Here is a 72,089-nt window from a genome sequence, read left to right as displayed (position 1 = left end):
TTTAAACACATATACCCTCGCGACTTAACGTCAAAAGCCAGGGAGGGTAACCACCCAAATGTAGTCTTATCCTGCACACAAGTAGATTACAAGATCCCTATGATCCTTTGAATGATACCGCCGGTTTATGTGACCCAGACAGTGAAGTTGATTCTGTAAGAGCCGGCACATATGATATTTGTGACAGCTCAAATACTTGCGATTGTATGAAAACAGATAAAAATTTTAAGGCTTATGATTCGAATACGATCAGTAAACCATTCCAAAGGGGTTAAGCTAAGGTTCGAATACGATCATATAGCCCCCAGTGGCGTTGGCGTTGCCGATCAAAGTGGGTATCGACAGCTATGTTCTCTTTGGTTTGAATATGACCCATGTTTGAGCATGAAGCCCCCAAATGACCATAAAAGTTGTTTAATGACGCTGATTCGAATACGATCCACGTCGATTCCCAAAGGGGTTGAGGTATGATTCGGATATGATCAAGAAGCCCACAAGTAGGTTCAGCAGTTTGCTAATCAAAAGGGTATCGACAGCTATGTTCTCTTTGGTTCGAATACGACCTATGTTTGAACAGGAAGCCCCCAAGTGACCATATAAGTTTTGACATTGCGCCGATCAAGAGTGTACTGATAGCTATGCTCGATGAGCAGGAAGCCCCCAAGTGATCATAATAAGATAAGCCATAATGCAGGATACCCAAGTTTGAACCGCGCAGCATGGCAGCAAGTTCTTTGGCAACCTTTAATTTTTCTGAGAACTCGAACTTGCGAGAGATTAATTCTTTTTGAACCGGAAGTTTAAAGCGGATGTGAAAAGCTTCAAAACTTTGTGAGAGATAAATTTACCTTGAACCGGATTTTGAGCCGGATTTAGCTTCAAAGCCTTGCAGCAAATAAATTTCCCTTGGACCTGTTTTTAAACCAGATATTGAGAGTGTCAGTGCTTTGTGGGAGAGAGATGTCTCTTGAACCGGATTTTAAACAGGAGTCCTTCTTTTTAAGGCGGAAATCTTCTGACGGCCTTTAAATTTTTTACCAATATAGCTGTAGCCTCTGGAACCGGGTTACCTTCCCTCCAATGACCCGGAGTTTCTTGAATCCATTGAAATCGGCTAATTTTGCCGAGCCATACCATTGTAGCCCCCGAGTCTCAAGCTGACTCGAAGTGTCGGCTTGAAATTCTCCATATTTAACCATAGCAGAAGTTGCATATCATTGGCATTGATAGCGCGATGTGAATCCAAAGAAGGTTGAGATGACTGCGGCGGGTTATAAATGATCCCGTATGGACCGTGTCAGCAACTCGGCCAATGGCTCCTTTCAACTGGTTGTTTGAAGTTAACCAAACCGTAGTGCGGCGACTTGTGCGCCTGCCCATTGAGCCATCCAGTGCAGACGGCGGCTAATAATACATGATAATTTGCCTCCAATTTGTTGGAAGAAAACCGGGCTTCCCAAGTAGTGACTTGCTCATACTCAATAAACAACTCATGCAGATAGGTGCAGCCCGATGTCTTGATGTAGACCAGGCCACGAGAGATGGACGGTAAAGACGACCGCAACATCTGAGGCGACACAGACAAATAAACCGGCCGTGGCGTTGTAAGCTGGTGCGGACGGGCAAGTTGTCCTCCTTTTTGTAAGCTGGCGTGGTCGCGGGAGACTGCCACGGCGTTGTGAGCCGGTGCGGGAGTCCGTTGAGTAACGACGACCACCTGTGCCCAAAGATGTTGGCGTGCCTCCATCTCCGCAGTATAATATCATTTTTTGTCATAAATAATTGCCCTGATTTGTTTGGACGACGGATGATCCGTTTATCGCGACATAAGTGGCTCAGGTAGACCAGCGACTCAATATAGTTCCGGCGGCTCAGGCAGACCGGCAACTTAATATAACCCCGGCGGCTCAAAGCGACAAGGGCGGCTCAACACGGCTCCGGCGGGTTGATGTAAATTAAGCTATACGGGCGGCGACTTGCGCACACCTGTTCTATCAGTAAGTGGGCACGGACGGCGGCACGTGATGGTACTAACGTACACTTCATAGGCACAATATGACACCATCTTTGCTGCACATAAAAATATACAGACCAAAGTAATTGTTCTTTGATGAAAACAATATGTTTAATAAAATAAACTTAGATGGATATCACCTGACATTTTCTTTTTCGAATGAAGTGACTGTACAGCAGTTTGACCGGGTGGCGGCCTTCACATCCAAACAACCGTGTATCCATGAATTTTTTAAGTGGGTCTTGCCCCATGAACAACGCATCAAACCTTGGGCGTCCTCTTCAATCTGGCCTTTGTATAAACAAGTAGTCCCTCCGTCCCAAAATAAGTGATTCAAAAATGAGTCAATCTTTCCCTACTAATAAAGCACGGAGTGCTTCTGCCCGTACGTCATTAAAAGTGCCCTCGAAGTTGGCAATAATTACCCACCAATGCCACCCGTAAGTGGCAAAAACGATTCATTTTTAATTTCTAATATCGCTCCAGGGTTCTGTTATTAAAAGTGGATACGATATAATAACACCAATGCATGAGTAGCGCGATGGCTGAGGCAACGATGCTCCACACAGGAGACCAGGGTTCGATCCCTGGTTCTCACGCTTTTTTCTCTTTCTTTTTACCAAGCGCAGTAATGGGCCAGCCCATGTGCGGGTCGTGGCGCCCCCTGTTTTCTATATCTTTTTTTTATTTCTATTTTGTTTTTTCCCTAAAAATAAATTTCGGATTGATGGCGCCCCCTATTTTTTATGTCTTTTTACTTTTTTATTTCTGTTTTGGTTTTTTATCTCAAAATTAATTTCGGATTTCCAAAATATCAAACAATTGCAAGTTCTGAAAAAAAGTAGGAAAATGGTAAACTGTTTGTGAACTTAAAAAATATTCTAAAAATCAAAAAATGTTCACGACTTAAAAAATTGCTCACAAATTATAAACAAATCACGATTTCTAATGATTTCATGAAATAAAAAATGTTCATGATTTTTTTAAATGAGCCAATATTCAAAGCATATTCAGGAATTTAAAAATCATGTCCATCAGCTTTTAGAAAATGTTCACAAAAATTAAAACACATCCGTAAATAATGAACAAAACTAATTGTAGGTTCCATAAAGGTTTTATTAGGAGATCTATATAGCTCGTTTTATGATTTTATTTAGTCCTTCGCGTTGGGTAAAAAAGGGTTTCCGTGTTTTGTACAACGCTGAACCCAACAAAATTGACATAACTTTCTAAGGGTTTGTTTTTGTAAGCTATATTAAAATGACTAAATGTCTATTTTGCTTCCATACACAGTTATGCTTATTTTCATATCACAATAGTGGTTATGGTAAACACCGCTACGCTAAGTCCAGACGAGACACTTTATTTATCAGTATAGCTCAGGCAGGGTCCGTCAATGCAGTTTGCTCAGCCACAAAATATTTTGTTGTGACGCCTTAAAAATCAAGTCTTGATGAGCATCATATTGTTCATTTTTGAAATTACATTTTAAAAGTGTCTTATCGCATCATGACATGATTTGTATATACTTTGTGAATTTGATTCATACTTTTTTATATCTACCACACATGTATAACTTGATAGTTTTTTTCCGTTGCAAGGCACGGACATTTCCAAAAATGTTCGCTAAATCAAAAAAAGTTTGTCAAATTCAATAACTATTCCACCCAATTTCTAAATATTTTCATCGATTATAGAATGTTTGCCAGTTCAGGAAAATTGCTTAAAAATGTTCACAATTTTTAAAAAATGTTTGTAAATAGCAAAAAATATTCATAAATTGAAAAAATGTTCTTGATTGTAGAAAATGTTCAGAAATTTGTAATAGTATGTTGTTTGCGATTTCAAATATGTGCATGAGTTTAACAAATTGTTCATAATTTCAAAATGTTCATGATTTCGAGAAATTGAGAGAGATATTGTATCTCGGTGATGCAACGAAATGTGATCATGACCATTTGAAATTATGAATTTTTTTCTCCCGTTGCAACGCACGGGCCCTTTTGCTAGTAGTAGTTCACGTGATCAAATCTCAAGTAAAAAAAAATAGAGAGAAGACCACGACCCGGAGAGGGACGTGGACGTTGGCACGTTTTCTATCCGCGGTTTCCATCCTGGGCCAAGCCTCGGATCGCCTCCGCTGTAGAAGAGCCGCCGTAGCGGCCTCCGCTTCTGTCCGGGGAGTTTACAACATTGATGCGGTCAAATTAGTGAAAGAGATTGATGTGGTCAGATTGCCCCAACGAAGTTACTGGTGTTACAACTACTACCATCAGTACTGCTGCTATGTGGAAAGCTCCATGCACGATTTCCAAACTTGATTGATGCTTTTGCAACTCCTACGTAAAGGCCAAGGAATTTACCAGCTCACAGTAAAGTGCTACTTACTACAAGTGCATCCAGAAGTAGCGCCCGTGGTTCATATGACCCGACCGTCACTACAGTCGTCATCCAATGTATTTCTGATCTGCTGCCATTGACACAATGTCGGCAACAGAGCAGATCCAACCTGACGATCCTGCAGTTTGTTCATGCCCAGTGACGCTGAGCCATCAGGCGCCCCTCTGTCCCGAGTCGCTTTCACTGCAAGCCGTCGTGGCCCTTCCTATGAGTCGCTCGGCCGGCCGCGAGCCAGCGGCCGCCTCTGTCGCCGACCGCAAGCCACCGCTTGCACCTCACCCTCACCCGGTCTCACTTCGCCCGCTGGCCTCCGAGTCCTCCAGTTGCCATCAAGTCACCGCGCCTCCGGCTTCCATGAGTCGCCGACCGCCGTCTTATGTTAAGAGCCGCCCTCGCTTCATACGCCGAAGCTACCGCTGGCTAGAGCTGCTGCTGCTCACCTCAGCAGAATCGCCATGACCCTCTGCGGTCTCCGCCTCTGCTGCCGAGCCCGCCAGCTCGCCCGCGTCGCGCCCTTACCACTGCTACTTTACTAGGCGCTTCTCCGCCGCCGTTGTGTTGAGCCGCCAGCGCCGGACCTCAAGTCCCTCAACTCCAAGTTGTTAAGCCGCTCCTGCCATGAAATAGCCTTGGCTGCTGTTGCTGTTTCCGATGAGCACCGATGAGCCGCCCCTACCATGAAATAGCCTCCGCGAGCGTTCCCACTGCCTTGGGCGTCACCGCAACGTACTGTGCCGAGCAACTGACGTGTGAGCGGCGTTGCAAGTTGCCAAGGATCAGGCTTTGAGGCTGAAAAAGTCAGTCACGGAGAACAAATTCAGTTGCGGAACAGTACTAGTTGAGTACTTCCTCCGTCCCAAAATAAGTGACTCAAAAATGACTCAACTTTGTACTAACTTTAGTATAAAACTAGCAAAAGGGCCCGTGCGTTGCAACGGGAGAAAAAAATTCATAATTTCAAATGGTCATGATCACATTTCGTTGCATCACCGAGATACAATATCTCTCTCAATTTCTCGAAATCATGAACATTTTGAAATTATGAACAATTTGTTAAACTCATGCACATATTTGAAATCGCAAACAACATACTATTACAAATTTCTGAACATTTTCTACAATCAAGAACATTTTTTCAATTTATGAATATTTTTTGCTATTTACAAACATTTTTTAAAAATTGTGAACATTTTTAAGCAATTTTCCTGAACTGGCAAACATTCTATAATCGATGAAAATATTTAGAAATTGGGTGGAATAGTTATTGAATTTGACAAACTTTTTTTGATTTAGCGAACATTTTTGGAAATGCCCGTGCCTTGCAACGGAAAAAAACTATCAAGTTATACATGTGTGGTAGATATAAAAAAGTATGAATCAAATTCACAAAGTATATACAAATCATGTCATGATGCGATAAGACACTTTTAAAATGTAATTTCAAAAACGAACAATATGATGCTCATCAAGACTTGATTTTTTAAGGCGTCACTACAAAATATATTGTGGCTGAGCAAACTGCATTGACGGACCCTGCCTGAGCTATACTGATAAATAAAGTGTCTCGTCTGGACTTAGCGTAGCGGTGTTTACCATAACCACTATTGTGATATGAAAATAAGCATAACTGTGTATGGAAGCAAAATAGACATTTAGTCATTTTAATATAGCTTACAAAAACAAACCCTTAGAAAGTTATGTCAATTTTGTTGGGTTCAGCGTTGTACAAAACACGGAAACCCTTTTTTACCCAACGCGAAGGACTAAATAAAATCATAAAACGAGCTATATAGATCTCCTAATAAAACCTTTATGGAACCTACAATTAGTTTTGTTCATTATTTACGGATGTGTTTTAATTTTTGTGAACATTTTCTAAAAGCTGATGGACATGATTTTTAAATTCCTGAATATGCTTTGAATATTGGCTCATTTAAAAAAATCATGAACATTTTTTATTTCATGAAATCATTAGAAATCGTGATTTGTTTATAATTTGTGAGCAATTTTTTAAGTCATGAACATTTTTTGATTTTTAGAATATTTTTTAAATTCACAAACAGTTTACCATTTTCCTACTTTTTTTCAGAACTCGCAATTGTTTGATATTTTGGAAATCCGAAATTAATTTTGAGATAAAAAACCAAAACAGAAATAAAAAAGTAAAAAGAAATAAAAAATAGGGGGCGCCATCAATCCGAAATTTATTTTTAGGGAAAAAACAAATAGAAATAAAAAAAAAGATATAGAAAACAGGGGGCGCCCCGACCCGCACATGGGCTGGCCCATTACTGCGCTTGGTAAAAAGAAAGAGAAAAAGCGTGAGAACCAGGGATCTAACCCTGGTCTCCTGTGTGGAGTATCGTTGCCTCAGCCATCGCGCTGCTCATGCATTGGTGCTATTATATCGTATCCACCTTTAATAACAGAACCCTGGAGCGATATTAGAAATTAAAACCGAATCGTTTTTGCCACTTACGGGTGGCATTGGTGGGTAATTATTGCCAACTTCGAGGGTTGTTTTTATGACGTACCACCAGAAGCGATGCGTGGTTTATTAGTAGGTAAAGACTTGAAGTAGTATTTTTCCCTCGATCTTCACTTCATGCTCGTGGAAGTAGCAGAAACAGCATATATTGATATGCCTCGGGACTTGATGCACGTGTATATGACCATACATACGAACGTCCGGATGATTACGCGTGTGCGTTTGTGCCATTGGTGACCCGGCGATTTGATGGAGCGCCGCAGTAGCAAAGATCGATTTTCTCTTTGTCTCAATGTACTGCAAACCGCGGCAGCGGGTGCGCAAATGCAACCCTAATCTTCCTTGACATATACGCCGCCTCCAAAGTTAATTATGTTCCAGATCACCAAACGAACGAACTTGTTGGCTCTTCCTTATCCGACGAAATCGCGAGCTCCTCGAACCCTAGAAGAGATCCCTTCAAGAACTCAACACCACCGTGCGCAGGCCTCACGGTGGGCGCCAACTGTCGTGGAATTGTCACGGCAGATGTCCTTAGTGTCAGGACTTAGTCGCGAGGCCAACGCATCTATGTGGTAGCTTGAGAGGGGTTGATCGGGATGAGAGATGCAACACACAAGACGAGGATTTAGACAGCTTCGGGACCTGGAAAACATCATCTGGTAATAACCCTACATGTTGTTTGAGGCTAGGTCTCATTATGCTCATGTGGGAGTCGCCGCATAAGCCGGCTCCTCCTTTGTGTCTAGCCCTAAATATTGTTTCTTGTTACTTCCCCCCTCTTGAGGTGCCCCGCCCCTCCTTATATATGTTAGAGGGGCGGGTTACATGTGGAGTCCAAATAGGATTAGGACTAGCCTATCTTCTACTACAAGCCGGATACAAGTCCGGGTCTTGATTCCTTGTAAGTGAGATATTCCTCACGCCTTTCCTCTTAAGCCAGCGTACCATAACGTAAGCCGGCCTTCTGGGCCTTGAGCCTCCTGGGCCCCCGGGTCTTGTTGCTCCTCTGATCCGCTTGCCAGGTCACCCATAAGCCGCCAAGATCGGGCGGGTCACTTAGTGTGTCGTCCAGTCAGGGCGGGTCATTAGTGAGTCACCAAGTCCGGCTGGGTTATACTTCCGGTTGGGTTACACCGCGGGGTATATCCCCGACAGAACTCTCCCTCAAAGGTCGGCTGGATCGGAGTTCGAGGGACGTCATCGAGCTGAACGTGTGCAGAACTCGGAGGTGTCGTGTGTTCGGTACTTGGATCGGTCGGATCGTGAAGACGTACGACTACATCAACCGCGTTGTCATAACGCTTCCGCTTTCGGTCCACGAGGATACGTGGACAACACTCTCCCGTCTCGTTGCTATGCATCACCATGATTTTGCGTGTGTGTAGGAATTTTTGAAATTACTATGTTCCCCAATAGGGACTGCCTACTCGAGGTTCAAGATCCCATTGAGCTGCAACGATGGCGCCTCATGCACCTTCACGAAGCAGAGTGGCACCGCCAAGCTACTGAGGATGGCCTCATTGAAACTATGGGACGAGGCCACCATGACTAAGCGACAGACGGTCGAGGCATTGACAACAGTGATAACCCGCCAGTATAGGGGATCGCAACAGTTTTCAAGGGTAGAGTATTCAACCAAAATTTATTGATTCGACACAAGGGGAGCCAAAGAATGTTCTCAAGTATTAGCAGTTGAGTTGTCAATTCAACCACACCTCGATAACTTAGTATCTGCAGCAAAGTATTTAGTAGCAAAGTAGTATGGAAGTAACGGTAACAATAGCAAAAGTAACAATAGTAGTTTTGTAGCCATTGTAACAGTGGCAACGGCAAACTAACTAAGCAAAGCACAATATGTGAAAAGCTCGTAGGCATTGGATCAGTGATGAATAATTATGTCGGATGTGATTCCTCATGTAATAGTTATAGCATAGGGTGACACAAAACTAGCTCCAGTTCATAAAGGTAATGTAGGCATGTATTCCGAATATAGTCATACATGATTATGGAAAAGAACTTGCATGACATCTTTTGTCCTACCCTCCCGTGGCAGTGGGGTCCTAATGGAAACTAAGGGATATTAAGGCCTCCTTTTAATAGAGAACTAGACAAAAGCATTAACACTTAGTGAATACATGAACTCCTCAAACTACAGTCATCACTGGTAAGTATCCCCATTATTGTCACTTCGGGGTTAACGGATCATAACACATAATAGGTGACTATGCACATGCAAGATAGGATCAATAACTCACATATATTCATGAAAACATAATAGGGTCAGATCTGAAATCAATGCACTCGAGCCCTAGTGACAAGCATTAAGCATAGCAAAGTCATAGCAACATCAATCTCAGAACATAGTGGATACTAGGGATCAAACCCTAACAAAACTAACTCGATTACATGGTAAATCTCATCCAACCCATCACCGTCTAGCAAGCCTACGATGGAATTACTCATGCACGGCGGTGAGCATCATGAAATTGGTGATGGAGGATGGTTGATGATGACAACGGCGATGGACTCCCTTCTCCAAAGCCCCGAATGGACTCCAAATCAGCCCTCCTAAGAGTTTTTTGGGCTTGGCGGCGGCTCCGTATCGTAAAACGCAATGAATCCTTCTTCTCTTATTTTTTTCTCCGCGAAAGCAAATATATGGAGTTGGAGTTAAGGTCGGTGGATGTACAGGGGGCCCACAAGGCAGGGGGGCGCACCCTAGGGGAGGGGGCGCGCCACCCACCCTCGTGACCACGGTGTGGGCCCCATGATGTTAATTCTTTCGCCAGTATTTTTTATTTATTCAGTTTTCGAAGGTAGAGTATTCAACCCAAATTTGTTGATTCGACACAAGGGGAGCCAAAGAATGTTCTCAAGTATTAGTAGTTGAGTTGTCAATTCGACCACACCTGGATAACTTAGTATCTGCGGCAAAGTATTTAGTATCAAAGTAGTATGGAAGTAACGGTGACAATAGCAAAAGTAACAATAGCAGTTTTATAGCAGTTTTATAGCAATTGTAACTAAGCAAAGAACAATATGTGAAAAGCTCGTAGGCATTGAATCAGTGATGGATAATTATGTCGGATGCGATTCCTCATGTAATAGTTATAACACAGGGTGACACAGAACTAGCTCCAGTTCATCAAGGTAATGTAGGCATGTATTCCGAATATAGTCATACATGCTTGTGGAAAAGAATTTGCATGACATCTTTTGTCCTACCCTCCCGTGGCAGTGGGGTCCTAATGGAAACTAAGGGATATTAAGGCCTCCTTTTAATATAGAACTGCACCAAAGCATTAACACTTAGTGAATACATGAACTCCTCAAACTACGGTCATTGTTGGGGATATAACTATATGTTTAAACCGCCCAGGAGGGGCCGGGTTACGCAAAGAAGACTCAAGCCCAATACCAAGCATGAAGACGGCGGTTCAATAGGGGGCTTAAGCCCATAGGCGACTTAAGGCCCGTTGTAGTAAACCGCCGTAATGGCATGACTTGTATCATAAGGTAGTTTTAACTAGTCAACGAGCCGGACGCTGTTTATAAGCCGGATGGGACTCTGTAAGCCGCAGGGCGTCCACCCGTGTATATAAGGGGAACACCTGCTGGCGGCTTAGGGCAAGAAACAACTCATCGAGAACCGGGCATAGCGTATCTCGCTCCCTGGTCATCGAAACATCAATACCAACCCAACTAGACGTAGGCCTTACCGTCACCGTAAGGGGCCGAACTAGTATAAAACCCTCTTGTGTCCTTTGTCCCGATTAACCCCTTCAAGCTTCCTAGTTGCGATGGCTCCACAACTAAGTCCTTTCACAAGGACATCTGACGTGACAATTCCATGACAGTTGGCGCCCACCGTGGGGCCAGCGCATGGTGGATTTGAGTTCTTGAAGGGCAACTTCGAAGGGCTCAAGGGATACGTAGTGGGACGGATGACCAAGAGTCGTCGCGGCAAGATCTACATCGACGATGAAGGCTGGGGCCCCGATGCCGGCTCAATTGAGTACGGGTACCGGGTCCCCTTCGGAGGGATCCACGTCTTCATCGGCCGGATTGGTGAGCCGGGGCCTGTGCCGAACAACTGCGCCGACCTTGTCGAGACGGCTCAGCGTGCGAAACCCGCCCGAGCTCAACCCGGCATGAAGCGTGTCTTTGTGGGCTGCGTCCACGGAGAAGAGCTTTCTGAAGGACCTGAAGATGGTGGTGAGACGGTCGTCCACTCTGACGGTGATTCGTCCGCCGGTTCAACAGATTCTCTGTATCAAGTTCAAGACGGCGTGCTCGGGGGCTGTTCCGATGGCTTCAGTATTCCGGACCCCTGTGAGTCGCTGAATTGGGCAGGAGTCTTCATGGCTGGGACTCAACCCGGCCAAAACTCTACAGCCGTGGCTGCAATTACGTCCGAGATAGGAGCGGCCGGGGCAGGAGGCCGTGTGTGCCCGCCGGCTCAAGTGCTGATAGACCTCATGGACAAGCTTACGACCCTGTTAACTGCCACGGTTTGCATACAAACAAAGATGAGCATGACGCAGAGGTAGCACGGGTACGTGAGGAGATAGCTCAGGCCAAGGAGGCCTTAGCAGCTGAGGATACTAGACTAGCTACGGAGCGGGCGGCTCTTGACGCCCGGGCACAACGGTTGCAGTCAGAGGCTTACCAGCTCATGACGAGCTTAAATGCATCCAATGAGGTAATGAGGAGGAGACACCAGAAGACCCAATCCCGGTTACCTCCGAATTACGACCCTTGGGTTCTTTTAGCAACACCCGGAGCCGGCCCAAGTAACCCGCCAGATGCCAATCAGTTTATGACATCCGGAGTAGGAGGACCGGCTCAGCGTCGAGAGATGCCACCTCCTCATGTGAGCATGGAACCACCGCGTTATGTGCCGATACTGGAGGGTCACTTTTCCATCCCCATGGAGAATTTAATCGCAACGTCGGCGGGTCTGACGGCTCTTCCAGTGGACGGTGATGATCCAACAGCGTTGGAGACCCGGAGGATCAGGGAGCTTGTCCAGACGGCCCAGGCTCAGCAAGAGACCTATTCTTATAGCCGGGATAGGATTCATTCAACCCCTCCGCCTTGGTTAGCACCGCCTCGTCAGAACCTAAGCCCGAGTTACAGCAGGCACATGGAGTCCGAAGCTTTGTCAAGCAACGCCCAACGCTGTGACCAACATGGTGGCTATAACCCGGTGCAAGACCGAGTACGTTAGGAGAACGAGCGGGCGGCTCAACAGGCGGCTCATCAGGATATTCCACAGTATCCAACAACTTCTACTGAGATGGGAGTAGCCACCAGAACCGGTGTGTTCCTTGTTTGATACCGGCTTTGCGCAACGTGCGCCTGCCCAAGGACTTCAAGGGACCTCGAAAGGTGCCGAATTACATGGCCGACTTACAGCTTGGAGCATGGATTGAGAGTTATGAGATGGCCATGGAGCTGTTGGAAGTCAGTGACGCGGCAATGGCTAAATACTTCACCATGATGTTAGATGGAACGACCCGATCTTGGTTAAAAAGTTTACCACCCAATTCCATTGGTTCGTGGGAGGAGTTAAAAGCCCGTTCATCCAGAACTTCAAGGACACCTGTAAGCAATCTATGTCAATCATGGACTTGACGAATTGTAAGCAGGGGGAGGGTGAATATACCACCCATTGGGTATGCCGGGTCAAGGAGATAATTCATTCATCTGATAAGATGGATGCCGGCTCTGCAGTCCTTCTATTGGAGAAGAATTGCAGCTTCGAGCCACTGAGGCAGAAACTGGGGCGCCTTAAACGTGGCTGCAAGGATATGGGTACATTAATGGCGGCTCTAGTCAAATATGTCGATTCTGATAGTACCAAAGATCCCGTGTCTGACGATGAAAAGATAGGGAAGGGAAAACAAAACGGCAATGGAAAGGGCCAACAGCACAACCCGATGAATCCAAGCGGCAATAAGCGTAAGGCGGACGGCAACCCGGAATTTGTGGCCAACGCTAATACACAGGGTAACAATCAGAGACGTAAGGGTAAGTGGCCTCGATCCGGCGGGTTATACACCTTTCTTCATGGTTTATGGAGCAGAGGCAGTCTTGCCAAGTGATATCCGGCATGATGCGCCCCGTGTGGCGGCTTACGTTGAGGCTGATAATGAAAGAGCTCGACAGAAGGCACTTGACTTGTCGGATGAGGAGCGAGACTTGGTAATAGCCCGCTCAGCGATTGACCAGCAAGACCTTCGTTGCTATCATAGCCGCCGGGTCAAAAGCAGAACCTTTCAGGAAGGCGACTTAGTGCTCCGGCTCATCCAGGATCAGTCTGATATGCACAGGCTGTCCCCTCCTTGGGAAGGACCCTTTGTGGTCAGCAAGAATCTGAACAGCGGGTCATATTACCTCATTGATATTCGAGAGCACAAAGACTCACGTAAGTCGGAGAAGGAGAATCACCGGCCGTGGGATATAACCCATCTTCAGCCTTACTATACTTAAGGCACCGGCTCTCAAGATGTATATATTTTGACGATATATAAAATAATAAAGCAGGACCTCTGTCCTTTTTTACCTCAAATGTTTATGTCTTCTTTATCAGGTGATGGACACTACCAACAGGGAGCGGATCGTATCTGAATCCGGCTTTCCCTTTGGTCCGGCTTATGATCATATCTGAATCTAGCCATGGTCACTTGGGGGCTTCCTGTTCAAACATAGGTCATATTCGAACCAAACAGAACATAGTTGTCGATACCCGCTTGATCGGCATACTGCCAAACCCACTTGGGGGCTTCTTGATCATATTTGAATCACAGCTTAACCCCTTTGGGTCTGACGTGGATCGTATACGAATCAGCGTCATTAAACAAATCTTATGGTCACTTGGGGGCTTCCTGTTCAAACATAGGTCGTATTCGAACCAAAGAGAACATAGCTCTCGATACCCATTTGATCGGCATCGCCAAGCCATTGGGGGCTATATGATCGTATCCGAATCTTAGCTTAACCCCTTTGGAACGTTTACTGATCGTATTCGAATCAGAAGCCTATAAATTATTTTGACTATCTTGAGACCTTGTGAAAACATTATGAGATGTTTTTTGTCTTTCTGGTTTAATATTGGTCACACCAGGTTGTTAAGTACCAGGTGAGCATCAAGTCAGCAGGAAAGATTATCCAAGGATTGCAGGGAATTTTGCTTGTTTTATGTGCAGAATTCGGCAAGCAAAATTAACACGCCAAGGAAATCAAAGTCAGAAATATATAGCAGTGGCGGCTTACGTAAGTGTTAAAGCGCTAGGAACATGCGTGAAGGCATGACAAACATTGGAAAGTTTTTTCTACCCTATCACAAGACTCCTCGAGTCTGAATAAATGAGGCATTGTTTTTTGCAAAACACCTGGCGATTCACTACTTCGGCGGGCTTGAAGTCTGCGGGTTATCCTTCTCCACTTCTCCGTCGGCTGTTTTGGTCCTGGAAAGTTGATGAGGCCCAGTCAATGCCACTCAAAGCTTCAAACTCAGCTTCATCATCTATTAAACCGGCTGGGTCCACTTCAGGGGCAAAAGTATGCTTACAAATTGGAGGGATCAGGCTGATTTGATCATATGGAGTGTTTGGAATTCTACGGTTTTCACTGTCATAAGCCGGCGCATGCTTGCTAAGGTCAGTGTCATTTCCAATAAGGGTTGTCACGGGACGTATGGCTTTGACGCAGGTGGTGAAATCATGGTCGTCAAATACAGTGTCGTCTTCCTTCAGACTTGGGTATCCAAGGGCAAGGTCGGCCAGGTCTAGTTCTGGGAGCCATGCTTTTGCCCGGCTCAATGCGGCTACGGCCCCGGCTCTTGAGGATGCCCGCCTTAAGTCTTGGATCCGCTGAGGCAGGAAAGCGAGGCTCTTCAACACGTCTTGCAGAAGGCGTGGAGGAGGGCTTGATAAGGCTACAACGGACAAAACACGTTGTGATCCGGAGTACAGTTGTTCCACTAAGGTATAAACTGCTTTAAGCTTGATCAGCATGTTTTGTTTAAGGTTGGTACTCCTGGGGCCTGTATGTACACAAATATAACAGTCAGCCGGAAGTAATTATTACAATAGTCATTGAAAGGTTACAATGTTTGAGGTTTTGTACAGTAACTTACCGAAGATGGCTGAGACCATTTGAGATATCTGCCGTCTTAAGTCGGACAGCTCGGTTGTTGCCTCGGCAAGAGATGTTTCTGCTGTCTCGACCCGAGTCACCAGTGAAGCCTTCTCATTAGCCTAAGCTTTCTTCTCCGACTCAAAATTCTTCTTCAGCTTCTCATTTTCAGAGACACCAAATTCAAATTTGGAATTAGCCTTCTGAGTCTCAAGTTCTTGAGTTTCCAGACGACTCTTCATGACAGCAAGCTTCGATTCAAACTGACTTATGGTGGCCTGCATTGACACCAGGTTATGGTAAGGATTATAGTAAGGTAACATTCAAGTCCCAAGCACTTTACAAGTAAAGATACTTGGCACTTGGGGGCTAATGTATGCTGAACAATTTTAAACTTATCATACTGGGTCACACATATTAAGTCTCAAGCACTTTACAAGTAAAGATACTTGACACTTGGGGACTAATGTATATTGCAAATTTACAACTATCATGTTATAACCGGGTTAAATATATTCTCTTTGAACCGGCTCAATTAATAAGTAAAGCAGATTTCTAAGTCTACAACATATTTATTCATAAGCGATAGACTTGGGGGCTGGTGCAGTATGTAAGACTCAGGTAAAAAGTATAAGTTATACCTCAGATTTGTGTTGTATTTGTTTTACCATGTCAATTTCCAGGTCACGGCTATTATGCACTTGATTCAGATAGCCCGAGACTATATCACCAATACTTAAGTGAGTGTAATCAGTAATGTCCTGCTTGGCTTTTCGGCGTTCGGCAAGTTCCTCCTTGGCGGAACATTTGGCAAGAACGGTAGGCCGCCCTAGTTCAACAAACTGAGACCTCACAACCTCAACTTCCGGTTCATTTGTCTTGACCGGGCTAGGAGTCTCCGGGTCATTTATGTTAAGAGTATCTTCGGCAAGCGGATCAGAGGTTGGCACTGGAATATCAGAAGCTGGATCAGGCGGCGGCTTATGGGTAGAGCTGTCTGGAGCAGACGCATTAATCACCGGTTCAGTTACAATCGGGTCTTGAGACGGCTTATTCTTCTTCGCCCTCTTGCTGGGTGTCACTTGCATGCTGTTAACAAAGGCAAAAGGATGAATACGCATGGGTAAAGTAAAGTTCAAGGTACGTAAGGTTACATTACCCGGGAGCAATTTGAAAGCCGACATGTTCGACTGCATGGATTCACCGGAAGTAGGAGAGGTATCCTGATAGTTGGAGTCAGACGAATTGAGAGGATGACGAATTAAGCCTGCTAAAGGTAAAACAGAACGTAAATCGGAGATAACCTCAGTCCGACGTTTCCTGGTTACGTCAGGTAAGCCGGAGGAAAGTTCCGCATCCTTATTGTTCCGGGTCTGCCTCCGGTTCTCAAGCTGTTGTTGCTTCAAAAGAAATTGAGGATCTTGATAAGCAAGAGCATGTGAAAATCTTACTTTCCGGGTCACCCTTCGGATCTTTTGCTTTGGCAAAGGCTCTGAGTTGGAGGAGATTATAGTTACCTCTTCATTGGCTGCTTCACTGTTCCCCGTATCCTCCTGAAGGGATAGAATGTCAGACATGTAATAACAAGGGAATTAAGAGAATTTAGAGATTACCTCTTCATCATCCGAAGAACTATCTTCCAATATGAGTAAGTCGGAGGCGCTGGGTTTCTTCTTCTTTGAGGTTCCCGTCTTGGCGGCTTTCCTTTCGGCTTTCTTGGTTCTCTTGGCTTGTTTGGCAGCCTCATGGTCGTATTTGACCTTCCAGAAGTTATCATCGGCCTTTGGAAAAAGATAAGGAATTATGAGTACCAAAAAAGGGTATAATATAGAAAAGAGTATTTATTAAGATTGATAACTTACTGTAGGAGTCGGGTTCTTCTTGCAAAAGAGAAGTAAGCCAAAGGCGTTACTCGTCACAGTGCCCTCCTTCAGCAGCGACTGGGTCGTAGCATCCACCACATCATCTGGTAAGTCGTCAGAACTATGGCGTAACAGGTCATCCTTTTCGCTTGTATAAGTACACATTAAGCCGGAACGGCGGCTTAATGGAAGTACTCGCCAAGAAACCCAGACTCGGACCAGATCGATGTCGTTTAAACCATTTCCCAAGAGAGCTTTAATCTTCTTGATGGTAGGATTGAGAGGCAGACGTTCAACGGCTGTCAGTTTGTCTGGTAGCAGATGGTTGGACTCAAGGCGCAGGGCGCGAAAGCCGGGCAGAGGCTTCTCATCAGCCGGAGAAGTGTCCTGACAATAGAACCATGTTTGGTTCCAAGATTTTGGGTGACTCGGCAGCTCAACATAAGGAAAAAGACAGTCTCTCCGTCGCTGGATCGAGATGCCACCAAGCTCAAGACTAGGCCCGTTGGCCCGTTCATTTTGCCGATTCATGTAGAAAAGTTCCCTGAACAATAGCAGACTTGGCTCTTCTCCCAGGTACACCTCGCAGAAGACTTGGAAATTGCAAATATTTGACACAGAATTGGGTCCAATGTCTTGAGGTCTAAGGTCAAAGAAATTCAAAACCTCCCTGAAGAATTTTGAGCCTGGAGGAGCAAATCCCCGGCTCATATGATCCGTAAAAATTATTACCTCCCCTTCTTTGGGTTGAGGCCTCTCTTCAGACGGGTCGGGGGAACGATAAGACATGACCTCCTTTTTTGGCAGATGGCCAGATTTCAAGCACTCGGCCAGTTTGCTCTTGGTAACTATGGATGGGACCCAATTGCAAGTTATAGGGGCCTTGGTAGCCTTGGGAGCCATGACAACAATTGGCCTATGGAAAGATAAGAAGATCCGGTTCAATTTTAACCCGGGAGAAAAATCCTAGTTATTCAAGGTGGCGGCTTAATGAGGGGCCTAATGATATAAGGATGACTGTGCAACACTATTTAAGCCGCTACAAGTATCAAGAGCAGTTCAAAATTCTTCAGGTCATGAGGAGCAACTAAGGTTCTGTGTCATTTATTTAAGCCAGACACCTCGACAGTTGTGTTTAAGGGCATTTACCAAAAGAAGTTGTCCGGGTGATAAAAACAAGTTTCACAGATGATAGCTATTATTCTGGATCAAATTATTGCTCTGAAAAGAAAATTTTCTAGACCTAAAAACAGGGCAGAGAAGTTCATACACTCGAAGACGGTTTCCAAACAAGGGAAATGAGATCTGTTTCTATGCAAGATAAACACAAACAATTAACGCAGTAGTTCTACGTGGTTTTTACGATCTAAACAGGGCATTGGAGGTAAAAACTAGCGAGGGTTTGCGTCAGGCGGTGATGAATGCCGACGAACTCAACAGAGTTCCAATGCAGATCTAAGAAAGGGAAGGAGAGGAACTCACAGATGGGAATGAGCTGCGGAGGTTCGCTGTCGATTTCTGGTCAGAGTCAGGTTGATGCAGCGGCCTGAGTCAGTGAAGACGAGGGGTTCGACGACGGCAGCGGCGGAGCTCGAGAGGAAGCAGGAGGAAGAAGACGACTAAAAGAGGGAAGAGTTGAAGACCTAAATTGCGCCTATTTATAGGGAGAGTATAACTGAGACGACGCGGGAAACGAGGATATAAGATTTATTATCCAGCGGCCCGACGCCTCGATTTTCGGAATAGTCAATAAAGCAGAGATCCGTTGAAGGATACGATGGAATAGAAAAGGAATTTAAGAGAGGATGCCGTCATGCCAGGTTTACAAGGATCCAGAAGATGATGTCATGGAGGGTTAAAGAAAACCTTCTGCACAGTCAGAAGACTGAAAATTTATTCTTTAAAGGTATTTTAAGATTGACATGAACAGGTTCAAATCAATCTGGGGCCTAATGTTGGGGATATAACTATATGTGTAAACCGCCCAGGAGGGGCCAGGTTACGCAAAGAAGACTCAAGCCCAAGACCAAGCATGAAGACGGCGGTTCAATAGGGGGATTAAGCCCACAGGCGACTTCAGGCCCGTTGTAGTAAACCGCCGTAATGGCATGACTTGTATCATAAGGTAGTTTTAACTAGTCACCGAGCCGGACACTGTCTATAAGCCGGCCGGGACTCTGTAAGCCGCAGGGCATCCACCCATGTATATAAGGGGACGACCTGCTGACGGCTTAGGGCAAGAAACAACTCATCGAGAACGGGGCATAGCGTATCTCGCTCCCTGGTCATCGAGACATCAATACCAACCCAACTAGACTTAGGCCTTACCTTCACCGTAAGGGGCAGAACTAGTATAAAACCCTCTCGTGTCCTTTGTCCCGATTAACCCCTTCAAGCTTCCTAGTTGCGATGGCTCCACAACTAAGTCCTTTCACGAGGACATCTGACATGACAATTCCACAACAGTCATCACTGGTAAGTATCCCAATTATTGTCACTTCGGGGTTAACAGATCATAACACATAATAGGTGACTATAGACTTGGAAGATAGGATCAAGAACTCACATATATTCATGAAAACATAATAGGGTCAGATCTGAAATCATGGCACTCGGGCCCTAGTGACAAGCATTAAGCATAGCAAAGTCATAGCAACAGCAATCTCAGAACATAGTGGATACTAGGGATCAAACCCTAACAAAACTAACTCGATTCCATGGTAAATCTCATCCAACCCATCACCGTCTAGCAAGCCTACGATGGAATTACTCACGCACGGCGGTGAGCATCTTGAAATTGGTGATGGAGGATGGTTGATGATGACGACGGCGATGGATTCCCCTCTCCGGAGCCCCGAATGGACTCCAGATCAGCCCTCCTGAGAGTTTTTAGGGCTTGGCGGCGGCTCAGTATCGTAAAACGTGATGAATCCTTCTTCTCTTATTTTTTTCTCCGCGAAAGCAAATATATGGAGTTGGAGTTGAGGTCAGTGGACGTACAGGGGGCCGACGAGGCAGGGGGGGTGCACCCTAGGGTCATTCCGAGAACTTTTATTTTTGCACAAAAATAACATCATGGTAGTTCTGCTGAAAACAGCGTCAGTCCGGGTTAGTTCCATTCAAATCATGCAAGTTAGAGTCCAAAACAAGGGCAAAAGTGTTTGGAAAAGTAGATACGACGGAGACGTATCAATTCCCCCAAGCTTAAACCTTTGCTTGTCCTCAAGTAATTCAGTTGATAAACTGAAAGTGATAAAGAAAAACTTTTACAAACTCTGTTTGCTCTTGTTGTTCTAAATATGTAAAGCTAGCATTCAAGTATTCGGCAAAGATTATAACTAACCACATTCACAATAACACTTAGGTTTCATGTTTACTCATATCAATGGCATAATCAACTAGCTAGCTATAATAATAGAACTCGGATGACAACACTTTCTCAAAACAATCAAAATATGATATAATAAGATGGTATCTCGCTAGCCCTTTCTAAGACCGCAAAACATAAATGCAGAGCACCTTTAAAGATCAAGGACTGACTATACATTATAATTCATGGTAAAAGAGATCCAGTCATAGTCATACCCAATATAAACTAATAGTAATGCATGCAAATGACATCGGTGCTCTCCAGCGGGTGCTTTTTAATAAGAGGGCGATGACTCAACATAAAAGTAAATAGATAGGCCCTTCACAGACGGAAGCAGGGATTTGTAGAGGTGCTAGAGCTCGATTTTTAAAACAGAGATAATAGCATTTTGAGCGGTATACTTCCATTGTAAACATAACAACCATGAGATCTCAATATCATCCACGCTACACACATATAGGCCGTTCCCAAACAGAATGGTAAAGTTTTATACTCCCCCTCCACCAACAATCATCAATCCATGGCTTGCCCGAAACAATGGGTGCCTCCAACTAACAACAATCCTGGGGGAGTTTTGTTTAATGATTTTGATTTGATTTGAGCATGGGACTGGGCATCCCGGTGACCATCCATTTTCTTGTGAATGAGGAGCGGAGTCCACTCCTCTTGAGAATAACCTGCCTAGCATGGAAGATACAGACAACCCTAGTTGATACATGAGCTGTTCGAGCATACAAAACAGAATTTCATTTGAAGGTTTGGAGTTTGGCACATACAAATTTACTTGGAACGACAGGTAGATACCGCAAATAGGAAGGTATGGTGGACTCATATGGAATAACTTTGGGGTTTTTGGAGTTTGGATGCACTAGTAGTATTCCCGCTTAGTACAAGTGAAGGCTAGAAAAAGATTGGGAAACAACCAACTGAGAGAGAGACAACAGTCATGAACATGCATTAAAATTAATAGACACTGAGTGCAAGCATGAGTAGGATATAATCCACCATGAACATAAATATCATGAAGGCTATGTTGATTTTGTTTCAACTACATGCGTGAACATGTGCCAAGTCGAGTCACTCAATTCATTCAAAGAAGGATACCACCCTATTATACCACATCACAACCATTTTAATAGCATGTTGGCACGCAAGGTAAACCATTATAACTCATAGCTCATTAAGCATGGCATTAGCAACTATAATCTCTAATTGTCAATCCAAACATGTTTATTCATAATAGGCTGAATCAGGAACGATTAGTTGATCATATTTACAAAAACAAGAAAGGTCGAGTTCATACCAGCTCCTCTTATCCCAATCATTTCATCATATATCATGATCATTGCCTTTCACTTGCACGACCGAACGATGTGGATAATAATAGTGCACGTGCATTGGACTAAGCTGGAATCTGCAAGCATTCATTTCGAGAGAGAAGACAAAGTAATATGGACTCTTGGTTAAAGTAAATCAATTATGCATATGAGAGCCACTTAGACATTTTCATAATGGTCTTCTCCTCTCGACCCCCAAAGGAAAAGAAAAGAAATAAAACTATTTACACGGGAAAGCTCCCAACAAGCAAAAAGAAGAACGAGAATTTTTGAGTTTTTCTTTTAATTATTACTACCACAGGCATGGAAATTAAACTAACTTTTTTTTGGTTTTTCTGAAGGTTTATCTAACACACAAGAAGAAAGCAGGAAAATAAATTAAACTAGCATGGATAGTACAATGAAAGAGTATGAGCACCGACACTAGAATGAGTGTATGAACATGAATGTAAAGTCGGTGAGGAATACATACTCCCCCAAGCTTAGGCTTTTGGCCTAAGTTGGTCTATGGCCATGGGTAGCCTGGCTGATATCCGTAGTTGTAACTGGGGTCGTACTGAGATGCAACAGCCATTGCCTCCTGAGATGCAGCCTGGTGGCGAGCTGCTTCCATCCTCCTCTCGTACTCATTCGCCTCCTCCCTGGTGATAACATATCTTCTTTTGGGTTGATAATCAAAAAGGGTAGGAGCAGGGAGAGTAATATGGATAGCACATCGTCTGTCAGATATTAGTCGATACTGGAGGAATTGTTCATTCCTCTCAAGAAAATGGTGACTAACCATGGCATTATAATCTAAATAAGCAGGAAGCAACTCCGTATCATTTTCATGTGTAGGTATATCAAGATAATTGGCAACACGGGTCGCATAAATTCCTCCAAACAAATCTCCAGCTAAACCATTATGATGCAACCTACGTGCAACAATTGCCCCCAAGTTGTATTGTTTGTCACCTAATACAACACTTTTGAGAACACAAAGATCAAGAACACACATGTGACATGCTTCATCTTTACCGTTAATGCATCTACCAATGAATAGAGTAAAATAATGTATAGCAGGAAAATGAATGCTCCCTATGGTAGCTTGTGCTATTTCTCTAGATTCTCCCACAGTAATACTAGCAAGAAAGTCTTTATATTCAGATTTACGAGGTTCGTTGACACTTCCCCACTGCGGGAGTTTACAAGCAGTAGTAAAATCTTCTAAGTCCATGGTATATGATTTATCATAAATATCAAATAGGACACTTTGAGAATTGCGCGAGGATGTAAATTTAAATCTTCTCACGAATGAATCAGTTAAATATTGGTATTAAGGGCACTTATCTTGCATGAATTCCTCAAGGTCAGTATTACGCACATATGCATCGAATTCATCCTTGATGCCCGCTTCGACCATAAACTGCTCTGACGGCCATTCGCAAGGCCGCACGTCAGCTTCCCTTGGTGGGTTGTCATCCTGCTCACGTATTGCGAGCCGGGATCATTTCTTCCTTGAAGAACCACCTTGGTACATTTTCCTGAACATATTTCTTCCTCTACGAAATTTTTGAAATTTTTAGTGACTCAAAATAAAAGTGAACAAAACTAAATAAGATTGGTAGCAACTACTCCCACAAATGCCTAGAGCCTCTATCATGCACTAGAATTACTTGGGACCTCATAAATTTAACATGCAAGCTCAAGAACAAGGTCACCTAAGCAGCAAGAATTTGCAATGAATAAAGCACTAGAACAAAAACTAATTGGATCATTGGAGGAGTCACATACCAAGGAACAATCCCCCAAAGCAGTTTTGTGAATGGAGCTTTGAGGAAGGAGATCGAAAATGGCTGCAAAATGAGCTAGAACTCATGCTTGAGTTAGGCAGTGATTTTTTTCGGAGGAAGAAGAAGTGTGTGGGTGCAGGAATAAGTGGAGGGGAGCCACCGTGGGCCCATGAGGCAGGGGGTGCGCCCTGTAGGGGTGGGCGCGCCCTGGACCCTCGTGGCCAGGTGCTTGCTCCCCTGCTGTGTTCTCAGTGCCAAATATTCTCAAATATTCTAGAAAAAATCATATTAAATTGGCATGACATTTGGAGAACTTTTATTTTCGGGATATTTTTATTGCATGGATAATTCAGAAAACAGATAAAATATACTATTTCTACTTTATTTATTTCTAAGTAACAGAAAGTAAAGAGAGGGTATAGAAGGTTGTGCCTTCTAACTTCATCCATCTCATGCTCATCAAAAGGAATCCACTAACAAGGTTGATCAAGTCTTGTTAACAAACTCATTCCGAATCACATGAAATCGGAGAAATTTCGAAGTGACACTAGGTTACCTCAACGGGGATATGAACATCCCCAATAATAAGAATATCATAATTTTTCTTTGCTGTAGGAAGAGGAAATTCAAAACCTCCAAATATAATTGATGGAATTTTCCCAATAGAATTTATGTTGTGAACTTGAGGTTGTTTCCTCGGGAAGTGTACCGTATGCTCATTACCAATAACATGAAAGGTGACATTGCCTTTGTTGCAATCAATAATAGCACCTGCAGTATTTAAAAAAGGTCTACCAAGGATAATCGACATACTGTCGTCCTCAGGAATATCAAGAATGACAAAGTCTGTTAAGTTAGTAACATTCGCAACAATAACAAGCACGTCCTCACAAATGCCAACAGGTATAGCAGTTGATTTATCGGCCATTTGCAAAGATATCTCAGTAGGTGTCAACTTACTTAATTCAAGTCTACGGTATAAGGAAAGAGGCATAACACTGACACCGGCTCCTAAATCACATAAGGCAGTTTTAACATAATTTCTTTTGATGGAGCATGGTATAGTGGGTACTCCGGGATCACCAAGTTTCTTAGGTATCCCACCCTTAAAGGTATAGTTAGCTAGCATGGTGGAGATTTCAGCTTCAGGTATTTTTCTTTTATTTGTAATGATATCTTTCATGTATTTAGCATAAGGGTTCGTCTTAAGCATATCGGTTAAGCGCATACGTAAGAAAATAGGTCTAATCATTTCAGCAAAGCGCTCAAAGTCCTCATCATCCTTTTTCTTGGATGGTTTAGGAGGAAAAGTCATGGGTTTCTGAACCCATGGTTCTCTTTCCCTACCATGATTCCTAGAAACAAAGTCTCTCTTATCATAACGTCGATTTCTTGATTGTGGGTTATCAAGATCAACAGCAGGTTCAATTTCTATATCGTTGTTATTCCTAGGTTGAGCATCTACATGAACATCATTATTAGTATCATCATTAGATTCAAGTTCATCTCTAGATTGTGTTTCAGCGTCAGAGATAGAAATTTCATTAGGATTCTCAGGTGTTTCTACAATAGGTTCACTAGAAGCATGCAAAGTCCTATCATTTTTCGTTTTCTTCTTTTTAGAAGGACTAGGAGCATCTAAGTTATTTTTCTGAGAATCTTGTTCAATCCTCTCAGGGTGGCCTTCAGGATACAAAGGTTTCTGAGTCATTTTACCAGTTCCAGTAGCCACTCTGACAACAAAGTCATGTTTATTATTTAATTCATCAAGCAATTTATTCTAAGCCTTAAGTACTTGTTCAGCTTGAGTAGTGACCATAGAAACATGTTTACTAGTGTGTTTAAGTTCACCCTTAACTCTAGACGTATAATCACTCAAGCGTCCAATCATATAAGCATTATTTTTCAATTGTCTACTAACATAATCATTGAAATTTGCTTGTTTCTCCATAAAATCATCAAATTCATCTAAACATTGGCTAGCAAACTTAGTAGATGGGATTCCAAGTTTATCATATCTACAAAGAGAGTTTACCTTCACTACCTGTGTCGGGTTATCAAGACCTTGTATTTCTTTAGGTGGTATATTGAGGCCATGAATTTCTTCGACAGGAGGTAAATTTTTAACATTTTCAGCTTTAATACCTTTAACTTTCATAGATTTCTTTGCCTCTTGCATATCTTCAGGACCGACAAATAGAACACCTCTTCTCTTTGGAGTTGGCTTAGGAGTTGGTTCAGGAGGTGCCCAATTATTTTCATTTGTCAACATATTATTTAATAGCAATTCAGCTTGGTCGACTGTCCTGTCCCTAAAAACACAACCAGCACAACTATTCAAGTGTTCCTTGGAAGCATCGGTTAGTCCATTATAGAAGATATCAAGTATTTCATTTTTCTTAAGAGGATGATCACGCAAAGCATTAAGTAATCAGAGAAGCCTCTCCCAAGCTTGTGGGAGACTCTCTTCTTCGAGTTGCACAAAATTGTATATTTCCCTCAAGGCAGCTTGTTTCTTATGAGCAGGGAAATATTTAGCAGAGAAGTAGTAAATCATATCCTGGGGACTATGCACACAACCAGGATCAAGAGAATTAAACCATGTCCTAGCATCACCCTTTAATGAGAAAGGAAATATTTTAAGGATATAGTAATAGCGAGATTTCTCATCATTAGTAAACAGGGTGGCTATATCATTTAACTTAATAAGATGTGCCACTACAGTTTTAGATTCAGTGCCATAAAAAGGATCGGATTCAACTAAAGAAATAATCTCAGGATCAACAGAGAATTCATAATCCTTATCAGTAACAAAGATAGGTGAAGTGGCGAAAGCAGGGTCATGTTTCATTCTAGCATTCAGAGTCTTTTGTTTCAGCTTGGCTAATAATTTCTTAAGATCTGATCTATCATTGCAAGCAAGAAAATCTCTAGTAGTTTCTTCATCCATAACATAACCCTCAGGAACAACAGGCAATTCATATTTAGGGGGACAACCTTCATCATCAGTATCATCAATAATTAGTTTCAACAATTTCATTCTCCCTAGCCCTAGCAAGTTGTTCATCAAGAAATTCACCTAATGGCACAGTAGTATCAAGCATAGAAGTAGTGTCATCACAAGTATCATGCATAGCAGAAGTGGCATCATCAATAACATGTGACATATCAGAATTAATAACAGAAGCAGGTTTAGGTGTCGCAAGTTCACTCATAGCGGAAGGAGAATCAAGTGCAGAGCTAGATGGCAGTTCCTTAACTCCCCTCGTAGTTGAGGGATATATTTTAGTTCTTTGATCTTTCCAGTTCTTCATAGTGATCATCAGATATAAATCCCAAGTGACTCAAAGAATAGAGCTATGCTCCCCAGAAACGATGCCAGAAAATAGTCTTGATAACCCGCAAGTATAGAGGATCACAACAGTTTTCGAGGATAGAGTATTCAACCCAAATTTATTGATTCGACACAAGGGGAGCCAAAGAATATTCTCAAGTATTAGCAGTTGAGTTGTCAATTCAACCACACCTGGATAACTTAGTATCTGCAGCAAAGTATTTAGTAGCAAAGTAGTATGGAAGTAACGGTAACAGTAGCAAAAGTAACAATAGCAGTTCTGTAGTAATTGTAACAGTGGCAACGACAAAGTAACTAAGCAAAGCACAATATGTGAAAAGCTCATAGGCATTGGATCAGTGATGGATAATTATGTCGGATGTGATTCCTCATGTAATAGTTATATCATAGGGTGACATAGAACTAGCTCCAGTTCATCAAGGTAATGTAGGCATGTATTCCAAATATAGTCATACGTGCTTATGGAAAAGAACTTGCATGACATCTTTTGTCCAGCCCTCTCGTGACTGCGGGGTCCTAATGAAAACTAAGGGGTATTAAGTCCTCCTTTTAATAAAGAACCGAACCAAAGCATTAACACTTAGTGAATACATGAACTCCTAAAACTACAGTCATCACTGGTAAGTATCCCGATTATTGTCACTTCGGGGTTAACGGATCATAACACATAATAGGTGACTATAGACTCGCAAGATAGGATCAAGAACTCACATATATTCATGAAAACATAATAGGGTCAGATCTGAAATCAAGGCACTCGAGCCTTAGTGACAAGCATTAAGCATAGCAAAGTCATAGCCACATCAATCTCAGAACATAGTGGATACTAGGGATCAAACCCTAACAAAACTAACTCGATTACATGGTAACTCTCATCCAATCCATCACCGTCCAGCAAGCCTACGATGGAATTACTCACGCACGGCGGTGAGCATCATGAAATTGGTGATGGAGGATGGTTGATGATGACGACGGCGACGGATTCCCCTCTCCGAAGCCCCGAACGGACTCCAGATCAGCCCTCCCGAGAGGATTTAGGGCTTGGCGGCGGCTCCGTATTGTAAAATGCGATGAATCCTTCTTCTCTTATTTTTTTCTCCGCGAAAGCAAATATATGGAGTTGGAGTTGAGGTCGGTGGACGTCCAGGGGGCCCACGAGGCAGGCGAGCGCGCCCTAGGGGAGGGGGCGCGCCCCCACCCTCGTGACAAGGGTGTGGGCCCTTGGCGTTAATTCTTTTACCAGTATTTTTTATTTATTCTGAAAATTTGCTCCATGGACTTGCAGGTCATTCTGAGAACTTTTATTTCTACACAAAAATAACACCATGGCAGTTCTGATGAAAACAGCGTCAGTACGGGTTAGTTCCATTCAAATCATGCAAGTTATAGTCCAAAACAAGGGGAAAAATGTTTGGAAAAGTAGATACGATGGAGACGTATCAAACAACATGCGCGACATCATGGGAAGACGGGACCGACCCTTTGGAGGAAAAATTGTTGTGTTTGGCGGGGACTTCAGGCAGGTGCTTCCGATCGTCAAGAGGGGGTCCCGGGGTCGGATAATCGATGCAACCCTCCGAAGTTCACACCTCTGGAAGGGTATGCGCCAGCTAAGGCTCATCACCAACATGAGGGCTCATAATGACACCTGGTTTGCAGATTACTTGCTAAGGGCAGGCAATGGTACCGAGGAAGTTGATGATCAAGGAAACATACGACTCCCTGAAGATATTTGTGTGTCGTCTACAGGTGAGGGTGACGACCTGGAGAAGCTAATTGACCATGTGTTTCTGAGATTAGATGACAACATGTCGGATCCGAATTACACGACTTCACGCGCAATCCTCTCCACCACGAACAACAACGTCGACAAGATAAACATACGCATGGTAGATCGTTTTCGGGGAGAAGAAGTAATCTACCATAGCTTTGACAGTGCAGAAGACGACCCGTATGGCTACTACGCTCCCGAGTTCCTAAATGGATTGACTCCCAATGGTCTGCCTCCGCATGCGCTCAAACTGAAGCTCAACTGCCATGTCATACTTCTGAGGAATATTGAGCCGACTAATGGTCTGTGTAACGGGATGAGGCTTGTGGTGCGAGGTTTCGAGAGGAACACCATCGACGCAGAAATCGTGATCGAACAACACGCAGGTAGGAGGGTATTCCTTCCTCGAATACCCCTATGCCCATCTGACAACGACATGTTTCCGTTCAAGTTCAAGAGTAAGCAATTTCCTGTAAGGCTTAGCTTTGCTATGACGATTAACAAGACTCAAGGCCAGACGATTCTGATTGTTAGCATGTACCTACCTAATCCGGTGTTCTCTCATGGTCAACTCTATGTCGCATTGTCTCGAGCCATCGCAAAGAGAAATATAAAGATCCTCATTGAGAAGGAGAAGGAGAAGGAGAATGCCCAGAAGCAAAGCGGTAAATCTAAGAAGCGAAAAAGACCTGCCTTGTCCTTACAGACCTCAATGAAGAACATCGTCTATAAGGAAGTCCTTACAGGCGGAAGTCTGCTCTTAAATATGTGACATGATTTACTCTTATGCTACAGGTAATTTGGTGCTCTTTGGTGTCTTTGTACATATCTCTATCTTTCGATATTTGCAATTGAACTTTATTATGTTTATACTACAAGGCAAGTACTAATAATATTGCCTGGGATTTGTGACTTTGCAAGTAGCCAAATTTTGCTGTATGTGACATTATTTTTCGTTTTGCTGGTTTGCTTATGTATATTATTCTTTTGTTGTTTTGTAATCAATCATCTACTACATCTAAACCTGACTTTGTTTTCCTTCACAAATATTGCACACTGCCTTGATCACTCTGTTCTTTTAAAACTAGACTCCACTGGAGAGTTCTACATTAGAGAAATATTTATGATGTTGCCCCAAATCAGGCACAGTCAATGGTATTTATTTTTGTTTACTATGTCATTTTTGTGACCGATGAGTATCTTTGGTATTAGAATTGCAGTTACACCAATTGGTTATTTGCATCTCAAGTTAAATTAGTCACTGTTAATCAAAATGAAATGTGGCCATTGGTTCTTCGATAATTGATGGTACAGATGGTCAAAGCAACAATGATATACACCACTGGATTAATGGTATAGAAGTAGCTTATTTATGTTTGTTCCTTTTCTTTTACTCATGTGCCATGAACAGATGAGGGCATGAACAGAAGTGCTAGGTGCATATAAATTCAGAGGACACTTTTCTCAAGTTATATGCACGGTGCACCGGCAAAGTGCTTCTACAAGTACTCCTAGCAGTTCAGAACTGCAAATACTCCTACTGCAAACAAAATTCAGTAGATTTCGGTGCATCTGCTGCACACTAAATTCAGTGCATCAACTCCATGTACTCCTAGAGTACTCTTTCTTTGAAATTCAGTGCATCTACTAGAAACAAAATTCAGTAATTTCTAGCAACTACTCCCACTGCACAAAAAATTGAGTGAATTAAGCATGCAGACATACTTGATGCTCCAGGGGCATAAAACGATAATCTTCAGAGCTGTTGCAAATTGGATCAGAATCCAATTCTTAGTGTCAATGCCATATTTAATCATAAAATTCTTAAGAAGAAGGCACAAGAACTTCAAATGTTCCTTTTCACGCAATTCGATTTGATGCAAGCGATGAGCTTCCATAACAATAGTCGTTAACCTGGATAAAGAGGAGCATTTGCTTTAAGTGAAAAAAACATAAATAAAGGTTAAAAATGTCTAGAAGTTGGTACAATGCTGAATATAACAAAATGAGGTTCTCAATTGTGAACTTACAGTACGGTATGTCTATCAAAGTAAAGTACACAATAAGTCAGAAAATCTTAGCATCCCATAACCAAAGGAGATTTATTAATGCTTGCTATAGAAGATGAGAATAGTAAGAAAGAAGATAAAGTACTAACATTGACAAGGGAGAACATCAACTTGTGAGAAATAAGGAAGGACAAGAGGTAAGCTCATCTACTCGAGCTTGCAAGTAATGCCAAGTTGATGTAAGAATATCGTTGAATCTTTAGTAGGATCTGATAGTCTTTTAGGCGATAAAGTACGCATGGGCTTCTTTTTAGTGCAAATTCTCATCTCACAATCCGGAACGTCAACATGCAGACATGTTATTCCATGAAAAATCAAATCGTGATCAATATATTGTTCACCCTGACAAGCAACAAGAAAGCTTATAAAGTAATACTAACCAGGTTCTTTTCAATTATTACTTTACATTCGGTACACCCTTCAACTAATTTCTTCTCATAACCACACAAGTCAGTGAGCCTCTTGGCCAGGTGATCGTCAATAGCATTATTAGCTATGTCAACTAGGGAGGGCACCGTCTCATTTTGTACAAATTCTTTCAAACTCTGAGAAATAAACACAGAAGATAATTAAGAAGCTTGTCAAATACAGTATAACGCAAGTGTCTAAATCATGAAGGGAGGCAGGATCATTGATTAAAAAATGGGAGCGTTACTAACAAGCGGTGGCAGGCATTACCAAAAGTCTTGTAGAAAAAGCAGAGTAACCAATTACATGATCTTGGGTTTTTCATTGATGACAGCCAAATCTTAAGGAGCACCAACAAGGAAAAATAAGAACCTTTGCTGGATCATTGAAGTAGTCCCCATCAAAAGAGAAAATTGCAATGCCAACGGGTGCTTCATATAGCAGCACAATAGTCATGTCTCTTGCCGGGAAACCAAGTAAAGTACGCATGGGATTCATCTGACTCCAAATTATGATCTCACAATCCGGAACATCAACATAAAGACATGTTATTCCCTGAAAAAGCAGGTGGTGGTCAGTACTGTTCACCCAGACAGAAGCAACAAGAAAGCTTACAAAGTATACTAACCAGGTTCATTTCAATTATTCTATTATATTCATCACTTCCCACAACTAATTTGTTCTCAGAACCACACAGTTCGGTGAGCCTCTTGGGTAGGTGATTGTCAATAGCGTTATTAACTACGTCAATGGGGCAGGGCACCGTCTCATTTTGTATGAGTTCTTTCAAACTCTGGGAAATAAACATAGAAGGGATTTAAAAATCTTGTCAGATACAATACAAGTGTCTAAATCATGAAAGAAGCAGGGTATTTGACAAAGCAGTGCGTCAATCATAAAGTATAGTGTTGCTTAAACCTTTGTATGTACATTTCTCTAGGTAATGCTCTCGAATGTTCATGCATAGAGCTAGATGTCTGTATTCTTCCATTCTTGGTAGGAGTACCATGTCAGAGCTCATTCATCCCTAGCTAGGAAGATCTAACCACTCAGTAGAAAATCTGAATTTTGGGTCGGCCCTAGCTAAGCTACTGCAAGTAATTTTGGGTCGGCCTTAAGTAACTGAACGATCACAGAAATCTGAATTCGACATGAGCTTCACACAACCAAGTAGTGCTTATTATCTATTCTATGTCGCTGGTAGGTATCCACCGTAGCTACAGCCGAGTCAACTCCACTTTTCTGAAAAACTGCTACACGCGAAAGACAAAAAGGAAATCCACAGATTGCCCAACCACAACAAGGAACAAAACATCTTCTCCTCGAGAGGAAAAGGCATGGGCAAAGGTAGGCAGAGCATCGAGACAAATCGATTCATCCAGCCGACGAGCTAGCGAGCCAACCAGTCCATTCGGAACAGAGCCCGCACGCACCCGCAGAGGAAGCGCATAGTGAGGGAGGGAGGGAGGTGGTAGTAGGAAGAGGGAGGCGTGCCCGCACTTGTCACAGAGCACGGCGAAGCCGCCGGATCGCAACAGCCAGTCCTTCCTCCACTTGCCCAACCCCGCCGCCGTCAGGGCGGGCGCGCCGCACGCCGCGTTCATGCACTTCGCCACCGCCGCCGTGGGAGACGAGGGAGCCGGTTGTGCGTGCACCTGATCAACGTCGGATGAGTGGAGGGGAAGGGATGAGAGGGGGCAGCGGTGGAAGATGAAGTCGCCAGCTGTGGAGGGGAGCGGAGGGAGTAGAGTGGGTGAGATCTAAGAGCATCACCAGCCGCGCCCCCAACACGGCGTCCCCAGGCGATTTTTTCGCGTCGGCGGCAAAAAAACGGCCCAGTCGCGACCCCAGGAGCCCGTTTTTCATCGGCTTGGGCCGAAAACAGTGCCGGCGGACCCAGGCCGAACCTGGCGCGCCGAGGGGTGCACGAGGGCACCGGGGCGAGTTTTTTGGCGCGAAACAGCCGCGGGCCCGCCTAGTCAGCGAGACGGCTGCTTCGTCGCCCTCATCACCTTGATTCCCATGGGAATCAATGCCGAGGCTGTCGCGCTGCTGCGCCGGTCAGCCTCCATTGATGCCTCATGGGTGATGCAGTGAAGACGCCATCGACGCGCGTCCCGCCCGCTCCTGCCATGCGTCCTCCCGCATGCCGCCTCCCAGCCGCCCCGCTTCGGCTATAAAAGACGCCCGCTCCCTGCCAGTGAGAACCACAACCTCCCCCCTCTTCCTCTCGCAAAACCCTTTGCCCCGCCGGCGAGCGCCACAACCTCACCCCCCCTCCCATCACGCCGACGAGAAAAAGTATAGCCGGGAGGTTCCCAGGTGACGGTGCAGCGGCGAACGGCTTTGGCCGCCGACACCTCCAAGAGTCGGAGGCACGCCTCCTTTACGAGGCCGAGTACCCGGCGCCCCCCAACATGCGCGTGCCGGGGGCGTGGATATTGAGCGCCGGCGGTGTCCTGGTGCCGCCAGTGCTCGAAGGGGCAGCACGACGAGCGGAGATCGCCCACGTCCGCTCCTCCATGCCGGAGGAGCAGCGCAATGAGCCGAGGTACGCGCCCGATAGCGAAACACTATGGACGTTGTTCTACCAGCGCCGCCGCGAGGAGCAGCTCGCCTCTGTCAACGGCATCATTCCACGCGGCCGCTTCAACAACGAAGGACGACGCGAGTGGTGGGGTGTCCCCGACCCCACCCTCGACGTCGTCCTCAACCACATCGAGACCGGCAATATGCTGCGGTTGGCGTACTCGGCACGGTCGTCCTTCTCTCGCCACCGCGTCAGTTCCTGGATGCTGCGGCGAATGGAGCCGGTGTCGTCCTCATCGTTGGGCTCTGGCTCGCTAGCCCTCCACCCTGTCAGGCCTGATCCGGAGGGGACCACTCTCGGGCTTTGCGCTCGCAGCAACGCCCTCGTCATCAACGAGCCCTCACCGCCTGCGACGGCACCGGCGAGGCGCTCCCTGCACCTGGTCCGGCCGAAGCCCTAGCCGGGCTTGCTCCCCATGAAGCCGGAGCACGTCGACATGGTGGCCCCCGACGACGAGGCTGCCCTCAAATGGGCGAAGGAGGACTACACCCACGAGCAGGTGCGCCACCAGCGTCGGGCATGGAAGGATCTCCGGGTCCACCCCCGCGCCGAGGAGGGTGGCCTCATCGTCATAGACAGCGATGACGAGGGCGAGGTCGGGCCGTCAAGTGCCCCGCCACGTGTCGGCGACCCCGGCCAGGGCTGCAGCAGGGGCGTCGCAGGCGAGGCACGCGACGACGACGATGACGATGGCGACGACTACACCCGCTTCTACAGGCTTCTCGACATGTAGACGACTGCGGCGCGGCGGCGACGGCGGCTAGCTAGGCTAGTTTGTTCTTTAAGTTAGGCGTGTTTTTACGTTTTTGTACAAATTTCAATGAAGTTTGGCTGAGTTCCTGCAAAAAATCGTCGAATTTGCAAAAAAATGAAACAAACATTGCCAAACGCGTAACAACCGTGGTCCTATGACTGGGAGCAAACCGAATCCTAGGGGCCAATCTAGCACTGGTTCGACCCCAGGCCACTCTTTTTTGGCGCCCTGGGGAGCCGAACGGCTGGAGATGCTCTAAGGACTGTGCGGGAATGGAGAGAGTGAGGGAGACTGGTGCTGGTTGTTTTTTAGTAATACTGTTTTTTCTTTATAACTTGGAGTCATACTGCTGGGTTGGGTGCTGGTCGGCCGTGCTGGTTAGCTGATTTGGGCCTTTGACGTTTGCTCTTTGAAGGAAAAATACACTAAAGTATATACATTGGATCATATGAATAAATTTTTTTATACTTATTACATATATTCAGAGTATCACAAAAAAATCAAAATTTTGAGAAAAGAAACCGAATATACTTGGTTTATGTTGGATTGCTTACATGTTTTTATGTTTTGTCGGACAATTTTCCTTAGCCTATATAAAGGAAGTAAAAATTCTCAAAAAATATGAATAGATTAAAATGATTTAAGAAATTTCAGATGACATATTATTTATATATGAGCATTATAGTTGGTTGTTTGCTCCGAAAGAAATGCAACATCTTTCTTGTAATAATATCAAAAATGGTTTTTCTTTTTTTACAAAATAAAACAGCTCTGTTTGTTTCACTCTTAATTTTATTATACTCCCTCCATCCAAAAATACTTGTCCTAGAAATGATTGTATCTAGAGTTATTTTAGTTATAGATACATCCATTTTATCCATTTCTAGGACAAGTATTCCGAACGAAGGGAGTATATTATATGTGTTTATATGATGCAGTAGCAAATATCATTTATATTTCATCATAGATAAAAAGTGATGGGTTCCGACATACACATTGATGTAACGATGATAGTCTGGACTGAAACACGACAACAGGAGGTATATAGGTAATCATTCTTTGTCTGTGTCTTATACATGATAATACAAAATGTTTATTTTTTACATATTATTATTTTTCACAATATAGGAGACATAGATATGAATTTTGGAGATAAGAATGCATCAACAAGGGTTCCGAAGCGATGACACTGAAAGGGGGCGAAAGTTCACCGAGTTTTTCAAAATGATGTGGACGCAATGATATCTCATAAAAAACTAAAAAAGGATGTCAATTTACATGTTATCGCACAAGGTATTCTTTTCAATGTTATTATCGATCTTTCCTTCGTCATATTGCCTTTTGTATTTAACCAATTGTCTCATTTTTATACTTTGGCTCATTTTTGTATCATGCCGACAGACTGTGTTTGTACCCCTAGAGATATTACGATCATCAAATCAATCATGTCTACCCCCAAGAAAACCATGTTCGTGGACATTGAAGATGTGGTATTATCAAATGACGATTTGAATGCCTTATAAAGGTGATATATCCTTACACGATGGTGTAAGACCAATTGCATAAAGTTTGTAATTAATAATATAAACGATACTCCCTCCGTTCCAAAATATAGTGCGTCCTCGGTTCCCGCGCTTCAACTTTGACCACAAATTTAACCAACGAGACCGACTACGGCAGGAGCAAAAGTTATACCAGTGAATTTGTATTCAAAAGAAGTTTTCAATTATATATTTTTTTTCTCCCGCTACAGTCAGTCTCGTTGGTTAAATTTATTGTCAAAGTAGAACCTCGAAATACGCCGGTGCACTATATTTTGGAACAGAGGGAGTATATAATATGGTAAAACATAGATATAATCTAAACATGGAATTGCAGGTGATAAATGCTAACATATATTGCATGCTAGCTCACAACCATCTACGACATAGGGCGGGTGAAAAGGTACATATTATTAGCATGTTCGTTTCTGGCCAGATGAAAGAAGATAGAGAAAAAGACATAGACCCATCAAAATATCGTCACTTCTTACAACATGTGAATACTTATCTACAACAAGATATAGTTATTATCGCCTCATTATCCATGCATATCATGATTGTATATTTTTAAATATTCCATGTGTATAGTGATTTATTATTTTTTATATCTAATTGTGACTACGACTTCTATGATATTTACAACGGTTGTTCATTTAAATTAACATGCCTCAGACTCATTGCTATCTGGCAGTCAGACAATGCCAAAAAACGTTAGATTCAAGTATTGGACTCACTTGGTTCTCGGATCGAATGGAGTGACCTTACTACTACGGTAACTACTATTGTTTTTTGGTCGTCTTAACATATGTTTTGTTTGCCTTAACCCCTACTATTTTCCATATATAAATTAGTTACGAGGACTTGAAAAGCGTCTGAAACTTAGAGAACAGAGTCCAGAGTTTAACAGAGATCATAAGTAGCTCGATCTCATTGTTACAAAATGGAATGTCGTAGAATAGTTTCATGAGGCAATACAAACGGATCGGTAAACACTTGTCACAAATTGGAAAATATTGTGTTTGATACTCATGAACACAAAAATATCATACAATAGAAAATATTGATAGTAAAATGTCGTAGTGTATCTATTAGTTGATGACGCAATTTTTATTATACTTGCTCAAACATTGTGCAAATGAAAGTAAAGACAACTTGCCTGATATTGTGAGACAATTTCTTAAGTGCATCAAGTAGATCTCAATACTTTGTAATAGATTTTTAGTTGGATCATCACTTTATTTGTATACATTGTTAATGTGCTATTTTGTTATCACTTTACATTACAAGTTAAGTGGACTTCAATTATTAATTTATTATGCAATTGTGACCATGATATATTGTCTCTATCTGTGACTATTTCAGAAGTTCGTGGCAATGCATGAGCATTCTACTAGTATGTATAAAGAATAGGTGTGTGCACATGTATCTATACATACAAAAATATTAGTACTGGACTACTTGTACCTTTCTTACATCAACCAGGTTTCTGCAAAGAAAAAAGAACACCGATAACAAAAAGAAAGGACACAAATTTTTAGGTTGTGGCCTACAAATTGGATGTGGAGCTACCAAGCAAACAAAATGCACTGATGACAAAGAAACCTGTTGTCGGCGTCATCTGAATTTTTGAACATAGGGAGTAACAAAGACAACAACTAAAAAACAATTCAAACACACATAATTTGTTTTACAAAAAAAACATGAACACTAAAGCAAGTATCTAGGTTGTCTTTCTGTAAATCCTCCACATGACCCTAGTTAGATAGATATAAGTTTTAATTGTACTTGAGTGATTCATACCTTGGGCTACATGTTGAGAACTTCTTTGTAGACTATGTTCTTTGTAATATTTGCAATGAAGTTGGACTGGCCATCCTTTTTCTTATCCGGGAGAGAGAGAGAGAATCTTCATATTACTTCTAGATGTAGCTCTAGAAAGAGCAACAGAGCTACCCATGTGGAAATACCGGTTCAACGAGGTATACACCAACATTTGGTATAGTTTGTCCTTGTGCCTTGTTAATGGTTATAGCAAAGCTAAGTCAAACTGGAAACTACTTCCTCTTGAACCTAAACGAAAACATCTCATCATCTGATGGGCAAAGGAGAATTCGAGGAAGGAACACCCTCTTACCAGCATGCTGGCCCAACACAATCTCAACATCGATTGCATTCCTCATGAATCCCCGGACAATCATCCTCGTCCCATTGCACAAACCACTCGCTGGGTCAATGTTTCATAACAATATAATAGGGCAATTAATTTTTAGCTTTAGGATATGGGGAGGTAGCCCATTAGGTGTTAATGAATTCAAGAATTCTGCAGGATATTAGTTGTGTGGATCATCATCTGTGCGATCAAAACTGTAGTATATCATCTCCTCCCCAGGAAATCTCTCAATAATACTCATGTTAATCTTGTCAATGTACTCATTCCGAGTCGACAAAATTGCTCGGGATCTTATGTAATTAGGATTCAAGAGGTTTTCATCTAGGGTCATCCAGAAAACACGTTCAATAAGCTTATCAATATCAGTGGCGTCGCCGGTGTATAGTACACAAATCTCATCTGGAAGTCGTATGTAATCATCATCCACGGTATCTTCAGTGTCATTCCCGACATGGAGAAGGTAATCAGCAAACCATGTATCACTTTGCCCTCATATTACAGGCAAGTACGAACAACATGAAGCACTTGTCTGAAGTTTCCCCCAAACACAACTGGCTGTCCACCAAACTACAGGTCAGGTCGGTCCATAATGTCCCTCGTGCTATTGTCAAGGGAATCGATTGCTTGCCTCTTTGTCATGGAGGCCTCGTCCCAAATTATGAGAGACGGACTCATAAGAAGCTTAGTTGTCCCACTTTGCTTGGTGAAACTACATACCGCATTGTCTTTGGTGTTCAATGGTATTTTAAACCCTGAGTGTGCAGTCCTCCCTCTAGGCAAGATGGATGCAACAACGCCTGATGTTGCTATTGCAATAGCTATTTTAAGTAGTGCTTTGTACAGACAAGTCTTTCCCGTGCCTCCGGGTCCATCAACAAAGAACACACCTCCTTGGCCACTATTGATGGTCGCAAGTATCTCTTGTATGCATATCTTTGTTCCGGGTTTAGGAAAGATGACAAGCCAAGGTATTTTGGGTCCACCTCTATCGTGGACTCCTCTATGATCTCCCTAGCCTCATTATCTGAGGCATCATATAACTCATCAATTTCTAGGAGACGGAGTGATGATATGTCCTTGAACATTGATTCAAGCATATTTTTTAATACATAATAACACCATCTGCTCAACTGCATGGTGGAACATTTGGGTTAGTCGATAATCTTCTGTCATAGCTTCCGAGTGTTTCTCCCATAGGCCACACACATTGTTGGGCTCACAAAAGACCAATATAGTGGCAAATAGCCGCCAAAGGGAAGATGGCATTTGATAAGCCTAAGCTCCCTTAAGACACTCATTGATAGTATTATCTGGCTCGATAAGACCCCTCCTTTCAGAAACTTCATGAAATGTTGGGGAAACAATACCATTCACTGTTCTAAGCTCTTCGAAGGATGTAGCACCTGTGACATGGTTTGTAAGCACTCTAAGATAATACCTCTCCCCTTCAGCTGGATGTGCAGACACAATTCTCCCAATCTGTGTGTGTTCATCCCTCCTTTTACAATACTTTCCACCTGACATCCAAACAAAATATGATGGGAAAACCTTATATAAAATTCCTCGAGCCAACTCATATTTCTTGTTTGCCTCAAATACTCAGTTAGCATGGTCTTCGAAGCTCCTCCCTTAGAGAGGACATCATTCATATTTGCACCCGCTTGAAATGACACCATGTGCATATTAGGAGGTGGAGTTGGAGTTGTCTAACAGATGGAAATATCCGACTAAGGTCAAAACCATATATCCTACATAATGCTTCTGGTGGCGTAACCCACCTAGAATCTCTGTATTGCTTTATCTCATCAATGTTCCCATCACTATCCACCTCGTCGATAGAAACAAATGTTCGATCATGGCCCTTATATATGTATTTAAAGAGGTACTTTACAGCTTTTATGCTTGAGCAAAACTCAACATTATGTGGCAATTATACCTTCTTAGTAGGTAAGGATTGTATGGAACAACCCACCTATTGTCTAACTCTTGGCCACGTACCTTTGCACGACATCCATCATCTCGCCTCCTATATATGGGATATGAGTCCTTTCCCTAAAGGATTGATGCATCAAACATTCATGGATAGTAGTTCTTGCAACTACCTGTCTGCATGTACACGTTCTTGGGGTTTAGGACTCCACACGGGCCATGCATCATGTGCTTGACGATCATTTTGTACAACTCAGGGTACTTGGATTTATCTGGCAATTCCGCAGATATGAGACAATCATATTGCTCTGGGCATGTTAGCTTGTACCTCCCCTCCATGATTAGGAGGAAATGAGCATGTGGTAGAACTCTTTTCTGGAACTCAACGACATATACATATGCTTACACCTTACCAAGAATGCGCCTTTAAAAAGTTGTCCCTTGAGGTCTTCCAACTTTGCTTGAAATACTATTACAATGAGATCTGGACGATCCTGTGGAGTTTGTCCTGGCTCTAGCTCACTAGTTATTTCATCCCAATTAGGGTTGCAAGTCATGGTTAAAACATGTCTGGCTTCCCATACTTTTGAACTAAGGCCATGACATTAAGGTATCTTCGTCTCCTATCTCTTCTCCCCCCAATAAATGATGAAGGACCAATAGTCCATTTGCCCACTGCATCCGCACAGTAGTCCCTAGCTTGAAGGCTATCAACAACGCCTTGGTATAGATCAGCACATATTTGTTTCTGGTGTTTTTTTATATAGTCCAGTCTTGAGGTTTCAACCTTGATGTACATATCAACCACATATTGTTGGAATAGTCGTTTACCATGTATAATGGTGTTAAATACAACATGATGCATTTGAAACTTGTAGCAATAGTAGTCTCTAACGGAGACGCATAATTGACTATTTGTATACGAACCTACAAAAATGAGAGATAATAAAAGGACAATATTGGGAATTAGGAAAAGTAAGCACAATGAGGATAAATAAAATGAACACATGTTATTTTTGTTATATGAATTACCTAGACTCTGTCGACCACTGCGACGGGACTGAAGTATCTCATTCAAGCCGACACCATTCTTTGGGATGTCATGATGCCAACCAATCTCCCCTATTGGGAAGAATTTGAAGGAAATATGCCCTAGAGGCAATAATAAAGTTGTTATTTAATATTTCCTTATTCATGATAAATGTTTATTATTCGTGTTAGAACTGTATTAACCGAAAATTTGATACATGTGTGAATACATAGACAAAACAACGTGTCCCTAATATGCCTCTACTAGACTAGCTCGTTGATCAAAGATGGTTAAGTTTCCTAGCCATGGACATGAGTTGTTATTTGATAACGAGATCACATCATTAGTGGAATGCTGTGATGGACAAGACCCATCCATTAGCTTGGCATAATGATCGTTCAGTTTTATTGCTACTGCTTTCTTCGTGTCATATATATATTCCTCGGTCTATGAGATTATGCAACTCCCGGACACCGGAGGAATGCCTTATGTGCTATCAAACGTCACAACATAACGGGGTGATTATAAAGATGCTCTACAGGTATCTCTGAAGGTGTTTGTTGGGTTGGCATAGATCGAGATTAGGATTTGTCACTCCGAGTATCGAAGAGGTATCTCTGGGCCCTCTCGGTAATGCACATCATATGAAGCCTTGCAAGCAATGTGACTAATGAGTTAGTTACGAGATGTTGCACTACGAAACGAGTAAAGAAACCTGCCGGTAACGAGATTGAACTAGGTATGATGATACTGACGATCGAATCTCGGGCAACTAACATACCGATGACTAAGGGAATAACTATATTGACATTGCGGTTCGACCGATAAAGATCTTCGTAGAATATGTAGGAACCAATATGAGCATCCAGGTTCCGCTATTGGTTATTGACCAGAGAGGGGTCTCGGTCATGTCTACATAGTTGTCGAACCCGTAGGGTCCGCACACTTAACGTTCGATGACGATAGGTATTATATGAGTTATGTGTTTTGGTGACCGAAGGTTGTTCGGAGTCCCGGATGAGATCACGAACATGACAAGGAGTCTCAAAATGGTCGAGAGGTAAAGATTCATATATTGGAAGGTAGTATTCGGACATCGGAATGGTTTCGAGTGGTTCAGGTATTTTACGGGAGTACCGAGGGGTTACAGAAACCCCCCGGGGGACTATTGGACCTTCATGGGCCCTACTGGAGAGACGAGGCCGGCAGCCAGGTGGAGGCGCGCGCCCCCCAAGCCCAAACCGATTTGGACTAGGGGTGGGGAGCGCGCCCCCCTTTCCTTCTCCTCCACCTCTTTCCCCTTCCCCCCTTCTCCGGAAAGGAAGGGGGAATCCTACTAGGACTGGCAATCCTAGTAGGACTCCCTCCTTGGCGCGCCCCCTCTAGGCCGGCCGCCTCCTCCCCTCTCCTTTATATACGGGGGCAAGGGGCACCCCAAAGGACAACAATTGTTCTCTTAGCCGTGTGCAGTGCCCCCTCCACAGTTTACTCCTCCGGTCATATCATCCTAGTGCTTAGGCGAAGCCCTGCACGGATTACTTCACCAACACCGTCATCATGCCGTCGTGTTGACGGAACTCATCGACTCCATCGACACTCTGCTGGATCAAGAGGTCGAGGGACGTCAACGAGCTGAATGTGTGCAGAACTTGGAGGTGTCGTACATTCGCTACTTGATCGGTTGACTCGAGAAGATGTTCGACTACATCAAGCGCGTTAAGTTAACGCTTCTTCTTTCGATCTATGAGTGTACGTGGACACACTCTCCCCCTCTCATTGCTATGCATCTCCTAGATAGATCTTGCGTGATCGTCGCATTTTTTTTGAAATTGCATGCTACGTTTCCCAACAGTGGTATTAGAGCCAGGTTTATGCGTAGATGATATGCACGAGTAGAACACAAAGAGTTGTGGGCGGTGATCGTCATACTTCTTACCACCAATGTCTTATTTTGATTCAGCGGTATTGTTGGATGAAGCGACCTGGACTAACCTTACATGACCAAGTTCATGAGACCGGTTCACCGACTGACATGCAACTAGTTTTGTATAAAGGTGGCTGGCGGGTGTCTGTTTCTCCAACTTTAGTTGAATTGAATTTGACTGCGACCGGTCCTTGCGAAGGTTAAAGCAGCAAACTTGATAAATCATGGTTGTGGTTTTTGTGCTGTAGGTATGTACGGTCACTAGTGTAGAACCAGGCTTTAGCGCCGGTTTGTAAGGGCCTTTAGTGCCGGTTACACAACCAGCACTAAAGAGTGGAGACTAAAGGCCCCCTCCCATTTACTACCGGTTCAGCACGAACCGGCGCTAAAGTGCCACCACGTAGCACGAGCCAGGCCCGGGTGCTGGTAGACCATTAGTACCGGTTGGTAACACCAACCGGTACTAAATGTTTGGGGGGGTTGGTTTTATTTCTTATTTTCCATTAATTTTGTGTTTTCCATTTAATTCCTTTTTGTTTGCTGGTATTTTACGATACTACATATTGTACACGTTATTCATATATATAAATAGATTTTCTCGTAGAACCGCATATATATATATATATATATATATATATATATATATATATATCATCGAATGTCTCACAACCAACACCATTAATTATTCACACATACACATGTATATATATATATATACAATTTATCCTACATCTTGCCTTTGTGCCTTCGGAGCACGATGACAAGTGGTTCATGGGGGCGGTAGCGGGTAATAGTATTCTCCTTTGGGATCTATGACCTGGTCGAGCAAAAATCCTGCTATTTCCTCTTGAAGTGCTAGTATGCGGTCCGTTGGTAGGAGCTGCTCCCGCACCTCTCTGAATTGTTAAGAAGGAGATCAATATGCATGTGTATTAGTTGTGTGACTAGATATCGATAATGGTGCGAATAGTGTTCTGACAAATGTACCCAGTCCTGTCTTTGAGATCTGCTCCTTTCGGACGCCATCATGCGAATGTTCTCGCACACATAGTATGCACACAGATCATTTCCCGGCGCCTGCTTCAGGGCCTTTACAAGAAGGGAATTGAATCAGATAATGATTAATCAAGCATGATAATTAATTAATGGTATTGAAACAAGAATTAAAGAGATGGTAGCTAGCTAGGTAGCTAGTACTACTTAATTACTTACCTTTGATCGATACCAAAACAGCTTTTTTGCCCATTTGCCTGGAGTCACCTAGATGAACTTTGCCCAGGCGCTGCCCGCCGGCAAAGAAAATTAATAAAGGGGTTATTAAATAGTTCATATCAGGAAATGACAAACTAAATAGGCCGAGATATAGTTAATAATGATGAAATTACCTGTTGACTATCCCCTTCAAGATGGTGTACTCACTTTCTTTTTTAAGTAGTGAGTCCAGTACTTCAACTTTTCCTTCGTCAACTTTAATGTCTAACAAGATCCAGTGGAAACTGCATGCGCACATGTTTGCATGTCTTAATTAAGCGGGCATGTGCATAACACTAATCAACTACCGTAAACCCTATACACTTAATTATTAACATCTAGCTAGCTAGTAAGCAAAAACAGAATTTGTAGTACAAGACAGTGTGACTCATAGGAAGTTGTAGGGAAGTAGTATATCTTCATTGATATTGAGACGCTTGAAGAACTCCAGCATGCTTTCCTCTAAACTTACTCGACAACTTGAAGAATTCCATGTGTACTCATTAATGGTATTTGGGTTAATGAACCCAATGCCATAGCATCCAGATTTTTTCATTTCATACATCTTCATCCTGCATATAATACCACAGAAAAGAATATAGTGAGGATAATTACATGTAATGATTGATCAAAATGATCACTACAGCTAGCTTGAGACTTAAATTACAGAAAGAAATGACTTACAGACAATAGCAACTGACGATAGATTTGTCGAGTGCGTCTTGATTGTATAACTGAAATAGTTCTTAATACTCAATGGATAGAGCTTTCTCATGGAAGTAATGCTCCTCCTTGACATTCACCATGAGGGACACTCGATTGGAAATCTTGTTAATGTTCATGTAGAATTGATGCAATTCATACATTCTCGTTGGGAGGTTCTTGACCTTGTCTGGCTCGACCAAAGGTTGGCCCCGGACATATTTCCGTTTTATTTCCTCCTCTCTAAGAGGAGACATGGGCTCGATTTCGAAGAGTTGTCCAATAGTGATATTGAGCATTTCAGCCTGCATTATATGCTCCTCGGTTATTACCACGTCGCCAAGCTGGGGAACATTAACGGTTTGCCCACAATAATATTGGGCCCGCGTACTCTCATGTGTTGTTGGCACAGCAAGCGGGGGGATCGATTGCACTACCTGTTCTCCCAGCTGGGGAACGGTTTTCCCGCATTTTTTGACAGCTGCTTGTTGGCTCGAGCTCGAGCTCGCTTCCTTCTGTAGTCGTGCTTGATGTAGCTTTCTGATTTGGCGCTCATAGTCTGAGTCAACTGGCTTGGGAGCTAGTTTTCTTTCCATATGAATAAAGTGGTCAATAACTTTCTCAGGCACTTTCTCTCTTGGCGGCGGTGCCGGTTTCAGTCCAAAATGGGAGTCCACTTGGGCCCGCACTATGGCTGTGTTTTGCTCCTCCGTCATGTCGTAAGGCCACTGAGGAAGAGGAGCGAGGCTTGGACCATATTTATATCGCTTGTCTTCACCTGTACTTCCTGTACTACCTTGACTCGTACCGCTACGCACCATAGTTGTGGCGTGTCTCTTATGTGATTGCTGAGACGGTGGAGACGGCTGACGTGGCTGAGTTGGAGCAGGAGGAGTGGCCTGACGCTGTGCCGGACTTGAAGCATGAGGTGTGGCCTGACACAGTGTCGGACTTGAAACAGGAGGAGTGGCCTGACACTGTGCCGGACTTGAAACAGGAGGAGTGGCCTCGCGCGTTCGTGGACTTGGACGAGGTGGCGGACTTTGAGGAGGAGTCGGCTCACACATGACTCAGTGGCGGACTTCGAGGAGGAGTCGGCAGACGCGGTGTCAGTGGACTTCGAAAGATGATGCAATCCTTTCTCCATAGGATGATACGATGAATGGCCTCTCCCAGTGTGCGCTCGTGGTCACCTCCAGGAATGTCAAGTGCTAGCCTTGAATATGGGTCCACCACTTCATCAACCAAGACACGAGCATAGCCCACTGGTAATTGTAAAAGCAACAACGTCTGCCACCTTCATGGATATGTTCTTCATTTTGGAGTGTAGCTCACCGTTAGTGTTCTCTATGATGTCATCCACAGGGTATGTATCCAGCAGTGTGTCGCCCAGGGCGGAACCAACGCTGCTTCTCGGCATGGATGGGACGGTGCTATCCAATGCTGGACGATCATCCACTTGCTGCTGCCGCTACTGAGACCCCCTTTACTGGCTAAGTGACTCAATCTACTGCTGCTGCTGGAATTTGAGTGCCAAGTCCACGTGCCTTGCTTCTAGGCCTTGAAGGCGTTCTGCGTCCTGCTTCCTCTGCGCCTCCTCCAGCTTCCTCTTCTTCTCCTCCTCCATCTTCTTTCTTGCATGGGTCCTGTAGTCGTCGTTCCATCACGAAAAGCCCTCATACCAGGGAATAACGCCCTTGCCTCGTGTTCTTCCTGGGTGTTCAGGATTTCACAGGGTGCGCGTAAGCTCGTCGTTCTCTCTGTTGGACGTGAACATCCCCTTTCGAGCATCTTCTATTGCGTCAAGTATCTTTTGTTCAGCTCCTTTTAGACTTGCCTTCTTCGAAACCAGGCCTGTCTTCGGGTTGAACGCCCCCCATGCGCATAGAACCAAGTTCTGCACCTGGGGGGCCAGCTCCTAGTAGCCGGAGTGACCCCTGCATCGTCCATCTCTTGGTCAGACTTATCCCACTTAGGCATTCCCACCGCGTAGCCACCTGGACCCAGCCTATGGAACTCCGTCCTTTTTGCGGCATTGGCCTTGTTTTTTCTCGACCGTTCCTTAGATAATTCCGATTCCTTGAATTTCATGAAAGCGGCCCAGTGTTCTCTTTGCTTCTCCAGTGTTCCCTTGAATTCTGGAGTCTTCCTTTCTGCAGCGAGGTAGTTGGCCCATACAGTTTTCTTGTGGGTGTTGAATGCAATTGCCATCTTCTTAAGAGCAGCGGCCTTGACATTCTGCACATCTGCATCAGTGAAATAATCTGCTAGGGTGAAATTTTCCATCAGAGATAGGGCAGGAATTCGAGCCGAGTCGAGCCAGCTCGGCTCGACTCGCTAGAGCTCGTTCCGTTAACGAGCTAGCTCGACTCGACTCGTTACTATAACGAGCTCAAACCCAAGATTGGCTCGACTCGTATAACTCGCGAGCTGGCTCGTTTAGCTTGTTAAGCTCGTTTAAGATATAGACATAAAGCCCTCAAATACGATAAAAATGATTAAGTATATATTAAACATATATATCACTAAACAATTGTAATTTTCTTGTAACGCACGAGTCTCCTAGGAGGCTAGGCCTTCAACTGCTCAGCCTTGGGTTTTGCGCCTGGGACGTAGGCTGTTTAGTGGTTGATCTTTCTTTGTTTTGGGAGTGGCTGGTCTATTGTATCGAGCCTAACAAGTTACACGAGTACTCGTGAGATTGGCTCATTTAACTTGGTCTATAAACGATCTTAAACTAAAGCTTGGCTCGACTCATTATTCTTCGAGTTCGAGTCGATTCGAGCCGAGTCACGAGCTACTTGTTTAGCTCGCGAGCTTCGAGCTTTTTTTCCAGCCCTAGTCAGAGATTCCCAAAGGGTTTTTTTGCTCTGTCCTCGACCCAAGTAACATCTGGACGTTTAGTTTTTGGCTCTTCCATTCTTGAATGGAGATTGGGAGTTGGTCCTTCACAAGAACTCCACACTGACGAGTCCACTTGTTCGCAATGTCCTTAGGCGTGAGGGGTTCACCACTAGCTCTGATGGAGTCGATGTTGTACTTTAGACCCTCCTTCAACTTTTTGCCCGGGCCTCGCTTTGTCCTGTTGTCTGTAGAAGCAGATTTGCTCGATCCGGAGGGCTGAAAGAAGAAAGATCGATTCGTTAATATATCTTCAAATAAAAAAACATGTGATGATCACCAGATGCCTGCTTATATAAATATACCTCGCCGGTACTCTTTTTTATTTCAAGATCAACATTATTGTCTGTGTCATCATAAACATTGTCTGCGTCATCATAATTATAATCATAGTTCATGACTTCATCAGCTCAATCGTCGAGATCGAATATCTTATCAGCATCCTCTCCGGTATTGTTCAGATATTGGGAGCCGTCATCTGCTTCATTCAGATCATCTAGCATGCAAGGGCTGCGTATGATCTCGAACAATTCCTCTTCTCTCTCCCTGCCGGTATTGCCCGCCATAGCTTTTACTTAACTAATACAGAAGAAATATAAAACAATTTAGTATTCAAATTACAATGCATGGATGCAATCAATAAGGAAAAACTAAATCATATAGTACATAATATGCATCATCTCGATTAATATATAATCTCGAATACATCATCTTGAATATTATATATCGAATACATCACTGGCTAGGTACCTAACAAAGACCGAATACTACAGAAGAATCTAGGCAACTCGCGGTTCCTGGGGCGCGGGCGGTGGACACCCAAAGAAAAGAAACCATCACAGGGTCATATCTCCGGTCATATGCCCAAAGAACCTGCCAAGTATTGGAGAACCTGATGTCCATAGCAGCCATGTAGCAATGGACGTGCTCGTCCTCCTCCCTGACACGACGACGCACCAACCGGCGGGGCCGGCTCCCTCTACACCGAATGTGGCCCACGCGAACACCACCAAAGGAGATCAAGGTCGACGACGGGACCCGAGGCCGGGTTCCTCACCAAGCGGCGCGCCCCTCCAGGTAGCACATCCCAGTGCCAGCCTGGCGGAGCCCAATCTCGGGCATGGGTCAGCCAGACATCGGCGCGAACAGGTCGACGGCGAGGATGCGGGCCGGGCATCATGGAGAACAAATACTATATGTCCGCAAAAAGTAACATTTTTTAAATGACTGGATTGTGATAACTAAAATTCTATATGCAAATTCTAACAATTTGACATTAATATAATTCATCTAACTAAAATTAATTCTAAAATCTCTAACATTTCTATATATATATAACTAACATTTCTATTACATTTCTAATATTTCTATAACTAAGAAACAGAAAAATTGCTAACATTTATATAAATATTTCTATAACTAAAAAACAGAAAAAATTTATAACATTTCTAATATTTCTATAACTAAAAAACAGAAAAATTTCTATAACTACAATTTATAACTAAAAAACCTAATGTGTGTGTGTGTGTTTGTGTGTGTGTGTGTGTGTTTGTGTGTGTGTGTGTGTGTGTGTGTGGACATGGCGGCCGGGGCAGGAGCTCACCGACGAGGCGCGGCAACAGGGGGCGGCGACGGGGACGGAGACGGGCGGTGACGAGGATGATGGGGACGGGGCGACGACAACCGGGACGGGGACGGGCCGGGCAGGGACGACGGGACGACAGGGCGGGGCGGGGCGCGACAGGGCGGGGCGCACGACGGGGACGACGGGGACGGGGACGACCGGGGCGGCGATGGTGACGGGGACGGTGACAGACGGCGACGGGGGCGGCGGCGAGGGGCGGCGTCTACGGGGCAGAGGAGAAAGAAGCAGAGGGAGAGATGAGAAACTTATTTTTTTAAGTGTTGCTTATATAGAACAGCCCTTTAGTACCGGTTGGAGCCACCAACCGGTACTAAAGGTCTGTTTTGGCCAGGCCAAGCGGCGGGAAGCGCCCCCCTTTAGTACCGGGTGGTGGCTACAACCGGTACTAAAGACCCCCCCCCCCCTTTAGTACCGGTTGGTGCCATGACTCGGTACTAAAGGTGTGTGCTGGCGCAGGTTCGGTGCGGCAAGTTTAGTCCCACCTCGCTAGCTGAGGGGCGTCCGCACTGGTTTATAAGCCCCAGTGCCGTAGCTCTCTCGAGCTCCTCTCCAAAGCAGGCCTACTGGGCCTACTTGTTCTCTGTTACCCTATGGGCCTACTGGGCCTTTGCGGGCTGCATCCTGGCCCAACAACACGTTGGGTTTCTAGTCGTATGCAGGCCGCTCTGGCCCAGTAGGCGGGCTTTTTTATTTTCTCATTTTTATTTTCTTATTTTTTTTGCTTTATTTATTTTTTGTTTTATTTATTTTTGAGTTGTTTTTTGCTTTATTTAGAGTTTCTTTGTGAATATTTTTGCTTTAGGTACAAAAAGTTACAAACTTTCCATTAGTGACAGCAGTTTTCAAATTTGAATAGTTTAAATTTTGAATTATTTAAAATTTGTGTGAATCACTATTTTGTGAATAACTTAACTTTGAAAATAGATTTTTCAGCGATTCTTTTTTCTTATGTTTAATATTAGTGTGTTTTATCATTATATTGTATTTGGTAATGCTTAGTTTATTTAAAAAATGAAATGCCTTTGTAACATATGAGTTTTTGTCCGAAACCCTGATACTTCGAAAGAGATTGTCCATTTTGTACACGAAGTGCATCCATTTTTTGCGGTAACCCTCTCTACTTTTTTGCACATGCTATGTGGGTGAAATTATGATACCATGCCAACTTTCGACCTTTTCTGAGTTCATTTGAAATGCTTTTCAATTTCAGGGTCATTTAGCTGGAAAAATCAGTAAATGCATGAAAGAATTTGTTTGCACATAAAATTTCTTTGCGTTTCAAATGCCAAAACACATAACTACCCTAACTATTACAGAGATTCCCTCCTGGGTGTGAAACACAGAAGAAAGTGATGATAGTGAAGCCGATCACGTCCCAGATCTTTGGGTGTGAATGTTTTTCTTCGCGTGTGTCCCTTTGCGCCGTAGCCATGGACAATCTTCATCATTTAACTGGATGCTCGAGTCAATATTCACTTTGAATGGAGCAATTTCATCAAACTTTTCATAATCTTCTGACATGTCTATCTTGTCATCCACTCCGACGATGTTTCTTTTCCCTGAAAGAACTATGTGGCGCTTTGGCTCATCGTATGATCCATTCGCTTCCTTATCTTTTCTTTTTCTCGGCCTGGTAGACATGTCTTTCACATAAAAAACCTGCGCCACATCATTGGCTAGGACGAATGGTTCGTCTGCATATGCAAGATTGTTGAGATCCACTGTTTTCATTCCGTACTGCGGGTCTTCCGTTACCCCACCTCATGTCATATTGACCCATTTGCACCGAAACAAAGGGATCTTCAAACCACCTCCATAGTTAAGTTCCCATATATCCTCTATGTAACCATAATATGTTTCCTTTCCCGTCTTGGTTGTTGCATCAAAGAGGACACCACTGTGTTGGTTGGTGCTCTTCTTATCTTGGGCGATCGTGTAAAATGTATTCCCATTTATCTCGTACCTTTTGAAAGTCATTATATTTGAAGATGGTAACTGGGACAGCGAGTACAGGTCATCTTCAATATCACCATCATGCATGGCACGTTTCTGGAACCAACCGGCGAAAGTCCTTGTTTGTTCACGTGTAATCCAGTCGTCGGACTGCTCTGGGTGTTTGGAGTGTAGAAAATTCTTGTATTCCTCCATATACGGAGCCACCAAGGCGGAATTCTGTAGAACTGTGTAGTGTGCTTCAATGAGAGAATGCCCGTCCATACATATTATTTGATCCCCTCCTAGCGTGCCTTTTCCATCCAGTCTGCCCTTATGCCATGATTCAGGAACACCAATCGGCTTAAGATAAGGAATAAAGTCAATACTAAACTCAATGACCTCCTCATTTTCATGGCCCTTTGAGATGCTTCCTTCTGGCCTAGCACGCATATGAAAAAAATTTCTTCAAGACTCCCATGAACCTCTCAAAGGGGAACATATTGTGTAGAAATACAGGACCCAAAATGTTAATCTCTTCGCAAAGGTGAACTAGGACGTGCGTCATGATGTTGAAGAAGGATGGTGGGAACACCAACTCGAAACTGACAAGACATTGCACCAAATCATTCTGTAACCTTGGTATGATTTCTGGATCGATTACCTTATGAGAGATTGCATTGAGGAATGCACATAGCTTCACAATGGCTAATCAAACGTTTTCCGGTAGAAGCCTCCTCAATGCAACCGGAAGCAGTTGCGTCATAATCACGTGGCAGTCATGAGACTTTAGGTTCTGGAACTTTTTATCTACCATATTTATTATTCCCTTTATATTCGACGAGAAGCCAGACGGTACCTTCATACTGAGCAGGCATTCAAAGAAGATTTCCTTCTCTTCTTTGGTAAGAGCGTAGCTGGCCTGACCTTGATGTATGCCATCTTTTCCGTGCATATGTTGCCGGTCCTCCCGTGCCTCTGGTGTATCTTTTGTCTTCCCATACACGCCCAAGAAGCCAAGCAGGGTCACGCAAAGATTCTTCGTCACGTGCATCACGTCGATTGCGGAGCGGACCTCTAGGTCTTTCCAATATGGCAGGTCCCAAAATATAGATTTCTTCTTCCACATGGGTGCGCATCTGTCAGCGTGCTTCGGAACAGGTTGTCCGCCAGGACCCTTTCCAAAGATTACCTTCAAATCCTTGACCGTATCATGTACATCAGCACCAGTACGGTGGTGAGGCTTCGTCCGATGATCCGCCTCACCTTTGAAATGCTTTCCTTTCTTTCTTACAGGATGCCTGCTCGGAAGAAATCGACGATCTCCCAGGTACACATTCTTACTACAACTATCCAAATATATACTGTCGGTATCATCCAAACAGTGCATGCATCCATGGTATCCCTTGTTTTTCTGTCCTGAAAGGTTACTGGGAGCAGGCCAATCATTGATGGTCACGAACAGCAACGCCTTTAGGTCAAATTCTTCCTATTTGTGCTCATCCCACGCACGTACACCTTTTCCATTCCACAGCTGTAATAGTTCTTCAACTAATGGCATTAGGTACACATCAATATCGTTGCCGGGTTGCTTAGGGCCTTGGATGAGCACTGGCATCATAATGAACTTCCGCTTCATGAACAACCAAGGAGGAAGGTTATACAAACATAGAGTCACATGCCACGTGCTATGGTTGCCGCTCTGCTGCCCAAAAGGATTAATGCCATCTGCGCTTAGACCAAACCATACGTTTCTTGGGTCACCTGCAAACTCCTCCCTGTACTTTCTCTCGATTTTTCTCCACTGTGACCCGTCAGCGGGTATTCTCAACTTTTCGTCTTTCTTACGGTCTTCTCCGTGCCATCACATCGCCTTTGCATACTCTTTGTTTTGGAACAAACGTTTCAACCGTGGTATTATAGGAGCATACCACATCACCTTGGCAGGAATCTTCTTCCTGGGACGCTCGCCCTCGACATCACCAGGGTCATCGTGACTGATCTTATAACGCAATGCACCGCATACCGGGCAAGCGTTCAAATCCTCGTACTCACCGCGGTAGAGGATGCAGTCATTAGGGCCTGCATGTATCTTCTGCACCTCTAACCCTAGAGGGCAGACAACCTTCTTTGTTTCATACCTACTCTCGGGCAATTCGTTGTTCTTTGGAAGCATATTCTTTATCATTACCAGCAACTTTCCAAATCCCTTGTCAGATACACCATTCTCTGCCTTCCATTGCAGCAATTCCAGTGTGGTGCCCAAATTTTTTTTGTCAGCTTCGCAATTCGGGTACAACAATTTTTTGTGATCCTCTAACATGCGTTGCAACTTCTTCTTCTCCAAATCACTTGCGCAGTTTCTCTTTGCATCGGCAATGGCCCGACCTAGATCATCAGCGGGCTCATCTGATGCATCTTCTTCAGCTTCTTCCTGCATTGCCGGCTCAGCTTCTTCCCCCATTGTTGTATCATCATATTCAGGGAACCCATGGGCAGGATAGCTGTCGTCGTCCTCTTCTTCTTCATTGTCTTCCATCATAACCCCTCTTTCTCCGTGCTTGGTCCAAACATTATAGTGGGGCATGAAACCAGACTCAAATAGGTGGACGTGAATGGTTCTTGACGTTGAGTAATTGTGACCATTCTTACAGCCAGCACATCGACAAGGCATAAAACCATCCGCCCGCTTGTTTGCCTTAGCGGCAAGCAGAAAAGTATGCACGCCATTAATGAACTCGGGAGAGCATCGGTCATCATGCATCCATTGTCGGCTCGTCTTCATTACACAACATCGAAAAGACAAAATTAATACAAGTTCATACATAAAGTTCATACACACATATATATATATAGTTCATAAACACTTAAATGCAACAAACAAATAACTCTCTAGCTAAAGTATTTAAATGCAACAACAAATGCGATCAAGATTGCAACTAAGGTAACAATTGATCCAACAGCATAAGGATACCAAGCCTCACTATCAATGGCATATTTTCTAATCTTTCTAATCTTCAAGCAAATTTTCTCCATCTTGATCTTGTGATCAGCGACGACATTGGCAACATGCAACTCCAATTCCATCTTCTCCCCCTCAGTTCTTTTCAATTTTTCTTTCAAATACTCATTTTCTCTTTCAACTAAATTTAACCTCTCGATAATAGGGTCGGTTGGAATTTCTGGTTCACATACCTCCTAGATAAAAATATCCATGTCAAATTGATGGGCATAATTTGTCATAAACACGAAATGCAACAACTTGTTTTAAAAGAGAATATACCACATCTGAATCATCACAAGGACGAGGGCTGGCAGGGACGGATATCAAAACCATGGCACTATGTATAACAAACAACGTACGAGTAAGATAATTATACGAGTAACTATATATCCAAATCACACAAACATCAATTTGGTAATATAAAACATTCATGAACAAGAGCCTCACCACAAGGTGGTGCCGGCGACGGGACGGTGCGGGCGATCGACGGTAGTTACGACGGAGATTTAGAAGGCACTAAGTAAACCACACCTACATATGCAAACTAAGTGTTATTTTTGACCTCAAATTGCATATAAATCAAATACTAGCACATATAATTCCTCCCAAGTTACTAAACTCACAAAATAATCACTATACAAAGCATTGCAAGAGCTAATCTAGCAATGAGAGATGAACGGACAAAGTTGCTAACCTTTGTGATCATTTGAATGGACGGGGGCCTTCAAAGCTTGACAAATTTTGGGCAAAATGTGTGATGAGCTCGAGGAAGAGGGGAAGAACGGAGGAGGAGAGAGGAAAGGGAAAGAACAGAGCGAGCTCGGGTGGACGAAGGGTTTGTGTAGGACGACCTTTAGTACCGGTTCGTAACACAAACCGGTACTAAAGGTGCTGGAGGGGCCCCAGACTGACAACATCCTCCCACTACTCACTTTAGTACCGGTCCGTGGCACGAAGCAGTGCTAAAGGTTCGCCATGAACCGGTACTAATGAGAGCGGCCGGCTAGCCGTTGGAACCGGCACTAATGTGATTCACATTTGACCCTTTTTCTACTAGTGGGTTCATGCTAGCAGCCCGTAGCAACCACATAATACTTGTGTTTTTGCAGGGCATGTTGTGATGTGATATGGTCAAGAGTCAAGACATGATGTGATATAAATTGTTGTATGAGATGATCATGTTTTGTAACAAGTTATCGGCAACTGGCAGGAGCCATATGGTTGTCGCTTTATTGTATGAAATGCAATCGCCATGTAATTGCTTTACTTTATCACTAAGCGGAAGCGATAGTCGTAGTAGCAATAGTTGGCGAGATGACAACGATGCTACGATGGAGATCGGGGTGTCAAGCCGGTGACGATGGAGATCATGACAGTGCTTTGGAGATGGAGATCAAAGGCACAAGATGATGATGGCCATATCATGTCACTTATTTTGATTGCATGTGATGTTTATCTTTTATGCATCTTATTTTGCTTAGTACGACGGTAGCATTATAAGATGATCCCTCACTAAATTTCAAGGTACACGTGTTCTCCCTGAGTATGCACCGTTGCTACAGTTCGTCGTGCCGAGCCACCACGTGATGATCACGTGTGATAAGCTCTACGTTCACATACAATGGGTGCAAGCCAGTTTTGCACGTGCAGAATACTCGGGTTAAACTTGAAGATCCTAGCATATATAGATATGGCCTCGAAACACTAAGACCGAAAGGTGAAACGTGAATCATATAGTAGATATGATCAATATAGAGATGTTCACCATTGAAAACTACTCCATCTCACGTGATGATCGGACATGGTTTAGTTGATATGGATCACGTGATCATTTAGATGACTAGATGGATGTCTATTTAAGTGGGAGTTCTTTAGTAATATGATTAATTAAACTTTAATTTATCATAAACTTAGTCCTGATAGTTTTTTGCATATCTATGTTGTTGTAGATCAATGGCCCGTGCTATTGTTCCCTTGAATTTTTAAAGTGTTCCTAGAGAAAGCTAAGTTGAAAGATGATGGTAGCAACTACAAAGACTGGGTCCGTAACTTGAGGATTATCCTTATTGTTGCACACAAGAATTACGTCCTGGAAGCACCACTAGGTGTACCATCTGCCCCAGCAATTGCAGAAATTGTGAATGCCTGGCAGTCGCGTGTTGATGACTACTCGTTAGTTTGGTGTGCCATGCTTTACGGCTTAGAATCGGGACTTCAAAGACGTTTTAAACGTCATGGAGCATATGAGATGTTCCAGGAGTTGAAGTTAATATTTCAAGCAAATGCCCGAGTTGAGGGATATGAAGTCTCCAACAAGTTCTATAGCTGAAAGATGGAGGAGAACAGTTCTGTTAGTGAACACATACTCAAAATGTCTGGGTACCATAATCAATTGACACAATTGGGAGTTAATCTTCTAAATGATTGTGTCATTGACAGAGTTCTTCAATCACTGACACCAAGTTATAAAAGCTTCGTGATGAACTATAATATGCAAGGGATGGAAAATACTATTCCCGAGCTCTTCGAAATGCTAAAGGCCGCGAAGGTAGAAATCAAAAAGGAGCATCAAGTGTTGATGGTTAACAAGACCACTAGTTTCAAGAAAAAGGTCAATGGGTAAAGAAAAGGGGAACTTCAAAAAGACTGACAAGCAAGTTGTCACTCCTGGGAAGAAAATCAAGTCTGGACCCAAGCAAACAAATCAATTGCTTAGTATGTTCTTATTGAGCTACTAGACAACATGCCTGACGATGTTTTGTGTCACGCCTCTCCTAATTCAGTATTTTTTCCCTGGTATAATCTAGTTGCGAGATCAGGGGAAATCATTATTAATGTAATATTGGAGGGAAGATGTGCTTCTTAGGTTTAGGAGTTCGACCCCATGTCTAGTTCAGCAAACGAGACCGCCAACTCCAAGTGCTGTTGCGTATAATGTGGAATACCAAATTCCATGGACAAGCCTGGCTTTGCTGTGCAAACAAACCGGGGGTTTTCTAGGATAGTTGTTATTGGGGCCGTGAGAACTAGAGTATGTGCGTGCCTCCTTTTGTTTGAGGGGTTCTGTGCCGTGTTTTCTCCATTCGGAACCTTGTATCACTGTGAATTGCTGAGCATGTTCTTGTTGAGCTACTGGACAGCATGCCTCCCTTACTGGTGCAAAGTCTTAATGCTTATGCTTGAATTGAATGAAAGCTAGCATTGATCAGTTTTGCTCTCTGGATTTATTTCCTTAACGTAATATGTGTTGTTCCCTGGTCTTAATCCGCAGGAATATGTGGCAAACCGTGCTTCGGACAAGATTAGTCAGCTCACTGATAATGTCTATGTCTGCCGTTATGGATCTGTAAGTGTTCCTATTTATGTTCAAGATTGGTCACATTCTCATGTTGTTATCACGTGTTATTGTGACATTAAGTTGTTTGAGCAACCGATGTAAACTCATAAAGTCATAAGTTAATCTTACATTCATTTCTTAATTATTCTCTAATTCAATGAGTAGGGTATGTTTAATTGCTGGTGTTGACAATAAACAAAACAAACAAAAGCTAACAAGCCAAGATTTTGTATTTAGCTTTTCCGTGCCATTTTGTAGTTGCCTTATCATTGCTTGTCTTCTGGGAGAGTCGAACTCTTCAGTTATAACACTGTCATAACTTATGACTCATAAGTTTTCATCGGCCGCTTTAATTTTTGGTAGTCATATATCCCATTTTCTGTTCATAAGATCTATGTCTCACATGTAGCATGCCTCTCATTATCTTGCAGGCCGCTGATACACAAGTTATTTCAGATTATGTGCGCTATTTTCTCCACCAACACACGTAAGTACTCTGTGCAGAACACAGTTTTTTGCTTCTAAATCATAGAAGGATGGCACTGTATAAATTAAATAGACCTTAAATTTCAATTGTCAATATGATTGCAGTCAGTTGAGTGTTTGATTTGCAAGTTAGCTGATGTTAAATCTATCCTCCTTGTACAGAATTCAGCTTGGGCAACCAGCTACCGTGAAAGTCGCATCCAACTTGGTTAGGTTGCTGGCCTATCAGAACAAGGTATGTCTTTTGTAGCCATCACAAGAATGCTCACCTTCTTTGATACACAGCATGTCCTTTCTGATATTTGTTATCACTGTCCAGAGCATGTTGCAAGCGGGTATGATAGTTGGTGGATGGGATAAGTACGAGGGAGGCCAAATTTACTCAGTCCCTCTTGGTGGAACAATTCTGAGGCAACCATTCGCAATTGGAGCTAAGGTTCAACAATAGAACTGTAGAAGTGCATCATTCCTTGACTATATTTGACTTGACACCCTTGAGTAGAGTACTCGTTTGCAACAAACCTTGTGCACTCTGTTAATCACACTTATCCTGGTTGACTGCAACCTGGCTCTGCTGAGTGCTGAGAAACACTGAGCACACAATTTTGCTAATCCAGCTTTAGTGTACGGCTTTACGCTATACCAGGTGCTGGTTCTTATACTTCTATGTTATCCCTGACCTTTTTCAGGATCTGGTTCCAGCTATCTGTATGGATTGATGGATCATGAATGGAAAGAGGGGATGACCCAGGAAGAAGCTGAGGTACATCATTTGGTTTCTTCTGAGGAACTAGAGAGTATTTGGCGATCTTTTCTGCAGCGCATCTCCTAACATGGTCTTCTTATCCTTTATCTCAACAGAAATTTGTGGTGAAGGTGGTTTCCCTTGCCATTGCACGTGATGGTGCTAGTGGAGGGGTTGTTCGCACTGTTACTGTAAGTGTTCTTTTCATACAAATTCCATGCTTGGTTTCTTTTGGTTCAGAAACACACAACATCATAGAAACTTGAACCTGCTGATTTGAATGGACTTTATTTCTACAACATAAAGATGATACAACCTGGCATGGTGTCTCTTGTGATTGCTTTAGAAACCAAACCGGTCATCATAACTCAAAAGGAAAACCAATATTTGACTTGATCTCGTGTGATGTGTTTCTTAAAAAGAGATCGGTAAAAGATTTCTGCTGACACTATAATGTGGGATAGGCTGACACCAAACTGTGCCTAGATGTTTCTTATGTCCCGTCTTTTTTTGTTGAAAAATCTTGTCTGTTTTGCTTGGCCGTACTGATTTGAGAGTATTGCTCAGATAAATGAGGAGGGCGTGAAGAGGAGCTTCCATCCCGGCGACAAGCTGCCGCTGTGGCATGAGGAGATGGAGCCCCAGAACTCGCTCCTCGACATTCTCGCGGCCGGGAGCTCTGATGCCATGGTCCAGTGAGCCGTGCTTCCTACTGGTGCTTCCTACTGTGTCTTATGATGACTTGTTCTGAGTTTGAGCTTAATGTCGTTAAGAAATTGTGCCGAATTGTTCCACACCAGCTTATTTTCCTCCCTTGTTATTACAAATTAATAGCACTGTACATTCCTTGTTCGATGGATCCGTGTCCTCTCGTGCAACTGAACGACCTCGGAGTACCGCGTCGATTGCTGAAATTTTTAGGAAAGAAAACACTTGTGATGCAACGTCGACGATCAATGCTGAGATGTGGATCGTGATTCAAACAGAATGATTGGAATGCCGCTGGTTTGATCTGGTCTGTCGCTTGCATTTTGGTTCTGCGAGCCTGGCTACGCTACCACAGAGAGCAGCATGGTACAGATATGAGAAATCAAACTTGTGGTCTTGTGGATACAGTACTGTCAGCTATTGCAGCATGACGCGACTCATCATCAACAGGTACTATAAAATAGTGTCTGGACACCTGACCAAATTAACATGGCTTATACATAGTGGCCCACACGCTTGATCAGACATGGCGCTTGAAGGTGTGTGAGCCCTCCCTATCACAACTCTGGTTGGTGAAACCGGACCGTGTCATACTTTGCAGACAGAGTTCAGGTCGCCGGTGCGCAAGTGGTGATGAACAAAGCCATGGTCCGAAAAGTGTTTCTTAAGTGTCTGCCTTTGATCTTTTGAAAAAATAAGTAAATGCACTGGATGAATATCATTGATAATCATTGGTAGGTTCACATTGATGTCAAATTTGTCGTTTTTGTATCTCGTGCAATGTTGCGAATTTTGATATGGAATTTTGTGACAACGTCGGATTATGTTGTCAGTGCACTATTTTTTTCTAGAATTTTCGAACATTTTTGAATGTGCAACCGGGGTCCAGTGCACCCCGCACAACCGATTAATTTGATCCCCAGAGCAACTCTAGCATCTGCTGCACAGTTTGGATCGCAATATTTGTTGTGGACTCGGTTGTCAAAAAATATGAAGACCGACTTGGGTGCATGTAAAGTCGGATTCATCACATTTCAACCTCCAAATTTTTCTCACCTGATGGGCCCCAAACATTGGTGGTTTTCCCCACCCTCTCTCCTCTCGTAACTGCATATTTGCACCTCCCTCTCCAAATAGGCATGGCCGCATGGCGGCTAGTCCTAAATCGAGCCAGATGGGGGTCCTATGGCTACACCCAAATCGAGCTAGTCCTCCCGCTGTCGCACCCACCTCGCTGCTCCCCCAGCCTCTGTCACCCCCGCGAACAACAAGATTCCAGTGGCGATGGTATGAATTGCACCAATTTTGTTTCAGAATTATATTAAGCATTAGCTGGGACATCCAACTTAATATAATTTCAAATGGCTTCCAATGCTTCACGACGATCTCACTCCTCCTTGGTGATAAGGGCGGCCGCCTCTTGTGGCACCTAGTCCGGCTGCGGGGGAAGCGGCGTGGCGACGGGATGGAAAGTGGAGGATGTGTGTGGTGGGGTATGAGCTAGGTGAGACATGGTGATGACCTTTTTATAGCCGTAGACGACAGGTGGTGGGAAAACATGGAGGCTATTGCCGCGAGCAGTTCACATGCGGCGACCGCCATTAATGGGCCCGCTTTTTTGGTGAGATGAGCGTCTAGCCGTCTATGCCATCAACAAGAGGCGAAGGTGGGCCACGCGGGAGGATAAAGAGGGGGTAAAACTTCCCTTTCGGTAAGCATTTGGCGATGAAGCGTGTTCCAAAGCAACACACCACCGTCTCCAAATATGAAAGCCCGTAGACTGAATTTGAAGCGGCCTTCATAAATTATGACGATCCGCGATGGCGAGAGCTTTGTTTTTGACCCAAAATTGCTATCTCATTGGTTATTATGCCGATCAGCGTGACTTAGCCTTGTGATCAGCACAGTCATGTGAATGCCCATTGTTTTCAGGCGCATATCCTCTATCATCTGGCTTAATTCAGAGAATCTCAACGCATATCGAACCCGACAAAAGCTCACTAGTTGCTTGGCATAGCAAGGACAATTGTCCTATTACTTTTTTGTTGTACACTCTTAGAGCATTTCCAACAGGCTTTGTATATTGGATTGCTAAAAAGTGATGACAGAAAGAGGAGAGAGAAGGTTTAGCAATCCAAACCAAGTTGTGCTTTGACAACCTTTATATATTGGCATTACAAGAAATATGTCAACTTGCGACCATCATTATTGGTCACTAAAAAGTCATTGTTTTTCATTTGCGACCTTTTTGTGACCAAAAACAGAAGGTCAAAAGCTGGTAATCGTACTGAAATTAACGACATTCTCTGTGAGAAGGTCGTGGAATTCCACGACCAAAATAAAAGGTCATTGATTCTATGAACTTCTATTTTGGTCGCTAGCTCTCTGCTCAGGCCACATTGGATCCGACGTGGCAATCTGACGTGGCAAAATTGCAACCAATTGAAAAGGTCGTTGATAAGATTCAGCCCGGTCCAATTCGGTGTTTTACATGGGCCGAGCTCAGCAATTCAGACATTTTTATTTTTTTCTCAATTAATTTCCCTGTTCAAGAATTCGTCCGATTAACTAGTTAACTTGTTGATTAACCCCTACTCGTAGGGTCACCGAGTAGCCGATAAGCCAATAAATCATCCGATTAATTGATTAAATGGTTGATTAACTTGCCGATTAGCCTATTATTCCCCTACGTGCAAGCCAACCGAGAAGCTACCAGTTAACGATTTCCTCAATAATGATTAATTTTGATCAGCTACATGGGCCAGACCCAACATTTTAGCCTTTTTATTTTTGGGCCATGGCCTTTTAGTCCGTTGATTTTCTAGTTTCAGCCATTATATATTGGGGTACCACTAGTAAGCAAGGCCCCACATGTCATGCTTATCTCAAAATTTGTCCCACACATCAGAAATTTCGGAATTTGTTAAACAACCATTATAACTTGGACCCTCTTGTCAGGTTTCCATTTCACGAGTATTCAAATCACATACACAATCATTTTTTTGAACAGACCAGAGAGCAAATTAAATTCATCCAAAACAACACTACATTAGTCTATTACATTTGTTACAGTATATTACAACCCAGATATGCCTACAATTACAAGATATAATATGCTACTCTTTGTTGATATGCTTCACAGCTTCGGCCTTGGATTCGCACTTCACCTGTGCAAAGAATAAGAATGAAAATATAAGAATAAGAATGTGTACAGAACATCAAACAGTAGCCAATGAGGGATCCAATAACTTATAAGCAAGAATTCACAACAAATGCCATGTAGATAGATAGTATGACTAACACTAACAGTAGGTGTTTATGGAGTGACAAATGTTCTCACTAGCTAGGATTTTTTTCGGTATATAGTATACTGACATGTGCAACTCTAACTAAATTGATCATAGAAATGAAAATAACTGTAAGAACGAGTTCATTCAGAATCCAGGCATGTCAAATTTTAAGCAACAGCAGAACAGATCTAATAAACCAGACCATAATCAGCATGCATCAGGATTTATGGTTCTAGCTAAACAGTAAGGATACAGAGATACACGCATCAAGCATACCAGCTACTACAATAAGAGGTCCAGATGCTCCAGGAACTGTAGGGAGTATGCACCCCGACAGTCATGCAGTAGCTAGGGATTGAGGAGGATGAGCTTGCTCCCATTGTACCTGGATGGTAGACAAGAAAACAAGTTATGGCAGCAGAAGTATCATGCTGTATCCATTGTACCAGGGTCATATATAGGTACACAATTAGCTAATATGTCGATAAAAAGTACTCAGTAGCTGTAATGTATAGGTTACACGTATGAATGGAAGACTCAGCAAAGGCATGTTGATAAAACAGTGAAAACAATGGTATCCGGTATACCGCCATGCATGAGCACTTATTAATATTTATATTCATCATCACAGCAACCTCTAACCACCTATGCTCATTGTTACAAATCTATGCATAGTTACAAAAAATAAACCTATGTATTTGAAACCAGAATAGATTTCTCACTCAAATCTGAATTCATTGGTTTCTCCTCCAAACTATTGAAATCTCAGGCCTCTAATTAGCTAGTTTCTTGGGCAACAAACATCATTGAAAATTTGCAATGTAGCATAGATAAACCAAATGTAACATCAGAAACAACAAGGTAGAATCATCTAGACCACATGTTTATCAACAAAAAAAATCTAGAACACATGTTCAACCGAAATGCACTACTCCATTCTCGTAATATTAACATAGAAGAACTGCATCTATTAGACGATCTCCACAAGGACCAAGCATCTATACTGCACAAACAGCACACTCGCATACAGAGAAACAGAGCCCAGGCAGTAGCAAATAAACATTGATGGATGACCCACCGTGCATAGACCAATCAGCAACAGCAGCAACAATAGGTAGTAGAAGTAGAAGAGGGAGGGCGCTATCGTGCACAGGGCCACGACCAGGAGTCGGGGAGGACGGGCCGGAGTCGGTGAAGAGGCCATTACCCTTCTTGTGGTGCATGCCGTTGCCGTTGGAGTCAGGCATTTTGGGAACTCCTATAAATGAGATGGAAAATAGATTAGTCATAAGTAAATAATCACTGTTTGCATTAGTACATTGACACTTGCAAGTAATACATCATTCACTTAAAACAAGTAAGGTCAAATAGATACATGACATGACACAAGAGAAGATGTTGCCAGTCAAAGATGGAACTTGTATATACCTTTTAAAAAAACCATACAAGTCAGTGATGCTCCAACACAACACTCATGGACTGAAATAATAAGATAAAAAGATATTGCCAGACAAAGATGGCATTTGTATAGACCTTGGAAAAAACATACAAGTCAGGGATGCATACTAATTTTACTAATATGTTATAATTGTGTACTCCGGAGTTGCAGCATCACTTCACAAATCACAACATGCTACACTTTTAGGTATGTTAAGCAGCGCCTATTGATCTGAACTTAGTGTTGATAAAAAGTGTCTACTGAATTCCATAGGGCAACATATGAAGTGAGGAGATTTAATCCTCATGACACTACAGGTAGATATCAAGAACACAAACTAATGGGTATATATGCATGCTTAGGATGGAGCATACAGAACAAGCAGAATTTTCGTTGTATTAAGAAAAGGTCAGGACTGTAGTATTATAATCCATAATATGCAAAAAATTGATCTTTTCATAGTACTACATTCATTGTTGTCATCGGCATGAAAAATATAGTATTGAAATGCTTGATTTTTTTAAAAGCTTCGCTTGCAATAGTCAAAGTAATTGTCATGCCAAATCTGTTCAACAAAATTGATAATCTAGAAGTCCATCATCTGATGACTCGAAATACCTAGAGACGGAAAATTTAATCACCACTTTAGAGACCAGGATTCACTCATCAAGAAAACACCTTATTTATGCAACAGGATGAATAGAGCAATAGACTATGGATTACTCTATTAAAGAAATGTATAGTGCATAATTCCAAGAAAAAATTGCCCTGGTTTGTAAGGATTTATGGCTTGGAAGTGAATAATCAATTATTAAAGATAATGAAGTTAATTGAACAATTTTTACACATGTATAATGGCGTGAATAGAGCAATAGAGCAATGCCCAATCCTTACACATGTATAATGGCATGAATATGCAAGTTAGACCTAGATGTTACTAACAAGTGTTGTTTGCATAATTAATGAATAAGTGTAGTATTTCTAACTAGCCAGAATCAATCTTTGTGCATACATCCTGCCATGTTGTTCCTTGCCAAGTAATCTCCCAAAAGCAGTATTAATAAAATTGAAACATAATAACACATACAGGACTACAAGAACCACAACAAGAAATTTTCTGTTGCGAGTAAGCTGTTTGCCATTGTCCATTTGCTCCTACCAAGTCAATCTATTATACATCCCCTGATCATCAGCAAATGGAGTTCCCTTCTTCCAGTGGAAGAAGTGGTATGTAATCTGAAATGAAGATTCAATTAGGAAAGCAATGACAATAGAGAAATAATTTCTAGATAGTATGTTTCATGCTATAATCTTATGAGAAAAATAGCAATAATTTGTACTTCCAGAATTGAGGTTGGGCCAACTAGAACTACAATATTTACTGCCAGAATGATTTCATGAATTTTCCCACTACATTATTATATTTAAAGTAGCAAAAGAATGATTAAATGTAGGCTATTTATTTGGCTATTATGAAACAGTAAACCTTCAAACTAGAATACACTTTATTAGTTGGCAGGATTGGCGAATGTGTCGTAGCAATTTGTAGCTAGGGGAGGCGAAGGGTGGGCAGATGCGAACGATCTACCCCAATTCTTGACTGCACGAAGAAAGCAATCAAGGTAAACAAACACAAACCGCAAGCCTTTAGATCCATGGGATTCGAGGCCGTGTAAGCGAGGGAGGGAGGGGAGGGGGAGAGGCGGGTACCATGAAGTGGCCGAGGTTGACGAGCGTCTAGGCCATGCCTCCACAGCCATGTCCTGCACCACCTTGACGTTCTCCCAGTTGTTCTTCTTGTTGTACAACCGGCACAACACCCATTCGTCCAGCTGCAATAGCCACATATCACAAAAAGAGAGGGTCAACATCTATCTATCGATCAATTAGTATTGTTGGTGAGCAAAGTGCAAACTGGAAGACACTAGGGTTACCTTGAGGGATCCCTTCTTGCCGGGCAAGTTTGCTTCAGCAAGTTTGCTTCCTCCTTTGTTAATCCACAAAAAAGAACATGTAAATATGTCAGCCAACAGTACATACATATAGAACAAATAAATGCTGGAGAAAGCTTGTGGTTTGGTGTTGGCCATCCACGGGACCTGTGAGACGCAGGTCGACAATGCGCTTCCAGGCCTGCGCAGCCTTCTTGAGCGTGTCCTTGAACAGCTCCTTCCTAGAGAGTATCGTGCCGGTATCCTTACGGAACACCTGGAAAGGAATTCATCAATATAAGCAAGCCAATTCCGCCAAACGTCATCATCATCACGTGAACAAAACATGCTTCAACCTGATACAAACATCTCGCAAACAGTACATGATCCAAAACTAGGCGACAGTTTGGTTCAGTGTTAACGTTTGATAAGAACAGTGCTATGCATGGGCTGTCAAGCATCCAGGAGCAGAAGCACAACATATGCATCCTAGTAACTTAATAAACATGCTCATGAAAGCGACTGGTACAGTGGGTTAGGGCAAAGCTTAGGAAATTAACAAGCAGAGCAGGGAGGTGGAGCGTCCAAAGCTGTGTGCGAGCAGGGAGGTTGAAGCTGACAACAAGTAGTTTTGCTAAACTTGCGCGTGCTATAGACAGACAATTCTTGTGCACTGCACAGCTTGTCCCCTCTTCAGTGGAATATACTAGTAGTGCCAAGCAACCGAATCAGGTCAGAAAAAGGAAAGGGATCGCGTGTGCGGTGGACTGGACAAAATCAATCGTTTCAATGTTATTGTGCAAAATCTATGGCACTCATCCGAATCAGGTGGGGGGAAAAATTACGCACACCGACACACGCACATTTAATCGAACCGAATCTAATCTAATCTTGAGAAGTCAGTGAGATCTATGGCGCTCATCCATCCATGGAGGGGAGGGGAACCGAGGGATTGAAATCAGTGGAATTGGGGAGGGGGTTGGGGTTGCTGCTTACGGGGTCGGAGGCGATGAGGCGGGCCATGCGGTCGACGACCTCGACGGCGTGGTGAGAACCGGCCCAGGCGACCTTCATGCCGTCAATGTTGAACTGCGCCGTGGCCCTCTGATACGTCCATTTTGCATCGTGCTTTTATATCAATATTTATTGCATTATGGGCTGTCATTACACATTATATCTCAATACTTATGGCTATTCTCTCTTATTTTACAAGGTTTACCACGAAGAGGGGGAATGCCAGCAGCTGGAATTCTGGCTGGAAAAGGAGCAAACGTTGGAAACCTATTCTGCACAACTCCAAAAGTCCTGAAACTCCACAAAACAATTTTTTGGATTTATTAAGAAGTTATGAGCGAAAGAAATAGGTCAGGGGGCCCACACCCTGTCCAGTAGACAGGGGGCACCCCCCTATAGGGTGCGCCCCCCTATCTCCTGGGCCCCCCGGTGGGCCTCCGACGTCCATCTTCTGCTATATCATCACTTTTACCCTGGAAAAAATCGGGGGCAAGCTTACGGGACGAAACTCCACCGCCATGAGGTGGAACCTTGGAAGAACCAATCGGCTCTGGCAGAGCTGTTCTGCCGGGGACACTTCCCTCCGGGAGGGGGAAATCATCACCAACGTCATCACCAATGATCCTCTCATCGGGAGGGGGTCAATCTCCATCAACATCTTCACCAGCACCATCTCCTCTCAAAGCCCTAGTTCATCTCTTGTATCCAATCTTGTATCAAAACCACAAATTGGTACCTGTGGGTTGCTAGTATTGTTGATTACTCCTTGTAGTCGATGCTAATTGGTTTACTTGGTGGAAGATCATATGTTCAAATCCTTTATGCATATTATTACTCCTCTAATTATGAACATGAATATGCTTTGTGAGTAGTTACGTTTGTTCCCGAGGACATGGGAGAAGTCTTGCTATTAGTAGTCATGTGAATTTGGTATTCGTTCGATATTTTGATGAGATGTATGTTGTCTTTCCTCTAGTGGTGTTATGTGAACGTCGACTACATGACACTTCACCATTATTTGGGCCTAGAGGAAGGCATAGGGAAGTAATAAGTAGATGATGGGTTGCTAGAGTGACAGAAGCTTAAACCCTAGTTTATGCGTTGCTTCGTTAGGGGTTGATATTGGCCCATATGTTTAATGTTGTGGTTAGGTTTACCTTAATACTCCTTTTTGTAGTTGCGGACGCTTGTAATAGGGGTTAATCATAAGTGGGACGCTTGTCCAAGTTAGGGCAGTACCCAAGTGCCGGTCCACCCACATATCAAATTATCAAAGTACCAAACGCGAATCTTATGAACGTGATGAAAACTAGCTTGACGATAATTCCCAATGTGTCCTCGGGAGCTCCTTCCTCATTATTAGAATTTGTCCAGGCTTATCCTTTGCTACATAAAGGATTTGGCCACCTTGCTGCACTTTATTTACTTTATTTACTTTTTGCTCGTTACTATTTATCTTATCACAAAATTATCTATCACCTATTATTTCAGTGCTTGAAGAGAAAACCTTACTGAAAGCCGCTTATCATTTCCTTCTGCTCCTCGTTGGGTTCGATACTCTTACTTACCAAAAGGACTACGATAGATCCCCTACACTTGTGGGTCATCACCCTCTCCCCCACCAGGTAGTCAGGCTCCCCTCCTCCGCCCGCCGCAGCCGCCATCTTGGCCAAGCTGCTGTCTGTTTGGCTGCCGACGCGTGGGTGGTTTGGGAGACAAGGGGCGGCAGCGGCGGGATTGGGAAGGAGGGGGCGGAAGAGGAAGGGAGGAGGTGCCTCCTCGAGGCGGATCTCCTAGTGGCGGCCTCCTCGAGCAGCCCCCCATGGTGTAGGGACGCCAGCTGTCGATTTCAAAACCGGCGGATCTCGGGTAGGGGGTCCTGAACTATGCGTCTAAGGCTAATGGTAATAGGAGGTGGGGGACACAATGTTTACCCAGGTTCAGCCCCTCTCTATGGAGGTAATACCCTATTTCCTGCTTGATTGATCTTGATGAATATGAGTATTACAAGAGTTGATCTACCACGAGATCGTAGAGGCTAAACCCTAGAAGCTATCCTATGATTATGATTGTTGTTGTCCTACAGACTAAACCCTCCGGCTTATATAGACACCGGAGGGGGCTAGGGTTACACAAGGTCGGTTATAGAGAAGGGAATCTACATATCTGAATCGCCAAGCTTGCCTTCCACGCAAAGGAGAGTCCCACCCGGACACGGGACGAGGTCTTCTATCTTGTATCTTCGTAGCCCAACAGTCCGGCCCATGTATATAGTCCGGCTGTTCGAGGACCCCTTAATCCAGGACTCCCTCAGTAGCCCCTGAACCAGGCTTCAATGACGATGAGTCCTGTGTTCAGATTGTCTTCGGCATTGCAAGGCGGGTTCCTTCTTCGAACTCTTCAAAGTACTTATTGTAAAGAGCAGTGTCCGACTTCCCATTTAATGTTACGCTCATCGGCTTCTGTTCCTTCATGGTTTCAGCTTCCACGTGTCGAGCGAATGCGAGAAGTTGGGGCATTTTTACACTTGCCACCCTAACCATGTAAGTAAATTGTCTATTTAAAGAGACAGGGATCTTCAGATCCAATCCACACCGTCTTCCCCAAGCGAGGAATCATCGGAGTGTGCCCGCAAAAACCACTCCAACATGGCTGGCGCTAGCAGCTTCTCCTCCCGCTCTCACAGCACCAAGCCGGGCGATTGGGAGAAGTGTGCCATATCCCACGGTCAATTGGTGAAGTTGCAGACCTAGGGGTTTCTACCTCCTGCATATCTAGTTCCCGTTCAAGCCGGATTGGCTTCCATTGACGACAGGGAGCAAGCGGAGAATTTTCCCAACCCATCCAGGGGGGAGCGAGTATGCCTTGTCCCCTACTTACTGAGGGGTGTCGGATTTCCAATCCATGCATTCTTTCGCGGGCTTCTGGAGTACTATGGCCTCAAGCTGCACAACTTCACACCTGCCTCCATCCTGCACATTGCAGGTTATGTCGCTCTTCACTTGCCACCCTAACCATGTAAGTAAATTGTCTATTTAAAGAGACAGGGATCTTCAGATCCAATCCACACCGTCTTCCCCAAGCGAGGAATCATCGGAGTGTGCCCGCAAAAACCACTCCAACATGGCTGGCGCTAGCAGCTTCTCCTCCCGCTCTCACAGCACCAAGCCGGGCGATTGGGAGAAGTGTGCCATATCCCACGGTCAATTGGTGAAGTTGCAGACCTAGGGGTTTTTACCTCCTGCATATCTAGTTCCCGTTCAAGCCGGATTGGCTTCCATTGACGACAGGGAGCAAGCGGAGAATTTTCCCAACCCATCCAGGGGGGAGCGAGTATGCCTTGTCCCCTACTTACTGAGGGGTGTCGGATTTCCAATCCATGCATTCTTTCGCGGGCTTCTAGAGTACTATGGCCTCAAGCTGCACAACTTCACACCTGCCTCCATCCTGCACATTGCAGGTTATGTCGCTCTTTGTGAACTATTTCTGGGTTGTGAAGCCCATTTTGAGCTATGGAAGAAGCTGTTTTGCCTTGTCCCTCGTAATCAAGAGGGATCAATATTCCAAGTAGGCGGAGCCGAGATATGGCGCATCACCGGGACTGGATACCTATCCGGTACACCGAAGAAGGCATCCGAAGAATGGCCTTCCCAGTGGTTTTATATTGAGGACGTCTCCCTTCCCGACCCAATCTGAATGGGTCTTCCTGAGTTTACAAGCGTTCCACTGAAGAAGCGCCTCAGCTAGCATCCCCGGAGCCTCAGGGAGGAAGACAACAGGGAGGTCCATCAATTGATGAGCAAGATAAGAACGTTCGCTCAATCCGGATTATCAATAATCGAGGTGGCAATATGCATAATGCGGGGGGTTCAGCCACTCCAGTACCGAGGGCGTCCCATGTGGCACTTCAATGGAGAAGACGACACCACCCACTGCGGTCGGAAGGGTTTTGACTCCACCACCGCTCTGGTGAAAATACTGTCCGGTTTATACGAAGGGGAAAAAGAGGAGTTCATCCGCATTAATCCCAGAGATGGATTTTTCATGTACAACCCTCCCAGCTGGGTGAGTTTCCATCCCAATACTCTACCCATTCATTCCCTGAGTCATTTTTTTCATAAATATTTGATCCGTCCATTTATAATAGGAATGGCGGAAAATCACTAGCGAGATCCACAGTCCGGCTCCACAGCCAGAGGACCACTATCGGGCCCTTGACCCCGGATTTGAAGAGGATCCGGACATATTCGTGGAGCTCGAGGAAGGAGTATTTTACCAAGCCAGCTGTGACAACACAAAAGTGGCTATCATCACCGACTATCCCGGCCTCCTCCCTGCGTCGCATGTAAGTAATCAAGAGACATATCATTCGAGAGGATTGATTATTTCCCCCTTACCCATCGCATAATTTTATGCTTTAAAGGGAAGACGATCGGCGTGCCATGGCGAACCCGAGGCGACTCGCCAAAAAGCAGTGCCTATGTCGGGCAGGCCTTCAAAGAGAAAGGCAGATGGAACTGCGGCTGAGCCATCCTCAAAGAGGTATGGTTTTCAACATGCTCTGTGGTCGTCATCTTAAAGTATGACACTATTCGTCGTGTCTTAACAGGAAGAGCATTCGCCAGACTGAGTCTGGGGTTCCTGCCGGTCATGCCTCCACTAGCCGGATTCTGGACCCTACATCGAGGGCCGAGGCTAACACGAAAGTGACACCGGATTGTCCTCATACAGAGGATTCAGATAGAGTATCGGTCACAAATTCTAAAGTGAAGAGTG

The 72,089-nt window shown here is 43.7% G+C and overlaps 1 protein-coding gene across 1 annotated transcript; it reads left to right on the top strand.

Annotated features, from left to right (window-relative positions):
- The first annotated feature begins 33,996 nt into the window (after positions 1-33,996).
- Positions 33,997-59,742, top strand: LOC123084211 (proteasome subunit beta type-6-like). Its single transcript, XM_044505934.1, has 8 exons — positions 33,997-34,248; positions 57,636-57,710; positions 58,133-58,188; positions 58,350-58,422; positions 58,507-58,616; positions 58,875-58,950; positions 59,049-59,123; positions 59,500-59,742. The coding sequence occupies exons 1-8, from the start codon at positions 33,997-33,999 to the stop codon at positions 59,629-59,631; spliced, it is 849 nt and encodes a 282-aa protein (XP_044361869.1). The 3' UTR covers positions 59,632-59,742.
- Positions 59,743-72,089: the final 12,347 nt, after the last annotated feature.

This window comes from Triticum aestivum, chromosome 4A, assembly GCF_018294505.1.
Source record: "Triticum aestivum cultivar Chinese Spring chromosome 4A, IWGSC CS RefSeq v2.1, whole genome shotgun sequence".
Lineage (NCBI taxonomy): Eukaryota > Viridiplantae > Streptophyta > Magnoliopsida > Poales > Poaceae > Triticum > Triticum aestivum.
Note: the sequence above shows the minus strand (reverse complement) of the source record. Positions and strands in the feature narration are given on the sequence as shown.

What these genes read in the sequence shown, in the direction of transcription:
- LOC123084211 (XM_044505934.1), top strand. Translation starts at nt 33,997, where the DNA reads ATGAAGCCGGAGCACGTCGACATGGTGGCCCCCGACGACGAGGCTGCC. An exon ending in ATGTCTGCCGTTATGGATCT is followed by an intron (nt 57,711 to 58,132) that starts GTAAGTGTTCCT and finishes ATTATCTTGCAG; the next exon opens with GCCGCTGATACACAAGTTAT. An exon ending in GGGTTGTTCGCACTGTTACT is followed by an intron (nt 59,124 to 59,499) that starts GTAAGTGTTCTT and finishes AGTATTGCTCAG; the next exon opens with ATAAATGAGGAGGGCGTGAA.